This window comes from Spermophilus citellus (genome assembly GCF_964194105.1).
Source record: "Spermophilus citellus genome assembly, chromosome: 3".
NCBI lineage: Eukaryota > Metazoa > Chordata > Mammalia > Rodentia > Sciuridae > Spermophilus > Spermophilus citellus.
Genome location: NC_138184.1, coordinates 213,588,689 through 213,660,777, shown reverse-complemented (window position 1 = coordinate 213,660,777; position 72,089 = coordinate 213,588,689). Strand labels below are relative to the sequence as shown.

Sequence of the window (72,089 nt, the reverse complement as noted above, 5' to 3'; positions counted from 1 at the left end):
TATTAACACTTGTGCCAACTTGAATTTAGTCATGTTCCATGTACTGAGATCCTATCTTAATGATAAACCTTTAAAATACTGCACACATTTACTTTCTCTGTAGGCACAGAGCATTAAGACAATAGCTAATGCTATGCTAATGCAATCTGTTGGGTACTTTCCATATACTACTCCCTTTGGCCTTCAGAACAAATCTTTTCACATAGGTTCTTTTTCAAACACATCCTGCAGGTGAGGAAACAGAGTTTTAAGAGAAGTGATTTTGCTTGTCCAATTCTCTTAGATATGAGACAACAGAACTGGAATTTGCCCCCAGGTCTTCCTCCAGATTTTATACAAAGCACTGTACTTCACAGAGTGTGCTAATCATTAGGAAGAGAAGGTCCTGATTATTACTACACCTGGAGGGTTCCTGGGCTGAGAGGGACTCTTCCACTTTCAACATGGTTCTGAACACCAAACCAAATATCTTCAGTCACCTTGTAAACACGTGTTTGCAAAAATCCTAAAAATCTCCTTAAATTCTATGTTGAAATCCAAATTCATCTGCTTCCTGCACAGAAGCAGCTTCATGTACAGAGTTAAAAGTCAGAAAATTGGGTTCTAATTCAGTTTCACCAGCTACTTTTGTGGGTATTTCCCCAAAAAACTCTATTCCCTCAGTTCTAGAGTGAAAATAATGATGTCATCAGCTTCCTAAAGTTGTTCTAAGTATTAAATAAGAATAATACATGTGGGGCTGGGGTTGTGGCTCAGCGGTAGAGTGCTTGTCTACCATGGGCAAGGCTCTGGGTTCGATCCTCAGCACCACATAAAAATAAAATAAAGGTATTGTGTTTAACTACAACTAAAATAAAATATTTTTTAAAAAAAAGAATAATACATGTGAAAAATGTTGGGCAAAGTTCTTCTTATTGTCATGCTTTCTATTTATTTATATGATTTTGTGATAAGATGCAGCCTTCTAGAATATTTTCATATTTCCATCTTTTTATGGCTAAGTAACAACCTAACTCAACAGCGAAAGAATTTTTAAAAGTTAATTCTCATGGTTTGCCAAACAGACAATAAAACTGCTTAAACCATATTGCTATACCACTTCACCTGTTCTAACAAGTACAGAGAACAATACATTTAGCTCAGACTTATTTCAGATTAACCTCTCTAACACACAACAGTTGATTTTTATAATGCATGCAGAGCGGGTAATAAGCACAAAGTATGTAATTGCTTTCTAAGAAATATTTGTTTTCAGTTTAAGTTTCAGAGCAATTCGGAGGACTAAATTATATTATTTTAAATGGGCTTAGGTAAATCTCTCAATATCAGTAATAGATTGGGAAATGGAAGCATAGGCATAGAAAAAAGAAAATTAATTTTTAGAACCATTGGACCTTAAACTCTATCATTGCTCCATAAACCACAGTGAAGACAACAGTCTATTATTGAAATAAGATTATCAATCACATTTTGCATTATTTTGTATACTACTAGATGTACTCTATTATTATATTTTAAATGTGTTTTAATTCAACGTTTTCTTTTTTATAATCAAAAAACAAAATGCAGATGTATTCAAATCCATGCCAACTTAAAATTGAATATCTGTCATCCTGTATCTTTTTTTCTTTATATCTGAAAAAAAAAGTTTATTTTTAAGAAATACTGGTTAGTTTATACCTGTGAAACCCTTTCCTGCCCTACAAGTCTGACACCGTGTGTGGGATCCCACCTCATCTCCTCTTCCTTTATACTAATACTAAACTATAATTTTGGAATTTCCTTACTCCAAAGTCTGCTATTATTGCTTTGCCCTCTCCTGCCAGTCCTTATACTATTCTAGCTGCACCCCAGCTGTTCACCATGTATGTCCATCTCCCTGCAAACCAAACCAAACATCTCCCTTCACTGAGCTTTGGAAAGGCTTAGCAGACAGGATATCAGCAATCTTTATCCTCAAAAGAAAACTATGGCTTTAAAAATAGGCTCAGAATGTTCTTTATCTAAAAGCAGGGATACCGGGTGGTCTTAGAGCAATCGTCTGTGTATGCATTAATTCATTCAGAGGTGGAGTAGCCAAGTGGTGAAAGCCTGTTCTCTAGAACAACACTCCACTCTCTACATTGCCACTCACTCACTAGAGCTTTATGATCTTGGTTGATTTATTTAGCCCCTCTGTGCCTATTTCCACATCTATAAAATATGGAAAATCATGGTGCCCATCTCATGGAGTTATTATGAGTAGCAATTAAGTTAGCAGGTGGCAAGTATTTGGAGTGACTGGCACATAGCATATGCCCCATGTGCTTTCTATCACTATTACTATCATTTGCTTATTATTCATTCATTAAATATTGACTGACCTCTGCTAGGGGTGTTATGCTAGGCATTATAAAACAACAAGCAATGAAGAAACAGCCTTCATGGAAGCTACAAAGAGAAAAGCATTCATCAAAAAAGCTCACAAATGTGTAATTATCAACGTAAGATAAATGTAGAAGAGACAACTACTCCCCCTAAAAATCTCAGGCCTATCTACTAGATTTCTGCAGTGCCTCTGTTTTTCCCAGGTGGACAGAAAAGAGTCAGTTCAGTTCAATGAATTAGTCCTGACTCGCTAGACAGATGCCACTAGGCCTCGTCTCCAAGAAAAGGCCTGCTTCCCACTCTTTCCCGTCTTCTTTCTGAACAGCTCTGTTAAATAACACAACCCACATCTCAGGCGTCAGCATTGCAGCACTGTCCGGCCTCGATTGCTTTAAATGAGCCATCCTCGTGGACTCCTGATATGTGGGTGGCAGTGGGGTTCTCTCTGGCATATTACTCCAGCTTCCTCTTCCCCTGTGGACCCCATAGTCCTGTTCCCTTCTGGGACATACAACTTAGAATAAATGTCTCTGGCTTCAAGTGATTCAAATGCAGCCTCTACTTCTCATAGCTGTGTGAGCTTTACCAAGTGACTCAGCCTCTCTCAGACTTTGTCCTCTGATCTGTCAAATGGAAAGTAAAATATACACACCATAGAAATGAGTGGTTTAAACAAGGTTAAAATATCTTAAACTACTTAAAATGCCTTCACACTCATATGTCATTCACATAAGAATATTGGTCCCTGAACACTGAAGATATTTAGCCAACAAGTGCCCTTTAACATAGGGCAAAAATCACATAATTTAATTTTTTCATTTATAAGGATTATGTTCTATTGGGAAAGGCAGCTAGAATATAAAATAATATGAATTGTTATGATAACTATAAAAGAAACAATAAAAAATCACAAAATAAAAAAAAAATTAAAGACTTACTATAGGTAAAATGCTCACAAAAGAGAAATAAAAAGAAGCATCCAGAGGAAAGAGGATGGGCAAAGGTCCTGCAGTAGGAAAGATTAGCAAGTTTAGGAATCTGAAAGACCACCATGGTTAGAGCCTGGTGAGCCATGCATGACAAGACACATGGTGAATTTGGAGAGGTGAACTTTCTAGGCCTCCATTGTAAACAATTTGGAGCTTGCTTATAGTCTGAGTCCTCTCCCTCCTACCACTATCTCCAGACCCTGGTTTTAGGTTTGAATACCAGAAATTGCTGCTGTACAAGAGTCTGATAAATCTCCAGTTTAGAAATTTATCCTGTTACTGTGAACCTAACTCTTTTTTAGAAGAAAGAGGGGCAAGGGAGAAATATTCTTTTATTTTCTTCTAACTCTTCCATTGTTGGTGACCCTGGGGACTGAATCCTGGCGACATTTCTTAGTCCCAGGGCTTTCAGTAGCATTTACACTACAATGACTCCCAGTTCCTATCTCACTGGGCACCTCCAATTTGATATGACTGGAAGAAAACCCTTCACTTGTTCCCCGAAAACTTCTTCCCTATCCCTACCACCATCCAACATTTCGTTTAAATCAAAATTGTACATACATGCCTTGATCCCTCCCTTTCTTTACCCAATTTATCAAGTATCATCAACAATACATCTAAAATAGATCCTTTATCCACCTACCTCTCTATCTCAACAGCCCCTGCCCACAACCACTACTAGAGAGCATGCTTTACCATTTGGCTACATCACCTACTGGTTCAACTACTAAATCATCGATTTCCTCAAAAAGCAATTGTTGGTGATGGTTAGCCCCAACAATCAATGCATCACACATCAGCCAAAGTGATCTGTTGAGCACATTAATGTAGGTCACATCATATTACTCCCCTGCTTAAAACCTCCGGGGGCTTTCCCGCTGCACATAGAGTACAGTCCAAACCCTGGGCCCGGACACTGCCAGCCCCATTGCTGATACCCTCCAACCTCAACTTGGATCACACAGGTCTTCAAACATGCCAAGAGTTTCCACATTCCTAGAACATGGTAGGGAGGGCTTTGTTTCTCCTTCAGCTTTTGCTTTGAAATACTTCTCCCTCAGAGAAGTTTCCTGAACTGCTCATTATACAAAATCCCCTCAACTCCCATCACCCTGTGCAGTGGCACTGTCCAACAGAACTTCCTGTGATGACAGAAATGTCCTATAATCAGTGCTGTTCACACAAGAACCACAAGCCAAGACACATGCAGCTATTGAACTCTCAAAATGTGCCTTCTTTGGCTGGGGAGCTGAATTTTTAATCTTATTTAATTTTTTAATTAAATTTTAAATTCCCCTGTATTGATGGGAGTTGCAGATTGGATACTTATAGATCATCACCATATTTGATTCCCCTCAGAACACTAATAACTGCCTGAAGTTATTGTGATCATGCCTTGTGTAAGTCCCATTAGGGCAAGAACCTGGTCTACCTAGAAAAAGAGTGAGACACATAGAAGTTATTACGTAGATTATGTATTTCTGCATAACAAATTGCTATACATTTAGCAGCTATAAACACCACTCATTTCTTACCTCTCAGTTTCTGTGCGTCAGGAGTCCTGGGCAAGGCTTAGCTGGATGCTCAGCTTCACTGGGTCTCACAGTTCTAGGACCAATGTTTCCACCAGGACTGAGGGTCTCACCTGTAAGCTTGACTTGGGAAGGATCCACTTACAAGCTTATGTGGTTGTTGATAGGAATGAAGTCCTCCATTCCTAGCTGGCTGTTGGCTGGAAGCTGCCTTCAGTTCCTTGCAACTCCAACATAGCAGCTCATCTCATGGCAGCTTGCTTTATCTAAATGTGCAAGCCAAGAAGGAAATAATTTGTTAGCAGGACAGAAGTTACAGTCTTGCCTGGTACAGTGGCACATACCTGTCATCCTAGTGACCTAGGAGGTTGAGGCAGGAGGATCACAAGTTCAAAGCCAGCCTCAGCAATTTAGTGAGGCCCTAGCCAACTTAGTGAAAAAGAATCTAAAAATAAAAAATAAAAAGGGCTGGGGGCATGATTCAGTGGTTAAGCACCCTTGAGTTTGATCCCTGGTGTGGAAAAAAAAAATTACAATCTTCTATAAACTACTCATGCAAATGAATCTGATCGCTGATTGCTTTTGCTGCATTCATATGAAATAGCAGCTCCTCCAAACACTATAGAGGGAACCCCTGACACCAGGTTCAAGACCAAATGATTCTCCAAAAGGCCGGTACCATTTTACATGCCTAGTAACAACTACATTTGTTGTAAAACTGGATTCAAGAAATTTGTTTTATTCTATTGTAATATTCTATTGCCAGTATTCAAGACTCTGAAATTTTTCTCCAAAGTCTTTTTCCTGGAGACCATAAATTTCCCCTCATACTCCTTCTTGACCCTATGCATCTATAGATTGCCCAGTATGTATGTATTTAACCAACTGATCATATTGCTTTAAAAAAATACAGTCTTCCCTCCATATCTGCAGTTTCCACGTCCACAAATCCAAGCAACTCCTGCCTTAAAATATTTAGAGAGAATTTTTGTCTGTACTGAACATTACAGACTTTTTTCTTGTCATTAGTCCCTAAACAACACCATTTAACAACTATTTACATAGCATTTACATTGCATTAGATCTTACAAGTAGTTATCCAGAGATGCAGAAGATGTGCCTATGGCATATGTAAATTCTATGACTTTTTGCATAGGGACTTGAGTATGTACACATTTTGGCATCTGCAGGGGGTCCTAAAACCAATCTCCCACAGATGCTGAAACAACTACTATCTATGTGCAGCTAAGTAAAGTTGAAGCATACAATCTTCATTACTTAATTCAGTTTGATTCACTTTAAACGATGGTGCTTAACAAGGGGTGATTTGTCCCCTGTGGGGACATCTGACAATATCTGAAGACATTTTGGGTTGACACATTGAGAAGAGGCAATGCCACAGCATCCCTGGAGTAAAGATTGAGGATATTGCTATTGCTACATATCCTACAAGACAAAGGACAGCTCCTCACCACAAGAAGTTATCCTGCCTCAATGTCAATAATGCTGTGGTTGAGAAACCCTTCTAGTTTTCCTTCTTCACTCCAGGGCTCCTCCCCTTCTTGATTTAAAGAGGTCTCTTCTGGCTCCTGAGTCTTTAAAGAAGCAAGATTCTGAGTGGTCACCCAAGACCTCCCATCCTCAATCCTGAACTGTGCAGATGAGGGCACCACTGATCTCTTATTCTGAAAACTCAGAACACTTTTACTCTTTCATGTGCATTGGAACCTGGGACTGCAACAACTCAGTCTGCACCTTTTTTTTCTGTACAGAATATAGTCTTAAAGCCAGGATGGACCTTCAACTTCTTCACCTAAATCCAAGTGGATTGGGAAGTATAGAACCTCTCCCTGCTTCTTTCCACATCTGCAAAATGACATACTAGCAAAAGCAACTTCACAGAGTAGGCTTGTTGTACAGATGGAATAATGGGAAAAAGCATCTGTCATCGATAAAACAAGAGAATGTTTGTTTTTACCATTATTCTTTTCCTCCCCAGCTCCTTTCAACACCCTATTCCTCTATGGTTCATCTACCAAGGCCTCCATAACAAGGATGTCACATGTTTAAGCATTTGCTTTTAACTTCAAAATCAGCATATTGTGACAAGTGTATTTACTTGACCTATCCATAGACAGTATGTCTGCACAGTCATATCTAGAATGGTGGAGAAGGGCTTATACTGCAGGTGACCTATTCCTAAATTTATCAGAAAAAAAAATAGGTGTTTCAGAATATTTTCTATACAGTGCCTAGAAATGAAATATAAAATTAATCATCATTAAATATTATATTTTCTCAAAAGAACAATCTTATGGTGTGTGGTTGAACAAAATTTTACGCCAAATAAATCAAATAAGAACAAATAAAAAAAAAAGAAACTTGTGAAATCTTTAAAACAGAAACAGTATGCTCCAAACCATATACAATGAACATTAATGTGTTGTACACATTGATACATATTTTTGTTAGTCTTAACATTTAGAAGACATTTTTATTGATGACTGGATAGTCTATTTTATGAAAACACGACCCATGGAAGTTTGAATTGTTGTCTGGTTTTTCCCTGAATAAATTTCTCTAAAGCTTGCAGAAATATTCAAACTTTTTCACTATCTAGTGAAACTCAAAGTCTTATTCATAGGAGTTTATTGCAGGATCTAAACATTTGAAGCTTTCTTGAGAAAAGGCTTATTACTACAATTACCTTTATCTTTCAGCATCAGATGAGAAAATAAACCACAGATGGAAAGCTAGGCAGAAATGAGTAGCATTAAGTACAATTACAATTCTTCAGCTTTGAGTATTGGAAGGTATTAATGAATTGACTGTTGGTGAAGCACAGAGCTGTGGAGACCCCCTCTTCTCATCACCTTGTTTTGTTCCCTGGGTTACTTTCCAGAGTCAGCAGCATGAAACACTGCTTCAGAGACTGTGCAATGCATTAGTCTATTTGGAACAAGTGGATTACAGTGTTAATTACCCCATTACACACATTAGTGTTTATTTGCCTCTGTTTCCTAGTAACCTGTCTATAGATTATATAGAATATGATTCCCTCACCCCATTTGTATTCTTTAGTAAGTAAATAAAAATCAACATTTCAGGATTATTATGGCAAAAATGTTACAGATGCAGACATTTTGATGTGTGTAACTTGAATAAAAAATCCATTTCCCTCCAGCTATAAGCACGTTTTTGGAAGTTATCCCTGATGCTTCTGATCAGACTTTACACTGACACCATAATCAACACAGGCAATTTACTGACACATGCTCAGGAAAGCAGATTGCTGTTTAATAATAGTCTGATGAGATTTTAGTTCTTCTTTTTAAGAGTTTGTACCACAAATTGAACTAAATGTGGCAGACTTTGCCAGCTAAATCTTTGTCTCTTGTTTTATCCACTCTGACATAGTTCCTAAGGGTCCATTTTAGAAATCCCTAAATGTTACCTGTGGCAGCCCAACATTTGCCTTTTCAGTTATAGATTAGAAGGGCAAAATCAACATTTCAGAAATAATTCATCGAAGTCTAGGAATGTGCCTTCAAATTCAGAAACTGGCAAAGGTGAATAGCGATACCTGGTACCAGATTTCACAGAGGTGTGGATTAAAAAAAGGAAAAACTGCTTGCTTTCCAGTGGATAATGTTTTGTCTTTAACAGTTCACTTGTTTCCTCATCTTGAAATTGTTTAACTATCAGGGTTTGAGCCACTCATGACACTGCATCTACATAATAATCTACGTAATTGAAAGAGAAATGGGAAACTGAATTTTGGACTCCTGTAGTCTTTCTGTGTGGTTTCAATGCCATTTGAGCACTGCAGCTATCCTTACCACATTTGAAAAGTTCGTCAGTAGTTTTTTATAGGTCATTGTTTAAGTCAGCTTTTTTTGCTGCTGTGACTAAAAGATCTAACCAGAATAATTTTAAAGGAGGAAAAGTTTATTTGAGGGCTCACAGTTTCAGAAGTCTTAGTCCATAGAAGGCCTGCTTCATTCCTTGAGGCTCGAGGTAAGGCAGGACATCATGGTGGAAGAGTGTGGCACAGGGAAGCAGCTCACGTGGTGATCAGAAAATAGAGAGACCAACTCATGGCTATATATACCCCATAGCCACGCCCCCAAAGAACCACTTCCTCCAGCCACATCCCACCGCCCTCTAGTTACCTCTCAGTTCATCCCATCAGGGATTAATCTGCTGATTAAGTTAAGGCTACAACCCTATCAATTTACCTCCAAACCTTCTTGCATTGTCTTACACCTGAGCTTTTGGGGAACACCACATCTAAACCGTAACAGTCATACCCTTTTCTTCCTGTGAAAATCCCTACAACACATTCAGCAGGCCCACACCATAGTCAGAACTTGCCTGGACTCTTTGCTTACATGTTTCTACCAGCCAAGTCCACCCAACCCAAGGTTCTCCCAGGCCCATGCCTGCCGGGGCCTTTGTCATTGCTGACTTGCTCCTCCTCATTCAAGTCTCCACTCAACAGTTCCCATCTCTGACAGGCTGCCTCTGACCGTCCCTCTTGCTAACATTGCCCCCACCAACATTTGTTCTGACCACACTCTCTTTAGTTTCTTCATAGCACTTAATACTATCTAAATTACTTTATTAATTTACTTGTTTATTAAGTAGCTCCCAACTAGAATACTTACCTCCATGATAAGAGAGATCTTATCCTTAGTCAACACTTTCTTCTTGACCCCCAAAAGAGTGTTGGGCACTGAATAAAATTTATTGAATTGATTATTTGTTGTAAATGCATATTACTACATTGACTATTTAGTAGACCTGTGCCATCAATGCTCTTTCTTTTCCTCTACCTTTAGAACTTTTTTTATTGTAATGGCTTGAAACTCCCTCAACTGCATTGGACACAAGTTCTGCTCCACCTAGTTGGAAAATTAGAATTTGTTTATAGAAAACTAGGAAATTCAGAAAAGTGTAAAGAAGAAAGCAAGAAATCACCATGATTCCACAATTCAGAGAATACCATGATCAATACTTGATTCATTACTATATATATCCTGTATATATCTATACATATATGTATACAGCCTGTATATATGTATACATAAGACACCTATAAAACCCCTTGCCATGCTTTTCCTATCTCAAATCAGAAGTATGCACCACAGTTTACCAGTTCTGCTGAACAATGTTGGTGTTTATCTATGCGACCCTGTATGGAGGAGATTAGGAACTGCAGTAAAGTATGTTTTCACTTTTTACTCTACACACAATAAAGTTTTTTAAAATTTTTTAAAATAAGCATGCATTCATATTTTAATTTTGTAATATGGAAATAACACAACTCCAGTTAAAACTCTCATGATCATCTTTATGATCATTCTTCTTATTTATGTTTTGAAGTAAAGCTTAAAATTCTTTCTTTTGGAAGAATCTTTAGATCCTGTATTCAGTGTTCTCTTTCCCTTCCACCATGCAAAATAAGGTGATTGTCCACTCAGGCATGAATTTAATTAAAGCCCTGAATTCTGTTAAGAAAACTCATCCTTTCAGTAATTCAAGAAATATTTATTGAACACCTACTGTGAGCCAGGTGTAATGATAATACCTTGAATATAACTCATAGCAAGATAAAAAATTCTGATCCTCATTAAAACTGTGTTATAAACTGCATGATTGCATCTCCCCAAAATTCACACTTTGAAATCCTAATCCCCAATATGATGGTATGTGGAGGTAGGGCTCCGAGAGGTAATTATGTCAGGAGGATGGAATCCTCATGATAGCATTGGTGTCCTTATAAAAAACAAAAGAGCTTTCTCCTTCCCATCCTCCATCTCCCCTCCTTTCTCATTCTCTCTCCCTCTTCACCCCTCCATTTCTCTCCCCATCCTCTCTATTCCTCTCTCTCCCCCACCATGGGAAAAAAAAATCAAGAAATGGGCATTCACCAAAACCCAACCATACTAGCCCCCTGACACCTTGATTGTGGTCTTCCGGGCCTCCAAAACTATAAAAAACAAATGCTTGCTGTTTTAGCCACCCAGCCTGTGATTTTCATCTAAATGCCACATATTTGTATAAGTACCAAGTAGTCAGCCAAGCAGACTATAACTTTCTTCTTCCTAATGCAAGAGGCAGATGATAAATAATTATATTATCCAAGATAGGCTAGGTTATTTCACCATAAAATACAAACCCTGAAATTTTAGTGGTGTTAAACAAAAAACATTTATTTCTAAATGATGCTACATGCCTAGCACAGGTGGTAAGGGAATCTGCTTGCCAGTTACTCTACAACCCAGGCTGAGGGCTACAACTCTACCAGAAAAGAAGGTACTGCAGACTCATAATGGCAGTCAAAGTTTAAATGTTTTGTTCATAACTCATTTGTCAGAACTAGTCATATATCCCCACTCAAACACTAAGGGGCCAGAAAGTGCCCTAATGGTGACTTTTGCCCTCTGATCCTCATATAATGGGCTTACCCTTCTTCCCATGTGTACAACATATACATACCATCTTCCACGGAAATAACCAGAAAAGTTCTTTACTATCACAGTATAAATCTCAAAGTTAAGGCCTCACAGTAGTTGGTCTTTTCTTGATCTGAAAACACATAAACTAAATAAATGAAATATCCCTCCCTTCTACCTACCCTATAACAGTAGAGCAGGAACATGATAACCATAATCACCACCCCCATTCAAAAAGAGGAAGAATGGCAGCAATCATTAGTCTATCGAAATTCTGGAATCCTGCCCAGGCAGATAGTGCAGGATCTGCTCCTCCAGGGCAGGACACGTTCCTTGATTAAACCCCAGTTCTGATCCATGGTACAGTCCTCCACCGCATACTGCTTCTGGAGGTCCTCAGCTACACTTTATAGAAGGGCACTTCTTTTCCACAATCCTACTCATCTTTATCTCAAGTAGACACTGGAGAACATATTCTTCTGGGAGTGTGAGCAGTTTTCTTGGGTTGCTTCCTATCTAAGGAGGTCCAGGGTTTTTTCAAAACTATTTACAGTTCCTATAAATATGACTGATTTTGGCATTGCTCTCAAAAATTTAGTCAGTTTCTTCTACATTTGATCCAAATCAGCTCCAGGACTCATAACCCCAGCCACTATAATTTTTTAGATCCAACTTTCTTATTTATTTTTTTCTTGTAGGTACCTTCAGCCTATCAGGCTTTAACATGGGAAAAACTATACCATTTTGTCAAACTGAAGAGTTTCACTGAACACCACCTTAATCGAGGATTTGGTTCTTGCCACAAGTCTGAGTTCTAATCACCAATTGTTGCTCAGTTTTATTTTTTTAATGATTGAGGATGAGAATCACTTGCATCTTCCACTTGGGCAAGTCTCCAAATTTCTGGAGGCTTTACAATCATTTTCATTTCTACTTGCAAGCTGGACAATTATTTTCCAAACTGATCTCTTCCTGTGTTATTTTATGTAATCAATAGTTACCAACACATAACACCAGCTTTCCATTTCTAGCCTCTTCCACTACAGCTTCAAGTTTATGGAGCACATTATTTGCCTCCCATGCTTCGCCATGCTAGCACAGGAGTTTCACCAAATGTTTAACACCTGGAAATATGAATCACCATCCTTATGCCTCCTCCTATTACTCTCTTTGTTTTGTGCTACCTGGCTCCTAAGCCAAGGCAGTTTATTTACATTTTTTATTCTAGTAATATCCCCATCTGGGCAATAATTTCTGTATGAATCAAGATTGGCTCACCCGGAAATAATTGCCAAAATCTCTTAAAACAATAAAAGTTTTATTCGTGTTGATACTTCATATCCATCATGGGCTGGTGGGGCATCCTGAGAGAGCTCACTTAGGACTCAGACTGACTATGTATCCACTATCTTAAATATTGCTGGTTGCTGTAACTGAAGGAAGAGACATACTCTGAAGGGTCTTGCATTAGCAAGCCTGGAAGTGACTCGTATTACTTCTGCTCATAACTAACAGGACAAAATTAGTTACATGATGTTACTCAACAACAAAGAAGCCAGGAAGAGCAATTCTCTCTTGCATACAGAATTGCTGGCAAAAGGAAATATTTGTGGAATACCATGAATACCTATGAAAACAGATATTAAAAATAATGAAAACATTTGTGATAAGTACCATGTTGGGGGATGAAAACTGGCTATATGACAGAAGGAATGGAGGGACCTATCTTAGGTGGGTGGTCTCAGGAGTCCTCTCTGAAGAGGCAGCATTTTCACTGAGACCTGAAGGAGTGAGTGAGAATTAAATGAATATTTCAGACAGGAAACAATGGGCATAAACTCCGTAAGGTAAAATGTGCCTGATTTTTCCTGAGACTGACAGAAGACAAGATATATGAGAATAGAAGCATCAATGCTTGGAATACTTTGGAATACTTTATTCTATCCTATCTTCTTGGTGCCTACCAGAGTCTGGCACGTAGTCGCAACCCAAATAATATTATCTAGTGGAGGAAAAGAAGGAGGAATGGAAGGGGGAAGAAGGGAAGGAAGAATGACTGGGAGAGAGAAGAGGGAAAGAGGGAATGAACGAACTAACAAATCTCCTGACCAGCAACTGACGTACAGGACTGGGAATTCAATTTGATGCCACAAGGCAGAGTAAACCTGTCTCGTGGTACAGTTATGTGAGTGTGTGTGTGTGTGTGTTTTAAAATTGGCTTGAAGCAAAAAGAAAGGCAAGAAAAAAGGGAAGCAATCCAAATCAAACACTTCTGGACATTTTTTAGGTGAGCAAGATGTCCTCCAAGATCTTGTATTTGCCCCCCCCCACCACCAAAATAATAATAATAATAATAATAATAATAATAATAATAATACAAACTTTGCCTAATTATGGTGGTGCAGAAACGTCCTAATTCCACCCAAAATCCTCTAACTCCTAGGCCTCATCCCTGCCTGGCCTGACTTGGGCAGGATCCGCTACACTCAGCCTTCGGCCCTGCCTAATCGCCCCCGCTCCTCCCTCGGCACCGGCTTCGGCCTGCGTGGCCACTGCGCCTGCGCACAAAGGGCAATCGCGCCACCGCCTGTAGGGGCGGGGTCCAGAGCGGGGCGTTCTGCCGTGGGGAAGAGGAAGAGGAAGTTCGGGGAGGGTCCTAGCAGGGAGTGAACCGGAAGTGTAAACGCTCCTGTTTCTTCTCAGCGAGGCGGTACCTCCTCATCTGGGCCCGGTGGCCGCAAAAGAACTTTCTCCCGCCCCAACGGTGGCCGCGGCCAACGGCCTCGCCCGCCTGGCAGCCTCACTCGCCTTCTCTTCTCCTCCTCTCCGGCTTCGGGCGGCCCGTCTCCTTCTCGTGCGGCGGTATCCGCTTGCTGCCGCCACCGCCTCCCTCGTCTTCTGCCCGGCCAAGCGGCCCGCCCCGCTGCAGTGATGTGCGACAAGGAGTTCATGTGGGCCCTGAAAAACGGAGACTTGGATGAGGTGAAGGACTATGTGGCCAAGGTAAGCGGGGTGGACATGAGGTTGAGGAAGCCGATGAGCGCTGCGCTGGCGGGGGCGGCAGTGTCGCCGGGGAGCGTCCAGGCGGAGACAAGGGTCTGGGTAACTTGGTGGCCTGTGCCAGGTGACTGCTGCGTTGGTACAGTCAGTCTCTTGTCTTCATAACGCCTTGGAGGAGGGGAGTTGGCAACTGGCTCTGAGCCTCCTCTGAGCACTCATCATTTGAACAGGGCCCTCTTCTACAGCAGCGTTACTCAAATCTTTCTTTGAATGAAGTAATTCTCCATCTTGGACGTGCCCATTACTGAATTTAGTAACCTAGGTAATTGGGGTCATAGGAACCTTTTCTTTGACTTTGGGCCTGATAGGAATTTAAAGAACTCATTGACCGTGAAAAGGAGTACTGAAAATAGCAATAGTTAAAATTCTGAAACTTGGTATCACTTCACTGTGAAGTTTTAACTTTGGGTGTGGCCTTTTTCCTCTTCTCCCCCCCACCTCCCCCCCACACACACGTGCCTCAGGTGGTAAGGTCATCAGTTGGCATCTGGAGTGTGGAGGAAATCTGAATAGTTTTTCAACAAGCACGTTAACTTTGGTTACTCCATCTTCCTCCTTGATTCGTCTGAAGTGCTTACTTGTGTAATAGTCATGCAGTTTAGTCACAGTATATTCTGGGGTTAAGATCATGATTATGAAAGCCAAACTCAAAGCGAAGCCCAAGATGTCAAACTGAATCCACGTTGTGGTGGAGTGGTGAACTTTTTTAAGTTCCAAGCTAACCTGCCTTTGGATCCTGAAACTGCGCATTTTGTAATTATAAAAGAACTTAATGTGATTGGTGGATGATAATTTGTTAACCATCTTCCAAAATAAAAGTGTAATTTTATGACATAAACAGAAAAAGTATCTTGTTCAACTTTATTTGGGTACAGGGGATTGAAGCCAGGGGCGCTTAATCTCTGAGTCACATCCCCCAGCCCCCCACCCTCTTCTTAAAATTTTATTCAGAAACAGGGTCTGGCTGTTTCTTAAGGCCTCACCAAGTTGCTGAGGCTGGCTTTGAACTCAAGAACCTCCTACCTCAACCTCTCCATCTGCTGGATTACAGGGGTGCACCACTGGGACCTGATCAACTTTAAAAGTGTGAGAACCAGGTCTAAGTTTCATTAGTATGACCACTGATATACTACTTTAGTGGTCTGTGTTAGGAAGTAAGCAAAACGGAGTTTCATAAAACTTGCCTGATTGTGCAAGGCAAATGCTGATGGTTTTTCCTCTGTTTAACTGCATTACAGTTTAGACTTTTTGCATGTATTTGATCTGCTTAATTGTTATTTGCAATGGATTTTTAGAATAAGCTGCTTTCTATTTACTGCTTTCATACCTAGAGGCAGGCTGAAATCTGAATTATTGCCTGTTTCAAAGTAAGGTTAAAAAAAGAGAAATTACTTGGAGCACTTCAGTCTATGAAAAATTTACCAGTGGTGGGACACTGTAGTACTTTGGTTTCCTGTCAGGGTGGAATCTAGGGTATTTGAAATACAGAAAGTTGATAAGTACTAACTGAATTTATAGCTACAAAAAATAACTCAGTTTATGTAGTGTCTTCCTGATTCACTTTACATCTTCCTTGTGAGTCTTGTGAAATAAGTCTATTAGCCCCATTTTACAGATAAAATTACTGAGTTAAAGGGTACTTACGAAAGGAATCCCGAATTATAGAGATCATGTATGATAAAACCAGAACTAAATTGCTGACTCCAGAACTGGTTCATACAGTCACGATCCAAACATAATTGTGACAGCATATAATACAAGCTTTCTAGTAGGACATCCCCAAGATCCATATTCAGGCAGATAAATTGTGCACTAAGAATGGTATCACACAAAAACTTTAATGTAAATATGTGACAATAAAAGTGAGTGGATCTAACTTATTTCCAGGTCATTTTTAAAGTTAGGTTGTTGTGTTCAGCTTGACCTCCCCCCACCCACATTACCACTTAAACTGTCTGCTATCTTAATAAAAGAGATGTGCATGAGAGGGAGGATAGACATTCAAATAAATGTAAAGAAGCATTGAGAACTGGTTTATCCATAAAGGTTTGACTTTAATTTAATCCTATGAACAGATCATTGAGCTGTTTGCTTTCTTAGTGTTGTTCATTGAGAAGTGTAGGTCTTAATATCTTTTACTTTGTAAATAAGGAAAATTAATTTTAAAAACTTAACATTCTGGTTTTATACTGACTGAACTGCCTTATTGTGTCAATTCACACTCAAGTTCTTATTGCATGGCATCTTCTACTCGGCAACCACCTTCTGTATTTAGTCATCAACTCACCTTTTTCATCTACCAATTTGTGAACATTCATTATTTTCTTGGTTTATAGGATATACCTTTATCTAAGTGTGTATAAAGTATTAAAGAAACACTCAGACTGGGCTAGTTTTCATTATGAGTAGTGACTTTAAAATACTCTTGTAAGATCTTTTGCACTGTTAACATATGAGAACGAACTAAGTAGCATTTTAGTATGTTTCCCTTTTTTTATATAATACTTTGAAAATTCAGTAATTATACTTCCCTATCTGCTTCTGACTTTTCTACAGAACCTTGAAATATAGTCTTAATTGTTGATGTTGAGTGAGCTTTTGAACTCTTGACTTTAGAGTTCCAAAACCACTGAAAATTGCATGTTTCCAAATGAAAAAAGCAGAGTGTAGAGAAAAATGTATATTTTGCTATCTTAAATGTTTATCTATAACATTAAAATGACATCTGAAGCAATTTAAAGTTTTTGAACACTGTTTTGCCTTCTCAGATGACCTAAAGGCCATGTTTAGTTAATTTATCTACTTTTATTGGACACCAAACACTACTAGACCTAGGCTGGGCCTAGTAGCTAAAAAAGTTGAGCTCAGTGCTCAGGGAAGTTAAACATCTATATTTAGTAGACTTATGTGAAAACACACTAAGGCTTTTTAAAGTAATATGCAAATTACAAGTAACATCTCACATAAAATTTGGTAGTCCAATTGGAAAACAAGAGAAAGACAGAAAGTAAAAATAGCCTGAACAGCTATAGTGGATACTCACAGCCCAGTTTTTGATCTACGTGCTGCATCTGGGTGACAGCATTTTCGCCTCTGTCTTCTATTTCCGTCTTAATGTTAATTTGTCTCGCTGGAATTAATTTTGGCACTACCTGAATTCCAGGTTGCCTATTGGATACCTCTGTTCATATTCCAAATGAGCTTTTTTTCCTCTCGAAAACTTTCTATTCCTGTTGTCTCCCTTTTGACTTGTGACCTCATAAACCAACCATTCACCTAAACTAGAAATTAGGAGATTTCTCTAATTTCTGAGGATTGTCAAGACTACCTTCTTCGTCTCTCTCATCTGCATCTCACTCTCCATTCTTAGCTCTGCTATTTTAGGTCATTTGCTGCTTTCCAACCTGAATAGTATTTTCCTTGGTTATGGTCTCCCCTTCCCACATCTCCTTCCTGGTCAACTTATAGAGTTTACCTGGAGTAATCTCTTTATAATGTGAATCTAAGCACGTTATCTTTTTTATTCAACCTCCTTCTCTTAAGATATCCTCGTGATTCCCACTGCTAATTTAAAAGGGGCGAACTCCTCCTTGGCTTGGCATATTAGGCCAGTATGATCTGACCCAGGCCTGCCCTGTGCTCCAGAACTTACCATAGTATTTCTTACAGAAAGCAGGATTACTTTCCATGTACTCTTCATTCTCCTTGACCAAGTTGGCTCCACCTTAGTCCCTAGCCCTGAAGCTAGTGAACTCATTTATCTTCTTAGCATATCACCTCTTCCAGAAAAACATTTCAACTTCAAATGGAGCTCTGCTGTTTTTACTGTTCCACTTAACATTTTGCTGTGATTTTGCTTATATATATCTTTCATTAAGCTCTGAGATTCTGGATGGTAGATGCTGTACTTTTTTTCATCTTTGAATCTCCAATATAGTGTCATAAAACTTCACACAATAAAAGTTTATATTCCTGGGAATTCTTTTCATTCTTCACAATGATTTCAATAAACTATGTAATAGTAATTACCATTGACTGGTTAATTTATGTTGTAAAAAGCACTCTGAAAGATATTTTACTTGTTTTCATTTGCTTATACCATAGGGTTTCAATATTACCATTTTAAGAATGAGGAAATCAAAGCTTAGAGAAGTAATTTGACAAGGTCACACCCTAAGTAGCCTAACTGCGATTCAGACTCAAGGGTGTCTGAGTTGAAAACCTATACACACACACACACACTCACACACACTCTTGTTTAATTAACCACACTGGTCTGCTTTGAAATAAATTATCTAGTTTCTTTTCTTGAAACAGTTTATAAGCACTTTAAGAAAAATAGGAGAGGGGCTTGCAAGAGGCAGGACAAATTAGTTCTGACTATGAAGACATAGAAAATAGCTTTTTTTAAAAATTTTAAGTGTAACAATTTGGAAATAATTAGTACACAGACAATCGTTTCTGTAAACTCAAATTTTCACCAAAAGCTGTCTTTGCTCAATGTGTGTCTATAAATAGAATGATTGATAGGTTGTGGGAACTTTTTCTGTACTTACAGTCATAATTTTACGTTATAATTTAGGTTCCTAATTGTAATCTTACACAGTCCAGAAAAGGTTAAAATTGTGACTCTTGGCCTTAGGACAAAACTAGTAACTACTGAGATTTCTATTCAGAGCAGTTTAAATTTGAGCATTTGTGGTGCATTTTATGTATTATTTCATTTACTTTTCACGTAGACCCATGAATGTAATTAATAAGTTAACACCATTTTAGAGATGAAGAACTGAGGCAAAGATTTAATAACTTGCCCAAAGTCATTAAAGTTTTTGGGTGGTAAAACTGAGACTTGAACCCAGTTCCATGGGTGCTGAAGGAGCTTCAGAACTCCTTGTTATTAGCCACTCACCCTTCACCTTCTCGGGGCACACTATATTGTATATAAAAATATTAAATATTAAAGAATTGGGGGGGATCATAATGATCCATTGAGACTGCTTAAAGATAAGCTCTCTGATATGAAGATCCAACACTTTTTCAGGTGAATGCTTCAGGTGATGAGTAGCGCCTTAAAATCTCTAGCAGGTCTGATATATGTACTCTCTTGTTTACATGTACTTCTGTTTCACTTGCTGTGAAATACTATACATCAGGTCTCTAACTTCCCTTTCTCTGTGGTTTCCTTTCCGTCTCCATCCCCCATTCTAATTACATCTGCCTTTGGCTGTCTGATAGGTTTAAAAAGCAACAATTGTGCTCCTTGTGAGAGAATAGGATCTCTTGAACCTGAGAAAGGTATCAACTGTAATCTTTACAAATTTCTAGACTTATTTGGATCATTTTTCGATTTCCTAATATAATAGCCAATTTAGAAGAGAACTTGATTCAATCTGTCTTTTGATTGGCTTTAGGTTGCTTCCTGGTGTTTTGTTTGTTTTTTTTGACTCAGTTGTTAACATTTATCACTTTGTACTGCTTTTCCTATAGCGGGGCTGGTGACTGAGTAAAAACTATTGAATAATATAAAAAAAGTTTCATTGCATATTCCGCCTACTTGTGATTTCTTCCTTTAATATGGAAAACTTACTAAGTGTCTTAGAGACAGAAAAGGGTACAGAAAACAAAAATTAGCCCATAATTCTACATCTAGATAACTTCTTTTAACTTTAAGACATAGAATCTATTAATTCCAGTACAAATTGGAAAATGTAACAGGACAGAAAGGACCTCCTATCAACAGACCCTGTGAACAAGGTAATTAATTTTGGAAAAACATTAAAAATTACTTATCCATTTTCTCCATTTAGATTTTATAGCCATACCTGCACTTTGTTTTATTTAAATTACTTAATTTATCTTAAAGAAGTATATTGAAATTATTGATTACCCCTTTTTTTATTTTTTTTTTATTGGTTGTTCACAACATTACAAAGCTCTTGACATATCATATTTCATACATTAGATTGAAGTGGGTTATGAACTCCCAATTTTACCCCAAATGCAGATTGCAGAATCACTTCGGTTACACATCCACAATTTTACATAATGCCCTATTAGTAATTGTTGTATTCTGCTACCTTTCCTATTCCCTACTATTCCTCTCCCCTTCCCTCACATCTTCTCTCTCTACCCCATCGACTGTAATTCATTTCTCTCCTTGTTTATTTTCCCATTCCCCTCACAACCTCTTATATGTAATTTTGTATAGCAATGAGGGTCTCCCTTCATTTCCATGCAATTTCCCTTTTCTCTCCCTTTCCCTCCCATCTCATGTCTCTGTTTAAAGTTAATCTTTTCTTCCTGCTCTTGCTCCCTACTCTGTTCATAGTTGCTCTCATTATATCAAAGAAGACATTTGGTATTTGTTTTTTAGGGATTGGCTAGCTTCACTAAGCATAATCTGCTCTAGTGCCATCCATTTCCCTGCAAATTCCATGATTTTGTCATTTTTTAGTGCTACGTAATATTCCATGGTGTATAAATGCCACATTTTTTTTATCCATTCATCTATTGAAGGGCATCTGGGTTGGTTCCACAGTCTAGCTATTGTGAATTGTGCTGCTATGAACATCGATGTGGCAGTATCCCTGTAGCATGCTCTTTTAAGGTCTTCAGGGGATAGTCCGAGAAGGGCAATAGCAGGGTCAAATGGTGGTTCCATTCCCAGCTTTCCCAGGAATCTCCATACTGCTTTCCAAATTGGCTGCACCAATTTGCAGTCCCACCAGCAATGTACAAGTGTACCCTTTTCTCCACATCCTCGCCAGCACTTGTTGTTGTTTGACTTCATAGTGGCTGCCAATCTTACTGGAGTGTTGATTACCCTTTTTTTTTTTGAAATGGGGTACAATATTCCATTTTATGGGTGTGTCATAATTTATTTCACTAATTCTTTATGATAAATATTTTGGTTCCAGTTTATTTTTGCAACTGAACAACCTTATAGTGGATCATCTTTGTGTGTGTGTGTGTGTGTGTGACAACTTTTGAGGATATATCTGTCATTGTTCTATGACAGTCTTGTGACATGGATATTGTGTCCATGTTACTTATTTTGAAGTAAAGCATGAAATAGGAATATAGTTTATGAAATTATATACCATTCTGCCTATAATATGGTAAGTGGCAAGGTATGTTAGCTATTAATGATAATAACTGTAAGTTTGTTTTGTTTGGGAGCAAGACTACTTAAAATGTAGTCCACCTCTCTTATAGATAGGGAAAAATTGGATGTTAAAGACCTTGACCAGAGTCATACTGCTAATTGAGGTTGGGACTTTATTTCACTTTTCCTGATCTTGAAATGGGTATTTTCTTTCCACCACACTATTGTTTTCTAATGAAGTGCTTTATTTACTCTCTCTTGGGATATTATTTTTCGCTCCACTTCATCTGCTTGTATCCGTCAACTTTTTCATTGCTATAATGAAATACCTGAAACACACTTAATATTAAGAAAAGAGGCTTATTTAGTTCACAGTTCTGGAAGTTCAAGGGCATGGAGCTGGCATTGACTGAGTTCTGGTGAGTGCCTTCTTGGCTGTCACATCATGGCATATTATTATAGCTTTTTTAATAACCCTGTCAGAGAACCACTTTAATGCCTTCCCAAGGGCAGCACCCTCAGTTGATCCAAGGCCCTCACTCTAAGCCCTGCCTCTTAAAAGTTCTGTTAGCTCCCACAACTCCACATTGAGAACCAAGCTTTCAGCACATGTACCTGTGGGGAACAAGCCACATCAAACCATAGCACTGCTTGTTTTTAAAGGTTTTGCTCATGGCTATTTGGTTTTGCATACCATTTCATAACCTCTCGAGCAGTTAATCCCTCATTTACGCCATTGTGGTATATAATACAGATCTTTTTAACTGCTTATTCTTTATTGTAGAGGTATATAAACTTCAGAGTTTATGAGCTCCTGATCTGAGAAGTCAGTGACTTGAATATGAAAAACAGTGACTTGCTCTGTGGAATGTATCTTCAAGCTTAGAGCTTTCCAAAAGAGTTTTGTCTTAATGATTGGTTAAAGAACTATGGGTATAGGATCAATTATTACCATTTATTGCTTCTTGACAACTCAGTGACTCTCCCCTAAAAAATAATCTGCAAGTCATGATTTAAGATTCAGTGTTCATAGGAGAGCATTTATCTTGTGGGATAAGATAAATGGCTTCCCAACAATTGAAGCCCCATCCTGTCCTTGAGTTCTCTACTATGAATCTTGATGAGATGCAGGACCTGGCTCCCACCACAACACAGCCAAGAAGAACAAATAAATTGCTTTCTCCTGCCAACACAGGAAATGGGCTCATAACCCAAATATGACCATTTGAATGCTTATTTCTGGAGCCAAGTACAAAGACTCAGGCACAGTAAAAGATGTATGGTAGCAATAAAACATCTGATATTCAAAAACAGTAGTGCAATGCCAGTTGTGAAATCTCTTCTTTGCCCAGGTAGTTCTTTCTATGACAGGTTTTTGTTTCTTTCTCTTTTAAGTCTTATCAGCCTTATAGTTTAGTTAAATCTGGGTTGGGTTGGTATTTGCAGAAATTAGTCCTTTGTTGTTTCCAAAGTTGCTTTACCATATACCTCTTTGTAACAGATGTTCTTAGTATAAATGATGTTCTTTCATTTCCTCTCTTAGAAATAGTTTTCAAATTCTTTGTTGTTTTAAACTTAGTGAACTCTGTTCAACTTTTCTACATTATTGTACACGCCAGCTTCATCATTTTAGAATTTTAATTAAGAGATTTTAAAACCACACAGTCTAAAAGTAAAGATAGATTTTGTGCTATTGTCTATGAAGAGTAAGAACCATTAGTGCATTTTTTCTTGATATTAGTGAAAAATATATTAAAACCTATGCTTAAATGCCACATTACTATAACAACATAAAAGCACGTGGCCCCTCTTTATCATTTGTTATTTTAAAGCGCTCTGTAAATTGCTTACTCTTTCGCCCTGCATTTCAGAGGAAAAGAGTTTTATTCCTGACCTTACCCACTTATTAATCTTGACCAAGATATTTAATTTTATCAAGCCTCAGCTTTCTCACCTATAAATGGATTATAATAGTATCCAATTCATATATTTTGTAGTTTTAAGAGATAGTAAATGTAAATTCACAAAGTAATGCCTACACATTGCAACTGTGCAGTAGAAATTTTCTGTTTGTGGTGTTGTCTGTGTAGATCATTTTCTAAGTAAAAGTTCATAAGAGAAGCCAAGGCAGGATTTGGCAAATGGTTTTGTAAAGGACAAGCTAGTAAATATAAACATGAGCATGTTGCTAGTATTCCAATAAAACTTTATTTACAAAACAGGCAGTAATCTAAATGTGGCCCACTAGTCAGATTGTTCACCCCTTCAAAATATTGAAATTAGAAAAACTAATTTGTCTAATAAACTAAATTTTATTTCTTCAGCTTTTTGAGATCTAAAATTTAAATGTATGACAAAATGTAAAAAGTATTTTGGGGATGAGCATTTCAAAAAATCCAACTCAGAAATCCTTAGGTTGAAAGATGAATCTTAAAGAAAAGTGAGGGAAAGTCATGTGTAGATTCAGTAGAAGAGAAAGAGAACTTGAATGAAGTGCTCTAAAAGGAAAGTGCAGAACCTAGATTGTAAATGAGATCTAGAATTATTCTGAAAATTAGGGGTCATTGTTTGTAAATATACAAATAGGAACTAATTGATTCATAAACTAAAAGGAAATTCTAAGGGTGTTCGTTCAATCCCCAGTGCCACCAAAAAAAAAAAAAAGTTATAGAAAGGAAATTCTACAAAATCTTTTCAACTGCCAAAATGTTTACCAAAAATATTCCAGAATCTTTTCCCAAGCCTGGTACCAGTTCTGTGAACTCACTTGATTTCTAGCTCCCAACAGTGAAAGAGGAGGATAGTTAGCACAGTTTTCACTGTTTTGTGCATAATTCATTCAGCAGATATCATTTGAACATCTACAGTGCCTGGAATACACTAGGAACAGTACTTCTGAGGATGAGTTTTCTTTGGAAGTTCATTAAGAGTATGCAGGAAGGGCTGGGGATGTGGCTCAAGCGGTAGCGCGCTTGCCTGGCATGTGCAAGGCGCTGGGTTCAATCTCTACACCACATAAAAATAAAATAAAGATGTTGTGTCCACCAAAAAATAAAAAATTTAAAAAGAGTATGCAGGAAAACAGCAAGATCGTTATGGATTCTGAATAAATTATTTTCCTTATTTAATACATGAATTATGGACAAAACTTAGAAAGCAACTAACTATACATTTTATTGAAAACTTACAAATATATAAAAAGAACAGAAAGGGCCAAGATAAATTCATATTTGATTCCAGTATAAAAGAGAATCAGCACTAAAGAACATCAAATTTGGAATTCAATAAGAATACATGTGCTTGGGGAAAATTTGGAAGGATGCATACCAAAATAATACCAATGTCTATTTTAGAGTGGTAGGATTAAGAGTAAAAAATGTTTTCCTCTCTCTTCCAGCTTTTTATTTATAATGCAATTTAATATTATAGGAAAATTCTAATAATGATTAAATATTTTCAGTTTTTTCAATTCATAACATATTGTTGTATTTGTCTTTTTGATTCTTTTATAGTCTTATCTTAAAAGTTACATCTCATCTGAAATACTCAATTACACTAAATATTAACAATGACATTTTAGGTGACTTGAATTTATATATAAATATAGCTTTCACTTCTGCACATTATATTATTATCCTATTAACCATTATTTTAAAGATTTTGTTATTTACAACTGATTACTCCCAGTAAATATTTTTCCCCCCTGGGCGGGGGTTGGGGGGAGAATGTGGAAAGAGGAAAAAACAGATAATGGGAACAGAATGCCTTCTCTTTGAGAACACTCTATTCCAGGTACAGTGTACATAATTATAATTTAATTCTTGACAACTGAGCAGGTAGGCTTTATTCCCATTTTGTAGTCAGGAAAATGGAAATTAAGTAATTTGCCTGAAGTCCTACAGCTGACGTAGTAGAAGGACAAGATTTGAACTCTGATCCAAAAGAGTATTCCTATTCTCTTTTTGCATTGAAATATTTTAGAACTACAAAGAAAATTCATAGATGGAAAAAAATTGAAGATGAGGTGCTATAGTAGAACATTGTGATTGAACCAGCAAAAAATGGGAAGAACATATACATTTGAACTAATAGATAGAAATTGAAATTTTCAAAACTGAAAGGATGGCTCTTTTCAGTTTTGAGGGTATATATATATATTTTTTTTTTCAGTATAGAGGGTCTATACTTCTTCGCAAATTAGTAAACACAAGTGAGTTGCAAGCCATATCTTGCTAAAATTTTTATGAAGTCTTTTTTTAAAAAATCTGTCATCCTATTGGTAGAATAATATTTGTTTCAAGGCAGTAAATGAACTTGCCTTTAGTTTGTTTTCTAAAAATACAGGGTACCAAAAACAGTGAAGCAGTTATGTCAGAAATACAGGGTATGAAAAAAATATATTCGGGTTATCATTCTGTATCATGGTTACAGAAAAACAATCTTAAGAAACCTTAACACTCTTCTCACTCAATAGATTTGTAACATTATACCTTGAAATTTAAGAGACTGAATTTTTATCTTCTTTCTCCTCTGTTGTCTACCCCCCACCTTGCCCCCTTTTTATCCCTTCCTCTCACATTACAGGTTTATTTATAAATATAGCTTTTTGGACATAAGCATTGAATCAAGATACTTGATATTTCCCAGCTTCATAAGATTTTAAGAATAAATTCCAACTATGGAGCCATGAATTCATGTCTTATAAACGAAGCTACTTTCTGATCATTTCAGGTTTTTTTCTGCAAACTTGAGATACCACCTTAATGTTTTGAAAGAAGTTTCTTAATTTTGGTAGTCTTTCTTAATATAAATATATGCATTTAATTATTAAAATTTTTATTGTATACCACAAATAAAAACTTTTATTAAATACCATGATTTCAATTAGAAATAGAGAAAATTTCTCTTCCAAAGAAGAAATTAACCTATTCACATTTATTATCACAATATATCATAAAAATTAAGTGTGCATTTACCTAGTAAATCAGCTTTATAAAACTAAAAAATCAAATTTTCCATAATTTAAATGATTTTAACAGTTATTTTGAGGGAAAAAAATCCTTTAAGTTATTTCAAGATAAGGTTTGAGGCCTTAACTATCACAAGTTACATTTTAAACATTTTTTTGTTGGTCAGAAAGGTAAATACTTCAGATATTTTATTAGTTAAAAACATTTGTCAAGTTATGTATTTCATTTGCACTTAAATTTTTTTCTGGTTCACATTTTTTTTCATCCCATTAGTTCTATGTGATACTGGTAATAAAAATTAAAATGAACTTGTAATTGGAATATATATTTCCAGAATCTTAAACAGCTTTAGGATAATAACAATTTTTTACAGATAAAATCTATGATTTAGTTTTATTTTATAATTACCATTCTTAAACAAGATTTACATCTGTTTTATTTCTGTAAACAGTTTCTTTTCCTACAAGAAAATTTTCTTTTCTGCATTCTCTGTCATTAAATTGTGCTTTGTAATAATTTCTCAGAGAAAATATCCCCCTCAGAACATGTCTGAGGTAACTGATGTGTTAGATTACAAATGGTAATCATTCACTTTGGTCAGGATCTCCCAACTATGGATTTTAACAAGTAATAAAGAACTGTTCTTTAAAACATTTAAATTATTTCAAGAGGATACATTATGTATTTATTTCATCTTGAGATTTGTTATCATTTATTGTTTTGAGATGAGTTTTTAACATTGAGAGTTTGATGCATTTGGTTGGTGTACCCATTAACTTTTTAGAAAATATGTAGAGTAAGAAAGCAAGTTGACTTTATATTTTCCAAACCGCCCCCACTGAGTTACATCCCCAGCATTTTTTTTTTTTTTTTAATTTTAAGACCAGGTCTTGCTAAGTTGCGAAGGGCCTCACAAGTTGCTGAGGCTAACCTCGAACTTGGAATCCTCTGACTCAGCCTCCTGAGTCTCTGAAATTATAGGCATGTGCCACCATACTTGGCTTGACCTTCTTCCTTTTTTGTTGTGTCATCTATTTTCCTGTACTTTGTAAAATTCCAGATAAGTATTACCACCTTTTTTGTTTGCTTTGCCCCTAATTGGTAGATTTTACATTTGAACTCATTGCTATGCTGCAATTTATAATTTTAGTACTATTTTATACAATGTTATCACCAATAAATAATACATGATTCTTCTTTGCCAAGTTACATCCTGAGTAAGGACTTTTGAGGAGGAGAAAGGGGAGAAGGAACATACAAAAGGAGAGAGATGGGAAAAGAGGGACCATAGCATTCATTTTAAAAAGATCTGTCATTTAAAAAAATACTAAACACTCCATTAGGGAATTCTGCATTCCAGGGACAGGTAGGTAATACTTAACTGACCTATCAAAAACAGACTATATATGCAATAGTGTTCCATAAGATTATGCCACCTATTGTATAAAATCTGAACTCTTCTTAAAAGAGAAGGAACAAATACTGAGTTTTGAAGCAGCATGGTGGTATAGAAAGAGAAAGAGTGTAGAACTCTACCGTTACGGAGTCACCTCTTTTCAGCTTTAGATTTTTCATGTATTAGAAGTTCTCTATCCTATTAGGTTAGTTTGAAGATTAGAAATAATACATATAGCACAGTACTAAATGCATAGTAGCTGGTCAGTAGAAAAAATTAATTATCATTGTTGTAAAAATCTCTTAATCCTCAATGAATGGAAACTACTTTTTGAGGGCTTAAGTTCATTTTCTGACCCTATATCTCATCCATTACTAAGATTAAGTCATGGTCTTCTGATAAGTATTTGTATAGTCCTGGGTTGTTGTTTTTTTATAGCACTTACATTTTGAAATTATATATTTCATTGTATGGTTATTTTATTAATATCTCCTACACACACACTTGATGTTAAGGTAAGCTCTATGCAGTTGGAAGCCATGTTTGATTTTGCTCACCATTGTCTTTCCAGCACCAAGGTCAGTGTCTGCTGTCAATGGGACTTTAGTAAAAGTTGAAAGAATGAAATGAATTTTATTTTGTTGAATTCCTAATAGCTAATACTTGTGATAATGATAGCTGCCTCCATCAAAAAATAGCATTGCTTTCTTTATAGAATTAAAGGGCATATTATATGAAATGTACAGAATCTCAGTACCTGAACTTCTTTTGTGGTCACATTGACATTATATTTTTTTAATTCCTTAGAGATGAAGGGGCACAGTAATATATTTCATTACATTTAGTATTATTAATTGTGTATTGTTTTCAGTTTAACTAATCATGATTTGAATTACTACAATTCTGTATGTTAACATGCAAATTTTCATTTTAGGTTTTTATTTCATTTTGTAATAAAGATAATTGTTTCATGAAACTTAAGCCTAAATTTAAGAAAGTAAAATTGTTCTTCATTTTCTTTCTTCGATCTTCTATCGGAATAAACGTTTTCATTTGGCTTCTTATAAGGGAGAAGACGTCAATCGGACACTAGAAGGTGGAAGGAAGCCTCTTCATTATGCAGCAGATTGTGGACAGCTTGAAATCCTGGAATTTCTGCTGCTGAAAGGAGCAGATATTAATGTATGTAAAGAGTATACATTAATACATAACATATATAACGTATATCATTCTAGGAAAAATTTTTACATATAATTTGGGTAATTGTTTTCTATCGATTTGTAAAATAGTTACCCACAGAAACCTCTTCTAATAATACTGCTGAATTTTTTATGCCAAATTTCCTGTAACTTCAAAATATAGTTGGAATTTTTAAAAAGTAAGCCAAACAAACTGACTTTTTTAAGCTAATAAACTAAGGGTTCATGTTTCCCCCTTGGCTGTTGCTTTTAAGTTCTAAATCTTGAGGAGTTAGCACTGTCTATACGTAGCAAATGCTGTCATGTAGTGGAACATAGGACTCTGTAGTCACAGTCTACATTTAAACGGGATTGTGGGGCAAAGGTCAGTAATCAAGTAATCAGACAGAAGCAGTCATCTCTGGACTCTAGCCTGTTATAACTTCTGCATTTCAGACTTTAAGAAAGTTGTTTAAGTAACCATAATAGGAAGTAAGATGAGATTTTCACATTTCAGGGAAAGTGCTATGGTCTGTCTATCTCTTCCTTCCTGGACCACATTGGCATTTCTACAGTAGTAGGAAACGTAGGCTCACAGAGGCTAAGTAACTAATCACACACAGTAAGTGACAGATGTAAGATTTGAGCTGAGGTAAGAGCCCACTCCTTTCACTATGCAAACTTCCAAGGCTACTTGTTACCATTCTAAGAGACTAAAAACTTATTCTGTGGAGGCAAATGACTGTTTATTAATTATGAATATTCTCAAGAATTCCCTGCCTCAGATGTAGAAAGAAGGAAGAAATGAAAAGAGGATAAGGTTCTTTCTTTATTTGTCATTTCATAGGCTCCAGATAAACATCATATCACCCCTCTTCTGTCTGCTGTCTATGAGGGTCATGTTTCCTGTGTGAAATTGCTTCTCTCAAAGGTGAGGTTATTTGCTCATTTTTATTCAATTTTCCCCCATTACTGTGCAACTATTTAAGCTAAGTATTTAATTTCATATGCCTACAGGATAGAAAACTTGAGGTAGTATCCAAAATTGAGATCTACAATGGTTTTACTCAAAATAACTGGTCCACAAACTGTTTTCAGTTCCTGGTGGGCATGTGGGAAAGGAGCTTGGACTAGTCTCTTCCTCAAGAAAATCTTATTAAAAAGTTAGCTGAAATAAGCACATTATACTTAGGGATGTAGAAAATATCATGGATGAGTAACATTTTGTGGCCTGGCACTGGATCACAGACCACACTTCGAGTAGCACTGGTTTGATATTAAGTTTCAGTTTCCATAGTCCATACTAAGCAAGATCATTAGAGGCATTTTGCTGTAAGTAAGGACACTCAAAGTCATCTCGTTACTTGATATGATTGAGATAGTGGTAAATCTGGAGATTTCCAATGTTTTTTTTTGTTTTGTTTTTTGTGTTTGCTATTAATATTAATGGACTTCTAGAATCCATCCTTAGGAAGTAACCAATTAATAGCAGACATTCTAGCTATATTAGATGTTGGAAGGTAAGAAATATTTATAAAATAAGACACCAATATTAATTCCAAGCTTGCCATTCTATGACCATTCTCTGAAAAATGCTATTCATAATATACTCATTTGGGATCTTAGAATAAGACCTGCTAAAAAAAAAAAAGTAAGGAAGAATAGAAATTAAATGAGTAAATGTATATAAAGCATTTTCCAGAGTGCCTGACACCAAATAAGTGCTCAATAAATAGTAGCTTTTATTATAACTAAGACTGAAAAAGGATTTTGTGTTCCTTTAACTAAATTTCAATAAGGTGTGAAGAGAATTGGGAAAGAGGTGGCACTTTTATTTCTAACATTGTGTTGACAACTTTTTAAAGATATGGTTGTAAGTCAGTTTATTCAGGTCCTCTAAAACTAGAAAATTTTTTCTATGCTTAGCTTCCTATTAAACACAATTATTAGATTTCTTTAAATATGTGGTTTTTGTTGTTTTGTTTTCTGGGTATATATTAACAGCAGTTTTTAGGTACTACATACCATGCTACAAATGGTATGGGTCCCCCAAAAAACAAAATAAATGGAAATGTTTTTCTTTGCTACTATGGTGGAACAGCTTCTGTGATAGGGTATGCTCACAAAGATTTCCAGTCATTATGTTTTCCAGCTTCATCCCTGGGGAAATATTTCTTGCTTACTATATCAAAAACATGTTTCCAGTAGTCAATTGGTCTATAAATACAGATTGATAATTCATGAAAGGCTGATATAATTCCAATAGTATATTAGTAAGGACTATCTGTATTGCAGATACCTAAACCCAGCATAGACAGACAAATTAAAGGGAGCTTATTGACTCATAACTGTACAGCTGAGGCCCAATATGACCCTGGGTTTAAGCCACATGACCAAGATCGGATGTCTGTCTCTCTGTTCCTCCTCAGTGTCACTTAATTCTCATGGCCTCTGCCTGTTTGCTAGCTGAGCATATACTAAAAGAACTGAATGGCTCCTCTTTCCCCTCTTCCTTTGACCTTTTCTGCTCACCCAAGGGTTTTCTCTGAAAATAAAAACTTCTGTGGGGTCCTTTTAACTTAGAGTTATATACTACATGCATTACCCCTAAGCAAGCTCTTTCCTTTTAGCTGTATCTGGATCTATATCAGAGTAAATACCCTTTTTCTGATAGTCATCTTTTTCCTCCTAGGTAAACATAATTATTGTTGTGCTTGAGAGGGCCCAAATCATTGCTTTGTAGACCTTAGTCTCCAAACACAGTGTTCTAGCTTATTGAAACCTTGTGGTTGTAAGTTTTCATTGTTATGGAATCTTCTAAAATAAAGAATTCCTGAAAGTCCAGCTGATTTTATGTACATTAGGCCCTGACATGTTATCTTTAAAAAGTTCTCTCTTCCTCCCTCCCTCCCTCTTTCTCTCTCTTTCTCATACACACACACACACACACACACACACACACACACACACACGTATGTACTGTGTTGCTAAATCATTATAACTTTTAAGCAGTTTGTTTTTTCTTTTGTTTATATCATTCTTTAAGTTTGTGTTTGAGCCTTGTTTTTGTAGGCAAATAAAGGACATTCAGAGAAGGCTCTATTGATGGAAGGTTGACTGTAACCCTTTAGAACCATTATTTGTTTTACATGAATTCTTTAAACTTTTTGAAAGCAGCATAGAAATTTTTAGTTCTGCTTTCTCAAAATTAATTACTTTTATTTTATTGTGTGATCTTCTTTAATGGACATGCTATGGTTTTGTTAGCCAATTTTTTTTTTTTTAAACCAATTGTCCTCTTTGAAAAATCCTTAATTGCTAAAATAGGGCTATTCCCCATCTTTTAAAAGTTGTAATCAGGGCTAGGGTTGTGGCTCAGCAGTAGAGTATTCACCTAGCACATGTGAGACCCTGGGTTCGATCCTCAGCACCACATAAAAATAAGTAAAATAAAGGTATTGTGTCCAGCTACAACTAAAATTTTTTTTAAAAAAGTTACAATTAATATTTGTATTAAGTCCAGTTCTGCCTCTTGTCACAGTTGAGTTCTTATGGCTTCCAGAATCATTGACATTGCTAATATATTATCCAGCTGATATATATCATTATTAGCATAGGAAAAAAGAATAATAAACAGCAATTTATGCTGAGACTTCTGACTGAGCCTTTGCCAAATGGATACAGTATCTGTGTGCTCCCATCCAGTTTGTAAATGTGTTCCCCTTGACGGCTCTTCTCTTCTTGGATTACTTTGAAATAAAGCTTGCTTTTCCACAAAAGAAAAAAAAAATAAACAGCAATTTAGAAACAGTAGGATCACAACTAATGGAAGAGGATCACAAAACACAAACAAAAAATGCTAGAATATTTTAAATCAAACTGTAAATGATATACTATACCACTTATAATTTACTGTCAATTCAATAGGTATATTATCTCCACTTTATGGATAAGAAAACTGTATATCTTTGAAAAATTTGACTGCCTGAAGGCCAAACAATGTAATGAATTCAAGATTTGTTCTAAGATGTATGATTCAATAACCTATATTCTTTCTACTACTTGAGATTGCCTTTCAAAATTAGGGCAGTTATAAGAAATGGAGCCTGTACATATTTGCAGGTAAAATTTCATGCAGCATGATGTTTAATTGTTGAGTTGGGAAATTAGAAAAATGTAGAGATTAACAGATGTAGGAATTCCTCTTCTAGATTGATGTCTGAGCTCATGTTCTACTATCCCCTTTTTTGTCCCCAGTGACAGAAAAAGTGTTTTTAAAGTGAATGAATCAGTATCTGCTTTGGACCATAAGAGGGGATTCATTAGACAAGAAACAGCAAATCCTTGAAAGATAGAAAGCAGGCAAAGACAGGGGCAAAGAAGAAACATTTCTAAATATGCACAAGAAAGCAAAAAGGTAGGAGCTGATCCAGGGCTTCTCTAGGGCTTCTCCAGGCCCAGAGGAGCTCAGTACTCCTGAGCACCAAGTGGAATGATAAGTTGGATGCACTTCAGGAAGAAGCAGATACAAGAAGGAATAATAAAAAGAAATTAATACCTGAATAAATCAAAACAAATATTAAAATATGAAATGAAAATTAACTGGCACTGAAGAATTGGTGAATAATAACATAAGATAGAAGACAGACACTCAAAAGCTCCTGGTGTATGAGTATCCAGAGCATATGAGAAATATAACAAAACTGATGAGAAAAGACAAGGAAAAGGAGAAGCAGGTGAAACAGACTAAAATTGAATCTCAAGTAGCACCCTCGGAAGTGTAACAGCAGCAGAAGAATGAGAGCATAAGAAAGAAGCTGTACTGGGTGTGTAAAACAGACATCCTTGGTAGAGAAGTGGAACTTAGGAGCACAGCAGTCAGAATAAAGGCCAAGCCCAGTACACTTCAGCCTGTTTTTATCAAAACAAGAACAGACTGTGTAATCATGTGTCATTTAGAATTGTAATTATCTTAGTTGAATAAAGTACTCTTTTTTTGCCTTAAAAATGTTAACCAGGAAGGGTTGGGGTTTTTTTTTTTTTTGGGGGGGGGGGGTATTTAAAATACAGTTTTAAAATATCCTCTAGTACAGAGGTGGCCAAACTTTCTTGAAGAGTCACATATGCCTGGTATGGCAGGTATAACTTTGCCACAGCAGCTCCAGAGCTGCCATAGATAGTACATCAATAAATGGGCACAGCTTTGTTCCATTAAAACTTCATTTATAAAAACAAGTATCCAAGCCATAGTTTGCCAGCCAACTACTGCTGTTGCTCATATATAGTTTTAGAGTTTATATTATGCATCATTTTAAAACCTCAACCCTCAATGACAAAACAGTTCTTCCCAAGTGATACAAGTTCGATTATGCAAGCACTTATTTCTCAGATAGTTTTATTAGTTTATACAGTCACGCACAAGCTTATAGGACAGTGCTCTAGGACTTTTGTTGTTCGTTCATTTCTAAACTGATTAAAATCACAAATACCTGATTCATAGCAAGATGCAATGAGCACGTTATTTATAAAAGAGTATTCTTGAACTATAATTATCTGATAGGCTTTCATAAATTCAAAAATTAATTTATTTTCAAGTTACATGTGACATTTTAGTCTACTTTTGTGCTTACAAAACAATTCTATAAGAAATAATTGTTTGCCTAAAGCATCAGTACATTATCATGTTGGACATTTCTTATATTAATTCACATTAATATGTATATTATTAATATATTTATTGCATATTAAACTTTCTATAATATTAGTATTTACTAAAATTCCTTCTTAACACATAATTGATAATAAAGGATTTTTAAGGGGTCCAGTATTCTTGCTTCCTAATCCTAGGGAAAACCATTTCTAAATAATCCTCTCTAGGGGATTGTGGAGCAGTGTTTCTATTGTCAATCCTTTAAAGATACTACATTTGCACAGTGACTCATACCTGTAATCCCAGCAGCTCGGGATTACAGATTACAGAGGCAGGAGGATCGCAGATTCAAGGCCAACCTGAGCAGCTTAGTGAGACCCTGTCTCAAAAAATAAAAAGGGCTAGAGGTGTAGCGCAGTGATAGAGAACATCTAGGTTCAGTCCTCAGTGCCACATAAAGAAGGGAGAGTGGCAGAGAATGTTGTATCTTAACATCAAAAATCAAAATACCATAAATTGAAAATTTAATGAGAACTTTAAGCATTATAATTAGTTTTATTCTTAGATTACAAAAATAAACTGACAGCATACTTAATTTTTTATTATATATCATCGTATCATCATCCTGTTACTAGAGATACTTGATGTACTAAGCTATATCTGAGAGGAAGAAGTCCAAGAGAAACTTTGCTTTCTTGTTTTCATCTTTCTCTGCTTCACACTGTCAAAGAATTTATCTCCTTAGGAAGTCCACTCTGACTTTACAAGAAAAAATCTATGTATAATCCCTGATTATTGTGCAACACTAATTTTGGTAACTCACAGCTCTTTTATACCACTTGGTTTGGTTTGGTTTGGTTTGGTTATTTTGCAGTGCTGGGGATCAAACCCAGGGCCTTGCACAGAGTAGGCAAGTGTCTTTCCACAGAGCTACGTTGCCAGCCCTGTTTTAGACCACTCTTAAGTTAACTATTTCTTATTTGCTGATATTTAAAAAAAAAAAAATCAGTCTGCTTAGAAATACAGAAAACCATTTTATCTATTATTGTTGATGTTTTTAATAAATATATTTTCTTTTTTTAAAATCAAGCAACCACTTGAATATCTCAAGTACCAATATTGTTGATTCACAGTGAAGTATGTTACAGTACAGATTTCACTGCTGTATTTAAGAATCAAATGTATATGATATAAGTGTTGAAAATCAGTCCTTTTGAACATATGCAAATAGATGTGCTTGTTGGTAGAGCCAATTTTTATTCAATTTACTCACTGCCCTGCTTCCATAAAATATAAGCAGCTTCACGTATTCTCAAGCACACATTTGTTATTATTTAAAACCACCAAAGTTCTGTCCAATATAATATGGTTAAGGTTTGGACTACTGAGCCTTGCAGTATCTTTCTGAATTGCCATAAGATGAGACTGCATCATAAAGGGCCTACCCAAATGATTACTACAAAATTTACTCTGTAATAACTGAAGAATCAATTGTTACTGTTTTGATAGGTTTTATACACCTCATACACAAGTGTGTCCATTGTAAGCTCATTGTTTTTACTCATGTAGCTCTTTTAGACTAGAGTACATCATTATTTTGTATAGTTTCAGTTAGTGACACATTTGTGTGTCATGGTACCAAACAATCCTTAGTGCTCAGTTCAGCTTCTTAATAGCTCTGTGACTTTGGCAAGTTCTTTAATGTCACAGCATAGCTTTTTTTTTTCTGTAACAGGACCAGTACTTACCACATAGAGTTGATAAGTATAAGGTAGCTCACGATAAAATGATATTTCCAACATAATGTTGTCTAGTTTAAGTACTTGATACAAATAAACTCACCTTATCATCACAATAATCATATTAGGCATGATTTTTATTCCCCATTTTATCATTGGGAAAACAGGCACAGAGCAGTTAGGATCACACAGCTTGACTAGGTGTCTTAGTTTATTTTCTGCTGTTTTAACAGAATAACTCAGACTGGGTAATTTAGAATGAACAAAAATTTGTCTCATGGCTCTGGAGACTGGGGAGTCCAAAGGCATGGTGCCAGTATCTGGCAAGGACCTTTGTGCAGCATCATCCTGTGGTAGAAAGTAGAAGAGGAAAAGGAAAAAAGAGACAGGGTTGGACTTATATTTATAACAAATCCACTTTAACAATAACTAACTCACTCCCCAGGAACCACATTGATCTATTCGTGAGGGCAGAGCTCATCTGACCTGATCACCTCTTAATATGTCCTCCCTCCCTCCCAAGCTGTTGCACTGGGGATTAAGTTTTCCACACATGAACTTTGGGGGATCTCATCAAACCATAACAAAAAGGGAGTTAGAATTCAAATCCAGTCAGTTTGGCTTCAGAGCCTGCCTATAACTACTACATTAAAGCAAAGTAGATAACTGAGAGAATGTGGATATAAGCCACTTGTTGCAAAGCCCCCAGTATATCATAAATTTTCAGTAGATGCTAAAACTAGTCAGGATGGATGTGCTTCTCAGAAAAGGGGAGACCCTCTTCAGGAACAGGGGTTCCCTGAAAAACATAAGCTTTATGAAAATAACTTTTCATAAAGTATAAACAAATTTAAAGTATAGACAGATTTTTTTCAAGTATAGACAAATTTCCATCTAAAATTCATGATGTTCTACAACAGAAGTACTACAACAGGTCAATACTGAGTGTCCTTAGAAGTCATTTGAAGACTCACTTATGCTTTACTCCATCCTCCTATTTCTATGATGAGTTTTTCTCTGAAACCTCTAAATAATCTTTTTATTCTTGCTAAAATATGGTTGTAATAGAAATGTTAAAATCATTTTTTTTACAGTGAGTAACATAAGAACAAATCCACAACCATTTTATCTGCAACTGAAAATGAACTGTGGTCACTGTGTCCAAATAAGAAGTTGAAATGTAAAATGTGTCTCATGGCTCATATGTGTGTGTGGGTTTCATTTGTTAGTTTCCGTTAAGTGAGTAAGTTGCAGTGGTTAGTTGGAAAACTTTTGAAGTACGTACCTCTAAGAGTTAATTGAGGCTGCAAGAATTGTTTTGTTGTTTTGTTTAAGTGGAAGAGATCAGACAATAGCAACACTTGGCTGTTGTCAAGTGTAAAGTTCTCATGAAGTGCTGTAGTTAACCCTAACCCATTGTGTAGGGAGCAAGTCATTAGACAGAATCCTACAATGGAGGATCTTGACCATGAAGTTACAAAGCCTGGATTTAAAGCCTAGTCCTATAACCTGATAACCAGGAAGTCACTGACATCCGAACTCAGTGGAATTAATAGTGTTCATCAAAGAAGGTAGTGGGTGGTCTGTCCCTCTATTTTTAGTACAGTACTTGCCATACATTTGCATAAATGAGCCCTTCCTCTTTCCTTGATAGATTGTGAAAATAGGAGTAGTCTGTTCCTTCTCCTTAATACCCTAAAACAGTGGTCAACAAACCTCTTCTGTAAAGGGCCAGATAGTAAATGTTTTGAGCTTTTTGTGCCATGTGGTCTGTCACAGCTACTGTTGCAGCCACCATAGCACAAAAGCAGCTCTAAACTACACGTAAATGAATGAGTGTGACTGTGAGTCAATAAAATTTTATTTAAAAAGACTACATCTGGTACTTAATAGAAATTCAGTAAATGCTTGTTGAATTGACTTGTGAACTGAATGTCTGCAGATATTCTCTATCCTCAAAGTGTTCCACAAATGAGATGGTATCTCGTGTATTTATTCCATTTTACAAAAGTATTCATTTTCCTGAAGAGAGACAAATAAGGTACAAATATCTAAAGGTAATAAATTCTTAAGTCTGGGACTCTTCCTCACATTTTTGAACAAGAAGCTATAGATGATTTTCAACTAAAGATTTCATAGAACACAGGATTTAGAGTCAGTCTTATAATTTTGTTTGGTAGTAAATGTCTCATAAAGAGGCTGGAAAAATGTAAATATTTATTCTTCCCTTCAACAACCCATTGTCGGTCTGACTGACATTTAACAAGTTTCTTAATCTCTGAACTAAAGAACCTGTCTATAAAATAGAGTTAACAGTGCCTATTTTATGAGACTGCTGTGGGGAAAAAAAAAAAATATATATATATATATGAAGTTAAGGTCACCTGCTACATGGCAGTTTTGAAATGTGTGGAACATGGTGTTCACATTGCATATTTTGTATCATATTAGATACTCTGGGGTATCCAGAAACACTATTTTGTCTCCTCTATCACTGTGTAAGTTAATTATGAAATTAAATATGCTATGAGATCCTGTACCACTAAATACAGTTATACAACATGTACAATTGTGGGTATTTGGATTTTTTTTTTTAATGTCACTAAATGCCAAATTCATTTTTAGTAGTCGCCAGAATTGAACTGTGTAAGTTCTTTGGCAATTGTAACATAGAAGTATAAATTCAAACAGTTGAAAGTTTTCAGATTCTCAATATTCTATCAATAGCACTGTGGAATTGCAAACACACACCCCACAATCATGAAATAATGGAGTTGGGTGGTGGTTTATTGTTTTGTGGCTTCATTTTATTGAAGTTTTTTTGGTGTTTTGTTGTTGTTGTTGTTGTTTGTTTGGTTTTGGTTTTGGTTTTTTTGCACTGCTAGGTATCAAACACAGGGGTTCATGCATGCTGGGCAAGCACTCTTCCACTGATCCATACTCCCAGTCTAGTAACAGATTCTTTATGAACATAACACAGTTTCTCAGGACTGTTTTAATATGCAGTAAATTGATTGAAAATATCTTGCAGTATTCTTTTTAATATAGTGAGAAGTGGTGGTACATATTCAGGATGGTAGAAGAGATACTTGTTCCTTTTAATTTGTGTGGTGTTTGTGTGTGTGTTGTGTATTCACTAAGGGTAATATTTGTAACAGTATATATTTACACTGTGACCCAGACATGAATTTTTTTAAACAAATTCTTGTTGAGCCTGGCTGAATACCAGACATTAATCCAGCTATTAAAGTTACAGAGATGAATATAACAAAAACCCTGTCCTTATGGAGTTCAGCCTAATTTGGGAAAGAGAAGTTTATTTATGGAAAATTGTAGACTCTATTAAGTGCTGTAAGAGAAATTCAGCCACAATAAAAGCCCCTACTGTAGCAATCTAAACAAGAAAGTGGCTCATATCAAGATGTCTGAGATATGTAGTACAACTGGCTCCACTGTGTGCATCATCATCCTACCCTCACGCCTCCTTCCATCCCCTCTGGTCGTAGGTTACGAGATGATTACCTTACCTCTATCCTTGAGTCTGTTTTTCAGAAAAGAAGGAGGAGTTAAGGAATAACCCACTATAAGAGAGGCCAAAAATTGTGTGAGATGGCCACATGTATATTCCCATTTGTGGGAATTCCATTTCTTTTCCACTTTTGTAGTAGAGGAAAACAAGGAGGGAGGAGTCAAAGTGGGCATGTTGGTATGATCAATAAGAGGCTGTGGACTTAAAGGAGGAGCAGCTGCCTGGGAAATTCCCGAAGGGCTTCAGAGAGAATGTAACAATTGATTAAGAGTTAATTGGATGGTTAAAGGGAAGAATAAAAATTTACATTTTTCAGCCTCTTTATGAAATATTTACTACCAAAAAAATAAATACAGTCTATTCATTTAAATACTGGGGATATATGGATGAAGAAGATAAACAAGTCTGCTCCTCTTGGAGACCTCATTTTCTTAAAGGAGAAGATGGAATAAACAAGTATACAAAATGTACTTTCGATTGAATGTAATTTAATTTCAGGTAGTAATAAATACAGTGGAAAAGAGAAAGATGCCTTTATAAGAATAAAAACATTTTAACTATTTTGGATAGAAAATTTCTTAAGGATATTAGGTATAGTTCTCTTACGTAGAATAAACTTGGTTAACCCTTTCCTTGAAGACTTATCAACATCAGACACTCTGAGCCTGTTTTACTGTGTGGTTATTCATAACTCTAGTCCACTGCTAAGCTTTAGCAGTGATTCAGTCTCAGGGGTTTTGTTTGTTTGCTTGGGGTTTTTGTTTTGTTTTGTTTTTTTGGTTTACACAAGTCATGTCAAAATTCTGTCAGATGTTTCTGCTGTTAGCGTCACCCTCTTCAGGAGACTTTCCCTGCTCTTCAGTTTTGTTTCTGATTTTATTTGGACTGAGAACAGTACATGTTTGAAGTAGGAATTTCTAACTGAGGACTCTTAGCATGCTTCCAGAATATAATAAAGAGCTTAAACCCTGGAAAGCTGTTTCAACAGTTTTATAAAATTTTAGATTCAATTCCTAGTTCAAATGACATGAGATTCACTGGAATACTAGCCTGGAAAAGTATGTCATAAAGGGAAGAATAAAAATTTACATTTTTCAACCTCTTTATGAAACATTTACTACCAAACAAAATAAATACAGACTATTCATTTCCTTTCACGTGTCCCTTGAATTGGCTTTAATTCTCAGCTGCCATCTTAGTCCTTTCAGGCATTCAGTTTGTGTTTGATTTTAAACTGCCTTTTCTCCACAAATGAATTAAGTATTCTAAATTATGGTTGCTAGATTTTTTTCTGAAGAAATGGGTTATATTCTAAGGTTGTAAAACAGTCTTAACAAGAAATGTCCACTAATACTCTGTGTGTATGCACGCACACACGTGTGGGTGTATAGATAGGTAGGTTCATGTATATTTTTACCATATTAATGTGCATCGAAACAAAACTGGTTCATATGCTAATAGTTGATCAGTATAACTGTAATCAGCATCTTTACCACAAACGCCCTTTGTGAAAATAACATCACATTATTAATATAAGTTTTAAGAGTTTCATTCTTAAATGTTACTAATTCATTCTAAAATGCTACTAATTCAATTTTCTTGACCTAGTTGTGCCTGTTAAGAATGGAATTAGGCTATCTGAGGAGGAAAGTAAAAAAAGGTAACAAGCAGGAGATACATTCTTCTTGTTCATGCCTGTACAGATTATCTTTCCAACTAGGTTGTAAACTATTCATGAGCAGAGATAAGATGACTTAAAAATTTTTTAACATTTCCTACATTCTACCATATACTATTAAATAATACTTGATATCAAAAAGTAGGACATCTGAAAATCAATAAATTGCTCATATTGCCTTAAAAGGTTTACTCTCTGGAACGATAACCAGGCTGTTTGCTATGGCCACTTTAATTTGGCCATAGCAGCTTTTCCTACTTAAGAAAACTTTATCACCTGAATCAAGCTCTAAATATAGGCCAGATAGAAGCCACGATGAGAAAAGTCACAGGACAAAAAAGATCACAATGCAGTAGGGTATGGTAGAATTTTTTTCTGGAGCTTCAGTGTAGGATAGAAGGAATTTAGCACTAAATATGATTAGAGAAGTAAGTAGTGAGCAAATGTGCCTTTTTGTGTCATGTTATTTGTCTTCGATCTATTTTGCAAGGGTGCCCATAGGCTTAGGAAGGTGAGCAGTGTGGTCGGCTTTCGTTTGAGAAAGATAACCCAGACAGATGTGTGGGGTATGAATTGCATGATGTAAGAAAAGAAAGAAGAGAAAGGAAGCTATTGCATCAGAATATTTACATGAAGACCAAACTAAGAGAGCTATGGAGAAGCATAGACAGATTGTCAGTGTTAAGAAGAGTGACTTGGTGTCTTGTGGGAAGACTCGGGGAGATCAACAAGAACAGCATAATGTCTCCATGTTCTTGGAAGGTAGTAGTGTTCTTCACCATGATGGAGATTTCTGAAAAAGGAGTGAGTTTTTAGGGGAAAGTTGTAGATTCATTTTAGGAGTGGTTGTATTTGAGGTATTTATGGGACTGGAAGTAGATGAAAACTCAAAGCCAGTATATATACATGAGCTTAAATTTCAAGGCAGCTAATTCCACATTAAGAGTGGAATTAGACTGAGGGATAAGGATAAAGGTTTGACATATCTGAGAAGACTAATGAAAAGCACCTTGAGCAAGTCACAAAGAGTTCCAAATAGAAGAACCATAAAGAATAGCAATATATATAGGACAGCCAGAGAGCAAGGAAAGAGGGGGCGAGGGCGAATTGAAAGAGTTGGTGCAGGGAGAAGGAAAGGCAGGGTAGACAGAATATGGACCTAGTGTCTTGAGCCTGAGGGCTGCACTGTTCAAATACCGCTGACAGTGATTGATCTTGGCATTAAGAGGACATCGATGACTTATTCCAAATTATTTTCAGAACAGTAAGAGTCAGATTGTAGGCTGTCTGCCATATCTGTTTCTTCCTCATTCATTTAGGAAGAGAACCCCAGGTCTTAGTTGCACACATGGCAGCTGGTTAGTCCTTCTATCTCACCTTCCCTTGCAATAAGTGTGTCTTTTGGGGCTACTCTGGGATGTACATTCATGATGTGTGCCACTTGCAAATCATCACCTAAAATGTGAAGCCAGTTGCTGTGGACTTACCCCACCACTCCTGATATAGAGGGCTGGAAGCAGGTATAGAGTTAAGCCAGCTTCAGCCATAGGGATGCAGAGGTACTCAAGGAATGGTAGAAGTTCTTAAATGACCTTGTATGACAGAGCCACTCTACTGATATTGAAATAAACTTGAGTTTAATCCAGTGCATTCTAGGTTCTACACATTATAATGGTTTATCCTGGAACTAACATATATGTTTAGAAATTTGTTATTTGTAAATAAATAAACAGTTCTATGAAAAACTCAGGCTGCTACTCTGGGATTCATCTCCCAGTTCTGTCACTTGTGAGGGCAGCAGAAGGTTGCAGTATTGAAGCAACAGAGAGAAAACTAATCATAGTATTCTGCTAAGTGCCACAGCAGATGGTGTTTACCTAGAAATAACTTAAACATTGTTCTTTTTTTTTTTAACTATAAAAATAAACCAATAAGAAAACAGTTTTTACAAATCAGAATAGTTAATCTTAAAAAACAGAAATGCTGGCAAGTTGGAGAGTATGACGGGAAATTAAGAGAAAGTGCCTTATGAAATTAGTGTGTGAGAGATGAGATACTATCAAAATTGATAGAATAATACGAAGAAAGAAAATGGCATTTCAGACATAAAAAAGAGTCCCAGGAAAATGATGGTGGTGAACTGAAGCCTCTTCTACATAGCAGGAAGTCAGAGAGAAAAATCTAAAGCTAATAACTCAGCATGAATATATTACCTAAAGCTATGGCAGTAATCACTGAAACTAAAAGCAAACAATTAAAAATGTTTTTTCAGAGAAATGATAAATAACCAAATATATTTAAGTTCTATATAGCTGCATCAAGTACAAAAAAAAATTTCTTGTAATACTCTTATCTATTTGACAAAACCAGTTCATTGTCTTTTTTTAGAACTGATTCCACTTTGTTAAATATATTAAGTACTTTATTAATTTCATTTAAAATGTGAATTATCAATTGCATCTGACTTGCAGGATTAAGAATATTGTTTTTCTGTGTATTCTGAGTTTTATTTTATAATTGGGAGGAAAGGTGATTTTAAATTTTTAAAATATTTTATCAGCTAAATATTTTGGCTGCAAATAGCAGAAATTGACTGCAACAAGTAGGAAAGGAATTTTTGACTAGTCATGAAATTACAGGGAAAGCTGGAGGATCAGGTTGAGAGAGAATGCAGCTGGGTGACACCAGGGCTCTGAATAGTAGGAACTCCTCAGCTTGTCATCCGGGTGACACCACAATGATAAATAACCTCTAATTTCTTTTGGTCTCTCCACCTGAGATTCTAAATTAAGAGAGAATCCTGTTTGACTTATACAAATCTTCAACACTGAACAAGGGAAAAGTACATGGCTCCTTGATTTATATCCTAGGAGTCACACTGCAGAGGGCAAAAGAATCCTCAGAGTGCTATTATCAAAAGAAGGGAAATAAACTGATGGCTCGCCACGTTATGTAACTCTTTAATAATGCAGAATTATAGTTTCCAGTGCTGGTCACAAAAAAAAGCTATCAAAACGAGTAAGAAATCATTTTTTTTTAATGCAGTGGTCCCAGTTATTGTCATTTAATCAATGTTGCAGGAGCTTACCACATTGAATTGAAATTCTCACTGATTTCTCTCCCACTTGACTGAGTTCCATGTCTTCCATGAAGCAATTAATTTCAATTAGAAAATGAAAATATAGACTTAGTGATATTGAGGAAGACCTTGTGATAATTTAAGACTTCCCAGATATCTGTCACCTCGTCTCCCTGTTATACTTAATCAGCTTATTACTCACCAAGACTCAGCCCAAGCACTACTTCATCCAGGAAGGCTTTAGCCCTCATGCCCTCCCACAACATCCTCTTCTGATTTATGAGCCACTTCACCACCACCCCCAGGGAATGGTACTGCTGCTGTATTCACCCCACTGTGCCATGTTGACTTGTCAGTCTCCCACATCAGCCAGATTGACAGACTCTGTCTGGGTTTTCTTTGGTTCTCTAGATCCTTACTTAGTAAGTACACATCAAACATTCAGCAGATTCTTGGTTGGATGGATGGATTTGCCAGAGAAAATGGGATAAGACATTCCATATGGAGCCCCACTTGTATGAAGGCATGGCTCATGGAATGTTCATGAACTAGTGAGAAATTCTGTAGGATGGGAGCACATATGAATTAATGGGAAAAGAGGCAGATAAGTTTGACTAGAGTGGGTCTCTAAGGTACCATTTACATTACATGTAGACAAATTTTTAGGGTTCGGAACTGACAGAAGAACAAGAGATTGGCGAGGGGAGCTGGGCGGAGCTGAGCCTGGTGAATAACTATTGGTTGTGGCAGGGGTCCTTGAAGAGAACTCTCAGATGGTAGGATATTGTCTCTAGGAGCTAGAAGGTTCAAACCTAGCTTGGGAGCAAGTGCATTACCTACCATGGACCAGGCACTTACTTTTCTAGTTGCTGGGATACAGTGGTGAGTCACACAGGATTCCTGTTCCCATGGAGTTTTCATTCTAGAAAGGACTGACAGATAAGAACGTAGAGCCACTACAGGACAGCACCTGCAGGTGAAGCACTCAGAGCAGTCGGGAGTCTGCACTGAAGATTTCCCTAGTTTAGAGAGCAGCCTCCTTACAGCCCACATCCCAATCATTTACCGCTAAGTGTTCCTAAGTAAAATGATCAGTATCACATATGTTCTTAACATACATAATATTTAGCCACTGTAGAGAAAAATGTTGCAGAGAAGAAAAAAATAATTTTATCACAGGAGTACTTTCTTTAGCAAAAATGTCTTTTGTTTCCTACCACACAGAGGGATATTATTTTTTAAGCTTAATGGGGTAAATATGCAATAATAGTATGAACAAAAGCCAGTCATTGCTTGTGTTAATGCCAAGTTGTGTTTGTAGCTTATTATTTCTGGTGCCTAAAAAGTAATATAGCATTTTTACAATTTAATCCATAACCTCACCAAATTCTTCGTTGTTTCTTTTTCTGTAATCCAGTGAATTCCAGCAGGGGAATTTTTTTAATTCTCAGTGTAAACAGCCTATGCCACATAATCTACTCTTGTGTTTTCTTCACCCTGTTATGGGTTCACTTAATGCTGAAGGCTCTTCCCTCTCTTTTCCAGGGTGCTGATAAGACTGTGAAAGGTCCAGATGGACTGACCGCCCTTGAAGCCACTGACAACCAGGCAATCAGAGCTCTTCTCCAGTGATGGATGGACGGACTGATAACTTGGGAAGAATGACTCTCCTGTGGCCTCACACTGCTGCCTGTCTGTCTGTCACTCTCTATCTGCCAGCTTCTTCAGCTAAATACTTTCAGAGGGGTGAGGGGAGAGAGAAATTCATAACAAATCAGACTACCAGAAAAAAAAAAAACAATGTTTTGGAGGAGGGGAAAGGCCAGGATCAGGATTTTACCAGGATTCCTGATCAAGCCAGCCTCTTTTCCATTTCTAATAAAATACACAGCTTATACCCAAGGGAGAGCAAAGACACAACGTACCAGGAACATTTGACCTTTCCAGCTTCCTAGCTAATTCATTAATTAGATTGTGTTGAAGATCTGATTATACAAAGGCCAACTCTTATTTGGCAGCCCTACCTGTGAGCAGTAGTGGCTGCTGCGATGTAAACCTAGGGTGCTGAGATAAGCAATTAGCTACAGCCTTCTGCCTTAAGGATGCACTCTCCTGGGGATTTCCTGGCACAGTTAAGAGCGCTGCCTGTGGTTGGTGACCAAATCTTCCCTCAGTGACTTTAAGCTTTATGTGAAAGCTCAGTTAAGGTGAGGAGGGGCACACTCCTAAATTGCTGGATGACTGAACTTTGGATTTTCTCTCCCCTTTCATGTGGATTTCATGTCTCTTTAGATAAAACTGACTAGTTTTATTTATAAAATCTTAAATTTTAGAAATCTAAAGGAGAAACCATTCCAGTATGCGTATTTTTTTTCTCCTATAGAGTCAGACATTTATGTAACATTGAAACACTTTCAAACTCCTGCTGGTAGTAAAAGGGGGTTTAAAAATAGAATCATAGCCATAAGCGAGTTAGTATCACATAAAGAGAGAAAGGTTTTCTTAGTACCTATGGATTTTCTTCATTTGCTGTTTGAATTAATTGACCTCAGTTATGTTTAGAGAATCAAGGAACATTCTTTGGAATGCCTCTCTCAGACCCATCTTGGATGCTGATTACTTAGTGCACCAAAGCTATCACTGGGGTTAGATTTACTATTTGGACAAATTTAACCCCATCCCTACAGAGATATGCTTGTTACCAGGTTCCCCGAGTTGTGGACAGGCTTCTGCTGAACATGCCAACCCACCTGCATAATGTGTTTTTCTTTCTTTTCTTTTATAAGTCATGTATTGCATAAAGTGTAACAACTTAATAATCTATTCTGTGTTCTTAGAATACAGTGCCCTGAAATGGCATTCTTATGAATTGCAGAAAATTTAAGACACATCTCCAAATGTTTATTTCATGAGCAGTAAAATTAAACATGTAACCTTAAATTTGATATCTTGCATTTAAAATATTGAGATTTCTTTGACTTGCCATTCATATAAGCTTACTAAAATATTAGGGTCTTTCCTTAGCCGAGTCATGCAATAATTGAATGTACCTCAAATTTTTAAAGGGGGGGAGGGTGGGTTAGGGACTTATATTCAGATTGTGGATAATATAGAACTAATGATTTTTTTAAGGCAATGTAGCATTCTACAGCAGGGTTAAACTATTATCAAGAACAGTCAGCTCCTGGCTAATAATAAATTTTATTAATCAGTTGCTGATTGGTTGGTTGGCGTGTGTGTGTGTGTGTGTGTGTGTGTTCATGAACCCTTTTTTTATCCTGTGGCTTTTTCACTTTCAACTAGCTTAACCCTGTAATTTTCCTATGTCCAAGAAAACAATCACAAAATGGTGGTTTAAAATACTTTATATTTGGCAATTCTGCTGTCTTAATGCAGCCTATTAGAGTTGGACATCCTGATTGGAAATGGAGGGCACTCTGTCAGTCTATAACTATCAGTATAATATAAAGGGTGGTTTCACCTCTTGGCGTAATGCTATTTTTAAGGCTTGAATTTTGCCCTTCACACAATTTTCACCTTTACTTTGCAAGTGTTGTATTGTTGTTGGCTGTTGCAGAGAGTGCACCATCCTATCATTCCTAAATTTGGTCTGCTTTCTGTAGTCATTATGGGCTTCTTTGTACATTTTATCCTGATGTTCCTTGTAATGCAGTAGAGGCTATCTCGCCTTCCCTCTTCTTTCTCAGCCATTTTGTAAACCCCATAATTATGAAGCAATTGCTTGAGAAAATAACATATAAACATAGAATAGAATAGACTGACCAAGATGGTTTACACTTTCTTTTTTTTTTTAACTAGGTTATTTATAATGTATTTCTGAACCACTTGGCAGAGAAATTCACAACACTTACGTTCATATTTTGAGTAAAGCTAAAACCATGTCTGGTTTTTTGGTACTACATGCATTAGCAAAAGGTTAAGTAAGTTTTGTTCTCCACTGGAGTACTATTTAACATCTCAGAAAAAATCTTGCATGTTCAGTAGTTTTGTATTAAATCAGTCATTTTGTATGCACTATATAACAAGTAAAAACAGGTTGTTTGCCTGTTTACAGTAGGATACTAACAAATTCCCCCTGCAGCTGCAGACTGGTGTTTATAGACTTAGAATTTATACACAGCACCTGAGTCTCCACGTGGTTCTTTTTTGCACAGCTCACCATTCTAAACCCAGCTGGGCACAGCAATGTAGTAGGTAGGTGCAGTGTGTGGAAGCTGCAAACTAGTAGGCCCTTTATTCACTGATTTCTTTCCACAAATAATGGATTTTAAATCTACATGTACCTATTTGTTTGGTTTTTTTTTCCCCTGAAACTTCAACTGAGCTGCTGTTTTCTTCCATGCAATATTGTATACTCAACTGTGTATAGAAGAAGCTGGTAAGAGTGCCCTCCTACATAAATAAGCAATTGCAGTGTTTGCATGCAAAATTTTAAAAATTTAAATTGTCCTGATTCTATTTTGTAAATGGAGAAACAATCATATCTTTCTAAGCAGTAATGGAGGAAGACTAGTGCTTTGTGCATTTTGATATATTTGAGTTCATTTTTCCACAATGTCATACTTTTGACACAATTGGGTTTCTCATAAGTATCCTAGTTCATGTACATCCGAATGCTAAATAATACTGTGTTTCAGTTTTGTGTTGCAAGAACAAATGGAATAAACTTGAATTGTGCTACAGCTAATGTCAGCAGTGTTTTTCTCCCTCAGTTACTATTGCCTTCCTTTTCAAGTCTTCTCTACAACTATACCAGAACCTTGATTGACTCAAGGTTGGGTTGGTTGGTTGACTTGGGTTCAGTAAATCCCACTCTTAATGAATCTAAATTATTTTATTCCACTTCCAGAAAAAAAAATAATATGTGGGAGAAAATATTCCTAGTCATTGCACTTTTTTTTTTTTTTTTTTTGCACCAGTCACTCATTGCAGTAATTTGTAAATGTTTAACAACCCTCTTGGCCGACTGGGAACTAGATACAGCTGACAGCATCAAACTTGTCATTGGACTTGAAGAAAACAGTCACAGTCTGCCTCGTCCACGCATTAATTGCACATTTAAGTTCCTACACATTTTTTGGAGATACACATTTTCCAAATTCATGATCACCAGCTCTTTTAGGGTGTTCTTTTTAGGATGAAATGATCACTTTGCATCACAAACTGAGCAAGATTATATGTGAAATCGGTTTGATTCTATTGTAAGCTTGTCAGCACCAGAAGACTGCTGCTTAGTTTATTTTTGAAGTGGCCCATTAATGATAGAAAAAAATCTGTGCCAGTCTGAAGATACAGCAAAAGCTGTCTCAGAACATCCATGTTGTTGGCCAGCGTACAAACAGGGTGCCTATGTGTCTTTACGAGGATATTATCACAGAAAATGTTTCAAAAATACCCATTTTAATTGGGTTCTAGAAAGAAGGTGTTTAAATATGCTTAACTATGTTTTTTAAAAATATTTTTTAGTTATAGTTGGACACAATACCTTTATTTTACTTACTCATTTTCATGTGGTGCTGAGGATCAAATCCAGGATCTCGAACGTGCTAGGCGAGTGCTCTACCACTGAGCCAAAACCCCAGCCCGCTTCACTTATGTTTTAAAGGGAACAGAACCCCTTTCTACATAGACTGAAGAAAATGAAAAGCACACATCTGGAGGAAGGAGCAAGCTAGAGTGGAATTCTGTGATTAGAGAACAGCTAGCACAGAATGTTCACACAGCAGTGTACCAGACTGCCATATATATATATATATATATATATATATATATATATTTTTTTTTTTTTTTTTGGTTGTGATTTTTCCTTTCTGTAAGATTGGTTATTCCAAAACTGGTTGTGAACCAGCAGCATCACCAAAACCTGGAAACTTGCTAGAAATGCACATTTTTTTAACCCAGCAAACGCTACTGAATCAAACTCTGGAGCTAGGCCCAACAGTCCTTTGGAACAAGCTCTCCAGGTGATTGTGATGCACACTAAAGAAGAACCACTGTACAAGAACAAAGGAGAGAAAAAGCTGAAAGCCTATAAAGAGGACATCATCAGGCATGGCTTCCTAGAGAGAGAGAGTGGAAGACGTCAATATGTGGCAGCAGAAGTGGCTGAATCTTAACCTTTTTCTCCTCTAATGTGCATCAGTTGTTGTAGCAGTATTTCCATAGCTGAATTCCTCAGTCTTGAGCCCTTTCTCTGAATTTCCAAAGAAAAGGGGAACAGAAGATTCCTGGGAGAGGTCATGAGCCCATCTCCTAACAGTATTGTGGGTTCTTGAAATCACTAAGTTGTGTGCCTGACAATCCTGCAGCAGCAGGAAGGCCCCCCCAGGGGACTGAGTGCTGCCCCGAGTCTGCTGAGGGACTGGACACCCCTGCAGTGGTTGCACCTGTGGCTCAGAAGCAGCAGCCTTGTGCTGGGTGCTCTGGAATGGAATGTCTCCCTTTCTCCACACTGTGAGCTGGCCACTTCCTCCTGTTTTTGTTGTCCTTGTGGGTGTCACTCTCTCAGCCAGTTCCTTCCCCAGATGCTAAGCAGATGGTCACAAATCAGCCACAGGAGGTTTTCTCTTAAGGCTTTTACTTAAATAGCTACAGAAGATGTTTTTTGAGCAACTTGAATAGCACCTGACACATGGTAGATCTTCACGGTAGTTGTCCTGAACTGCTACTGAACCCTTACACTGTAAAATGTCGGAGTAGCTGGGTTCAGTAAATCCTACCCAAGATGACCTATTAGAACTAGGCTACCTGAGTAGTCAGTGTCCCCAGCCACTGGGCAGAGAGCTTCATAAGTACTACTGGTAGTGCAAACTCAGATGAATGAGGTGAAGACAAATGCGGTTCATGAAGGAAATGCGACCATGGGGTCAAATGTAGGTCACTTTGAGCCACTGCGGCATATACTAAAGCACAGCTGTAAATGGCAGAGCAAAACCAAGCATTGTCTGGCCACCCTAGCAGCTTCTATGCATTCAGCCACTGTAGCAGCAAGGACGGTCTTATTTACAAGTGGTTGGGCAGAACAATGGGTCACGTGTCTGGCAACTCAGCAGAAGCATCTTGTCATACAATGGAAAATAATACATAGACAATTCCTAGTCTCTGGATGCCAGTTCTAAGGCTACTACTACGTAATAAAATAAAAATTTTTTAAAGAATTTATCTTTTCTAACAAATCTGAAAGTGTATTGGACACTGCACATTCTCCTCCTATCTAATAACGTTCCATATGTTTATGTGTGTCCCCTGCGGCAAATCTATGCCACGGCTCCCTGTGGCTTGCTTGTTGCATTTCAGTAGACTTGAAAGTACTCAGATCTAAGTTAATTTGTTGATTTTTCAATGAAAAATTCTTGATACATGAACCTGTAAACAATCATATGTCTATTGATTTTTAGAGTTAGTTTTATGACATTTTGATGCTTGTACCATTTTAATAACATTTACTATAATCTGGGCGACACTCTCAAGTATTTTATGTAGACTAACTCACGGTCTCCATAATAACCTCATGAAGTAGAGCTGTCATCAATCCTATTTTCAAATGAGGAGACAAAAACTCAGAGCCTCGGTAACTTTGTCTATGGTCACACAACCAGTCAGTGGCAGAGCCAAAGAGTCTTGGCTCCAGAGTCTGTGCTCTCCACATCTGTATTATATTGTCCCTCTGACTCACTGAACCAGCTCATTACATTTTATTCTATGAACACAACTTTTGTTGAAACTCTTAAAAAGATATTTAGAAAAGATTATATGGATTTGTTTATGGTTTTAAACAATTAGATTTTAAAATGTTATGCAACATGAATATACACTGATCAGTTTCTTCCAAGGATCCACAAAAATGACATTTAAGTTTCATGGCATTTAAATTTCAAGTTTGAGAAGTAGCAATACTTGGAGTACAATGCACAATATTTTTGACAATCTAGAAAATCACAATCAAGAATTGACAAACTATCGAGGCGCAGTGGCATATACCTGTAATCAGTGGCTCAGGAGGCTGAGGCAGGAGGATTGTGAGTTCAAAGCCAGCCTCAGCAAAAATGAGGTGCTAAGCAACTCAGTGAGACCTTATCTCTAAATAAAATACAGAATAGAGCTGGAGATGTGGCTCAGTGGTCAAGTGCCCCTGAGTTCAATACCCAGTACCCACCTCCAAAAGAAAGCTAAGGACCACAGGCCAAATCTGTTTTATAAATAAAGTTTTATTGGAATGCAGCCATTGCCCATTCACTTACATATTATCTCTGGTTACTAGTGCACTTGAACAAGTGAGTAGAGCCTGTGGTTTGTGAAACCCAAGATTTTTATTATCTGCCCCTTAACAGAAAAAGTTTGCCAACTCCAGATAAAGACGTTAGGTGGCACGGGTAGAGAAATCCTCTGTAGAATTGGCCTGCTCCTGTTTATAGAGTGATTAGCAAGGTTATGAGCAAATGTAATGGCTTAGTGAAAGCAAACAAAAAGCCCAGATAATATGCCTCTCTTTATGCCACACAGTGATCCCAGTGAGTCCTGCCCACCAGCACCCACGTCCGTCCTTGTGTAATCCTTCACCACACTGAGTCTTGAGTTTAGTCACAGGGCTTGCTTGGCCACAACTGAGACATCAAATGTGAAACAAGCAGAAGCTTGACAAGTGCTTCCTCCTTGGGGCTTGCCTCTTGGATCTCAGCATGAAAAATCTAGGGTCATAAGTCAGGAAAATGGAGGTGTCCCTGCCAACAGCCCCAGGTCACTGCCATGTGAGTGGGGCCCCCTTTCTCCACAGAAAAGTCTTACCTGGGCCTCTCCAGAAATCTTCACCATGGCTGATTTTAGGACTGTCAGCAAAAGAGTCTCTACAAAAGAGTTCAATGTAGATAAACTTCCTATTTTCGTGTTGCCTTGTTTTACTTGGCCACTGGCCGGGAAGAAATTGGCACTCCAGGTGCTGGACAGCCCCTTACTAGTTCTTCACAAACATGTATCCTGTATAGTAGTTTGTAGAAATGTGTAAACAAGGCCTCTGGCCTTGAGCTGGGCTTCACAGAGATGTGTACATTTATTTCTAAGATAAGAGAAGTTTAACAGTTGGGCTCCCATGGTAACAGCTGGAGGGGGAGGAAAGAGAGGGAAGAAGCTCTCCCCTTCCCAGGTGTTGTCCTTGAAGGGTTAACTTGCCCAAAACAGTGAAAGGAAAAGCTGCTTTAATGTGAACTTCTGCTGAGTGTGAACTTCTGGGCCCCTCCCCTTCCACGCTGGGTATAAAACTCTGAAACCCCCTGAACTTGGGGTTCAGAGGATTAATTGATTACAGCAAAGGCTGTGCCCTCTGAACCTGGCTGCAGCCAAATAAAACTTTCCTGCTGTCTTCGGTGCCTTGCCTCCTCTGACCCTACAACATCATGAGTGCGTCAGGGAGAGCAGCAGGAGCTGAGCCCTGTCCAAACTGCTGGTTTTTAAGCCACCAGGTTTGGGGGTGGGTTTATTTTGGTTTGGTTTTGGGGGAGGGTGCTGGGGATTCCTTCCACTCGGCACTCAGGGTCATTGGCTGGGGTGGGTGTGGTAGGTGGTGGGCCATTCCTCTGGTCTTGGTGCTATTGCTCTTGGCCATCTTCCTTCTTGTGTGCTGGCCTGTGTCACCATTACAACCCCGTAAACTAAAATGTGGCCAAGGTCTAAACACAGGAACTTGGGCTCCTGACACTTGAACTTTGCATTCATAAAACCAACACCATGAGCCCCATGCCTGAGTGAGGCATGGGCACTCACCCAGTCAGAGCAAGCCGCTGCTGTGGGCCACCCCAGTGTGTCTTCTCCAGCCTGGATTCTCTCTTTCCCTCCAGCACACATCAGGACTTTTAGCTACTTTATTTATGAGTGGATTCCCCACTCTCCCACCAGGCAATACGCCCCTTGGAGATACACATTTTCCAAATTCATGACCACCAGCTCTTTTAGGGTGTTCTTTTCAGGATAAAATGATCACTTTGAATCACAAAACTGAGCAAGATTATATGTGAAATCAGTTTGATTCTATTGTAAGCTTGTCAGCACAGAAGACTGCTGCATAGTTTACTTTTGAAGTGGCCCATTAATGATAGAAAAAAATCACTTAACCAGGTCTCTTAACCACTGAGCCACATCCCCAGCCCTTTGTGTTTTTTTATTTTGAGACAGTCTTGCTAAGTTGCTTAGGGCCTCACTAAGTTGCTACGGCTGTTGCAATCCTTTTGCCTCGGCCTCCCAAGACATGGGATTATAGGCGCACACCCCACCTTTTTGGGGTGGTCTTTTGCTGCAACAATAATAGATACATGTTCCTGATGAGACATCAGGAGCATCCCTTAGAGATAAGAAAACATATCTGAATATTAAAAGGAAAAGAAAAAAAACTGTAAGAAACCAAGGAAAGAGCACTAAGGACCCAGGATTTTATTTTTTAAAAAACACTCTTAAAGGAAAGAAAAATAGTTAAAAAAAAAAAAAAAAAAAAAAAAAATTTCCCTTCCATCTAGGAAGATTAGGTACTGTAAATAATAAACTCCTGCATTTCTACAGAAGCCTTTTGTAAGAGATAGAGAAGAAAAGTCTCTCACATTTTATAGGTTTCTTCTTTTTTCCCATAGAGGGATTCACAGCCTAGTAGGGATTTGCTGGTGGGTGCCAAGCTGGTGACTTCAAAATATGAGAGGAAAAATTGTGACTTCACATAGCATATCCCCCCATTCCACTAAAGGAGGACTCGGTTGAGATTCTCACCTGGACGTCCTCCCTCACCGCAGGGCTAGCCAGTGTGGGCCTTCCTTCCTGCAGGCCTTGTCTGGGCCCAGCAGGGTGTGGGCGTGAGGGCCATGCACAGTGGCAGCTGCGGCACAAGGTTCTTCACGCTTTACCCCAGCACCACCTCATTGCAGACATTTCAAAGCAGCCTCCTTGAGACCCACACTAGCCCACGGGAGCTCCAGACACCTCCAAGTACAGGGAAAAGAGGGGAGAAGAAATTTAAGGTTCAGGGAGCCAAAATATCTACTAGATCAAACTTGGGCCATTTCAGCTTCTCATGGATTTAACAGAGGGGAACGGCAAATTCTAGAATTTGTGAACTTCAATTAACAATAAATATCTATTGGGTTCTGAATACATGGTGGGCATTGTAGACAGAACAAGAAACACTACTCACAGACTCCTCACCAAAGGGTATTGCCTGGTGGGAGAGTGGGAAATCCACTCATAAATAAAGTAGCTAAACATCCTGATGTGTGCTGGAGGGAAAGAGAGAATCCAGGCTGGAGAAGACACACTGGGGTGGCCCACGGAAGCAGCTTGCTCATGCCTCACTCAGGTGTGGGGCTCGTGGTGTGTGTTTTATGAATGCAAAATTCAAAGTGTCAGGAGCCCAAGTTCCTGTGTTTATACGTTCTAATTTACGGGGTTGTAATGGTGACACAGGCCAGCACACAAGAAGAAAGATGGCCAAGAGCAATAGCACCAAGACCAGAGGAATGGCCCACCACCTACCACACCCACCCCAGCCAATGACCCTAGTGCTGGGTGGAAGGAAAGGAGGCTCTGTTAAGGGGCAGCAGCAAGTCCCCACCCCAATGGGTTCTGCTCCAGAGCTCTCCATCAAGATCGCTCTAAGGGGGCCCACAGGAGACAGAAGCATAGCTCTCTCTGGGGGACCTAATGGTGCCTCCAGAGAGGATGACCAGGGTTTGGCTTAGCACAGAGGGCATGGAGATTGATTGGGTTTTCATCTTTTTCTTATTCCTTCCTTTTCTTTTTGAATATACCATTGCATAAATCCTGTAGTTCATCTTGTTTCAGGTTATTATTTATTAGTAATTCTTCCCACAAAGAAAATAATCAATAAAGACACCATTAAAACCCAGACAGCTGCCACCTGTTGCCTGAGGCAGCTGGACCATTCCCGAAGAACTTACTGCTGGGTTGGAGGCACTGCGGAGTCCCTCTCTGAGGATGACCAAACCCAATGCACGAGGTCTGGGCTGTGTGACCCAACTAGGTTACTTTTTAAGAGTTTAAACTTCTTTTTTGCCAGGCATGGTAGTGCACGCCCATAATCCCAGCAGCTCAGTAGGCCGAGGCTGGGGTGAGGCTCAGTGGCTGAGTGCCCCTGAGTTCAACAAAAGTTTAAACTTCTTCATTTCAAAAGGCTCAGAGAGGCTGACTTCAAAAGAAGGTCTAACTGGTTAAATACTAGGGAAGTGTGCTTGGTGCTTTTATTTTTTTTTTCTTTTTCATTTTTTTTAATCCAATATCTCTGTCCTGGAACAATTTTATTTGATGGAATTTATTTTCACTTTTCTGAGATGGTCACCATTTTTACTATGGGAATCAAAGACATGAGTTAGAAAGTTTTGAACAAAAGGAAGGTGGTTTTTGTTGATAATTATTTTTTTTTCTGGACACAGTTGTTTATTTGGGTTAGAGATTGCCTTGTCTTCCTGACAGATTATATTTAAAGTTTGGCCATGCCATGAATCAACTTCACAATCTTTTTGCCAAAAATCATATTTGTATTTTGGCCCCCACTCTTTCTCTTTGAAATTGCTTGCTTGTGAAGGAGAAAGAAATATATATTTTCATCAGCCTCAAGCTAATTATGTCACAGAGTAGGGTGTGGAAGCAGATTTCAAATATAGGATGCTGGGCTTCTGAGGCTGAGCTCTGGGGGACCACAGTGCAGGGGTGCTTCTCCTTGTTAGGATGTGCTATATTGTCCCTCTCAGACATTAAGACAGTCCTTAGCCCACAGACAAATTTGCATGCTGGATGAACTTGTCTAGCTTTTCTGTACCTACACTGAGCTGAGTTAAAGGGGCTAAAGAGTTTCCAGGAAGCCCAGAGACAAGTAACAAGCTCCTTGTATCCATAAGCATATCCATCCATTGCAAATTGAACAGAAAGGACCTCATCGCCCAGCCCTGCTCCCTCCCCTGATGAAGCTTCATAGGCCTAACAAGATACAGTTAAAACCATCCAGAATAATCCACAGAATAATCCAACAGCTCCATAAGAAGCATTGATGAGCCCAATTTCAACTAAATTTACTAAGGGAGTCAAAAATGAGGGTAGTCAAACAAGAAGAAAGGGCTGAGAATCTGGTATCACACCAATTGGGAACCGGAGAGGATATGAAATGATCTCAAGATGTTTACAGTCTGTTTTGAGAACACAGTTGTGTCCAAGGGTAAGAGATGTAAAAGCACCTTCTGACCAAGACTGGCTTCTAAAAGAGTGGAGAATGCCCTGGAATCAACAAGGATAGGCCAGCCCCAACTAGTCTGTCTGCATTCCAACTCCTAGGACACTTCTACTTTGTCCTCAGGGGGACAATGCACACAGAAAAAGCCCTGTGGCACCACCAGTGAACACCAAGTACAGCTCCTTAGGGTAGGAGTCTCGCCCCACTGGAGAAAAGTTGTGCACAACCAGTTGAGTTCCTAACACTAAAGATTGACATCAAAGCCAGAAACAGAGCCAGGTCAGAGCACAGGAAGTAACTCAACAGTTCCTGACTGACCTGAACCATCATCTCTAGGGAAGACCCCCAAATTCACATCTTTCTTGAAATCTCTCCCAAATTCTGGGCCCTCACCTCCAACAATCTTGTGCATCCTATCTTCAATGCCCCATTCACACACACACAAAGAAATCATTTCTTTCCTTCCAAATGGAGTGCTGGTTAAAAATGAATTAATTATGTGTATGTCACAATATTCTTTTATTCACATAGATTTAAAAACCCTTATGTTGTGGGGTGCAGTGAAACAGACTGACAATTCCAGCAGCTCAGGAGGTGGAAGCAGGAGGATTGCAAATTCAAGGCCATCCTGGGCAACTTATTGAGACCCTGTCTAAAAATAAAAAATAAAAAAGGATTGGGTATGCAGTTTAGTGAGAGAGCACCTCTGGGTTCAGTGCCCAGCATTGCAAAAAACAAAAATAAAAAACACTATTATTATTTCACCTGTGACTCTAGGACTACTCTTAGTTTCCTCTTCTGCATTAATTTCCATTTAATTTCCATTAAAATTCCCCATGGTCAGGCTCAAAGCTCCATTCACCCTGTTGCCCAAGGATACAATGCTGTCAACCCCCAGCAGGAAGTCCCTCCCATTTCACTTCATTAGCATACGTCATTTAGACTCTCACTACCAACATTTCACCTTCACCAGCTCACCCCTTGTGGGTTCAATTGTACCCCCAAGAAAGATACAGACCTCAGAAGGTGCCCTTTATTTGGAGACGGGGCCATTGAAGATGTGATTAGCAAAAATGAGGTCACACTGGAGCAGGCAGACCCTTGGCCAGACATGACCACTGGCCTTCGGAATGCCACGTGCACCTGCAGGCAGACTGGAGCACAGATGCTGGCCTAGGAACATCAAGGACTGACAGCCAAGAGAACCCAGGAGGGAGCAGGGAGGGTTCCACCCAGAGTCTCAGCAGGAGACTCTGGCTCTGCGACTCCTTGATCTCTGACTGTAGCCTCCAGCACTGGGAGATAACAAAACGGTGCTGTGTTAGGCCACCCAGGTTGTGACTCCTGCTCCCACAGCCCTAGGAAGCTAACCAGACCTCCTTCCTTTCTAAAACTCTCAGTGGTTTCTGGTTCCCCATCACCTCAAGTTCGCCTCTGGCCAGCTCTGGAGGCCAGCTCTGGAGGCCCTGCACTTCCCCATCTAAGCCTCCCGCTGTTTCCTCCTGACTTTCCCCAAAGTCCAGCCCACGCTTCCCTCTCCCTTCTCCACGTCTGGCTGCTGGGCTCCCCCCAGCGCCTCTCACCAGACTCACTGTGCTTATTTCTGCGGCTCTCTCAGGCCATAAGCCCCTTGAGGAATGGAATGTGACCAACTTTTCTTCCTAAGCTCCCCTGAACATAAGACTCTAAAAGTCCTTGGAGATGAATTGCATTAACCGCCCTGGACCCAGAACACCCCAGAAGACTAGGAACTGCACTCCAGGGACCATTGTTCTTTCTAATCTTTGTGTGGATGCCTAACACAGTATCTGGCATTTCATAGGAACTCAATGAATATTTTACTTAATTCGTTTAAACAATCCAGCATGAAACCTATCCTCTGGGTCCATCACCGGCAAACCACTGTCGGCCTTCTTTGAAAGAACTTGCTAATGAAACACATTTGAGTTCTTCAAACAAAGGCGGCAGAAGGCGGGGGAGACCATTTTCTTTCTCCAGTAGCCTGGCTAATAGGTCATTAGAAGGGCCCTGGCCAGGAGCCCCAGGGAGCCTATTAGTCCCTAGTGACCCATCCTAGAGGAGAACCTCCTCCCAGGCTTCCTGTTTATTAATACATGACAGGCTTGTTCTTCCACCCCCATTGTTACCTGTGCTTCCAGAGCCCTTTGAAAGCATAAATAAATGATAGCTGGCTGGTCTCTTACCCTAGGACTTTGTCAGTGCTGAGCATCCTGACAGCTCTCTAAGACATAATTTGCCACTACAAATGCCAAGTGGGGCAGCCCCTGTCCTCTCCTGTGCATAGAGATGCTTGATGATTCAAAGTGCCAACTCCTTCCAACAGAGTCAGACAGGCTGATGTGCTGTCACAGGTCTCAGGTAGAGAGCTGTGCAGTGCACTTTTCAAATAGCCCAAGCCTTCACTGGACAGAGGACCTTTGCACAGCAGGTAAGTCATTAAGATCTGCAAGACACCAGCACCCAGAGAGACTGCAGGGGCCACAGAGTGACTCTGGAACATCAGAGTCAGGCAAGGAGCCCAGAAGTTAGGTATTATTGTTCCAATTCTATTTGCCAATGTCTCTTTTTCTCTATCCAAAGCTAGGAATGAGCTTTCCTAATAGACTTATAGGTTATTTCCTTGACCTTGAACTTGACCTTGTCCTTGACCTTTACCTTCAGAATGCAACTGCTCTTACCATCCTCTGGATGTTTTGAGGGTTAGGACGGAGAAAGAGATTCAGTGTAGAGGGGTCTAACCTTGGAAGGTGGTTAAACACCAAAGAAAGGGAGTGTAGACTATCAGAAGAATGTATTGTTGATCAAATACACTTGAGAGAGAAAAGTAGAGACCTATTAAAAGACCAGGTTATAGGAGTAGGTCAAGTCTGGGACAGATTTTTCAGGGGAACACATTTTAGAAAGTGAATGTTTAGATCTATGTTGGCTCAAAATAACTCATCAAAGGACTCCCTAGACATTTTTGCCAATATTCTGTCCTCAGCAAACTCCTGACCCAAAATACTCAGAACACTTTGCACATTCCTGGAAGACAGAATGAAGGAAAGTGTCTTGAGAATGTGAAAAGTGGGATGAAGGGTAGATCTGGCCTCAGGAAAGTGCATGGGGAAGCCGCAACAGCTGCCAGTGACCACTTGCTTCCTCTTCTGAGTCCCTCTCCTGCCCCCGAGGCCGTGGCTCACAGGGCCATGGCTGCTTCTGGGCCTCCTACACAGAGAACCTGCTGACATGTAGTGTCATGTCATCACATCACCCCTCCACCCAGGGAAGTTTGCATTGAATGAGTGACTGTAAAGCCTTCCGGACCTAAGACTCCATCTCTGAGGTTACTGGACTATAGCACAGTGACTTGATTTTCATCACACAGGTTTCTAGAAGTCCCAGAATTCGAGCCACTATGATAGGTGGGAGCAAAGAAAAAACTTTTGTGGGGGGGTGGGGAGGGTGGGGTGGTTTTAGGGATCAAACTCAGGGCTTTGTACATGCTAGAGAAGTATTCTAACCCACAACCTTCAAATTAGAAAAAAAAAATTCTTTTCTTTTTTTTTTTGGTACCAGGGATTGAACTCAGGAGCACTAGACCACTGAGCCACATCCCCAGCCTTATTTGGTATTTTGTTTAGAGACAGAGTCTTACTGAGTTCCTTAGTGCCTCGCTTTTGCTGAGGCTGGCTTTGAACTCACAGTCCTCCTGCCTCTGTCTCCCAAACTGCTAGGACTGCAGGTGTGCACCACCACACGCAGCTGCTAGAAAAATATTTTTTAAGAAAAAATATCCCTTTATCAGTGCTTCCCACCCCAGCCTACCCTATAGCAACAAGCACACCTTGGATCCAGTTGCCATTCTCCAATACCAAGAACCAGGGTTCTTTGAAGAAGTGGTGGCTGCAGGTCTGAGCAAGAAAACCACACCATGATCCTATGGTATTTTCTGTCGAAAAGTAAGAAAAAGTATAAAATTTCCTCGCAAGGGTATGCAAACCATCTGGAAGAGCTCACAACGGCCAATTTTAACAACTCAGCAAAAAAAATAAGATTGAATTGTAATTCATAGAATAAAAAAAGTACAGTCTATTCTGATATGATAAATATATAAATTACCAATAAGACCTTACCAAAGAAGCCAAATTAATATGTGGAGGGAAAAAGGAAATATGAATTCATCATTAGAACCCCACTGTAATTATTGGTGGGCAAGATCTATCTACCCATGGATGCAAAATTAGTGGGCAAAAATTTTGAGGAAAAACAATATCTTCATGATATAAACGCATGTCTCCAAAGACACTTATTAATTACAAAAGGAAACATAATAATTTTGCATCAGACATACCTTAACCCAGTGATCAGGGGAAAAGGACCAGTAATGAGACCTATGGACATCATGCACCTCAGGTCGAGGCAATGAGGACACATCACTTCTGAGATATCACATCAAAGATCTGTAGTCAAATCTAATCATGGGGGAAGAAAAGCTAGACAAACTCAAATTGAAGACTAGTCTACAAAACAACTGACCATTAATTACTCTTCCAAAGTGCCAAGGTCAGGAAAGAGAAGATTTAGGAACGGTCACAGATTGACGACTAGAAGACATGATGACTCAACACAACATGGGAACTGGAATTGAATCCTGTGACAGGAGAAGGAAAACTGGTGACTTTCAAAGTCCACTGATAGTTATTAGGACTGTGTCAATGTCAATCTCTTGGTTTTGACCATTGCACTATGGCTCAATAAGATGATCAACATTAGGGCGGCTGGCTTAAGGGTACAGGAAAATGTGTTATTTCTGCAACTTTTCTCTAAGTCTAAAAGTATTTCAAAATAAAAAGATTTTTTAAATCATGAAACATAATTTCTTTTGGGGAGGTGTTGGGGAGAAGTGGAGCTGGGGAGATGGTACAGAAGGGAATAGCTACACAGTTTCTCTACCCTCCAGGAAAAAAAAAGGTGAGGGAGTCTCAGAAATTGGGAATATTCCAAGTGAAGGACAGATGTTCAACGCTGGTGTCATGGAGACAGAGGTAGAGCCACAAGGGGGGTAGAGGCTGGCCTCTTTCCAGCCATCCAGCTCAGAAGCAGGCAAAGCGCCTTTATTTTAAGACTGTCAGCTGTTTGTGTCCACAAAAGAGAGAGATCTCGGCTTCAACACAAATGGCTCAGTGGACATCTAGCCCTGGCTGCTGTCCCTCCCAGCTGATTGATTCTGTGGCTCTGGCAGCTTTGAGGCTAATTATGGTAGGGATTAGCGCCCAACAGTCTGGGAAGTCCAGATAACTCCTTTTATTTAGGAAGATCTACCATAAAATGAATGACTCCCACCTCCATCACCACCCCACTCTCCCTGCCACCTTTAATCTTTTCTCTAAGCGCTTTTTGGTTGTTTGGTTTCGTTATTACACAAGAGTTTTTTGAGTATCCATATTGTTTAAGGCATAAGTAAGCCCCAAAAGACAGAAAATAAGTCTTGGATAGCAATGAAGCACTAGGAGCTGAGAGCACAGCTCAGTGCGCATACTCAGCAGGCCCAAGGCCCTGGGCTCAATCCCTAGTGGAAAAAAAAAAATTATATATATATATATATATATATATATATATATATATATATATATATTAGACTCTCAATAAAGAGATTATTGAGAGTCTAATGGACTTGAGTGCCCTTCCTACTTACAGGAAGCCTTTCTATACTTAGATTATATTAGATTATGGTATTTACAGCCACCATCTCTCATAAGCACAGTGACCCAGATAAAATATAAATGATGGGGGCTGAAGAGTAGCTATGAAAGTTGTTAAAGGCATAGTTTGTTAATGGAATGAGTCCTCGATACAAGATGTACCATGAAACCTAGATGAAGAGTATAAATAAAAATAATAATAATAGATTCCAAGTGTTTGCTCTCAGCCACGGATTTAACACCCACAACCACATACAAAGTAGGAACTATTCTGATCTCCTGATGGCAGATGGCAGGCAAGTGGTCCAGCCTGGACGTAACCAGGTACCCAGGCTGGGTTCCTGCTCTTGACCTCCCGCTCCACTTCCTTCCACATTCCTTACTCCTGGTCCAGCTTTACCATGGGACTTGGGGCAAGTTTTTACAATTCTCTGACACCCCATTACCTGCCTATTCTATGGAGATAATAATCTCCTCTTGCCTTTTTTCAAACATTCATTTATCAAGAAAACATTTGCAGAAGTTGAACATACCCATAGATCACAAAAGAAGAAATCCCCTGAAAATTCAGAGATGTTAGAAAGAGCACATCTTGGGCTGGGGATGTGGCTCAAGTGGTAGCGCGCTCGCCTGGCGTGCGTGCGGCCCGGGTTCGATCCTCAGCACCACATACCAACAAAGATGTTGTGTCCGCCGAGAACTAAAAAATAAATAAATATTAAAAATTCTCTCTCTCTCTCTCTCTCTCTCTCTCTCTCTCTCTCTCTCTCTCTCTCCTCTCTCACTCTCTCTTAAAAAAAAAAAAAAAAAAAAAGAAAGAAAGAGCACATCTTTGGCCATAATGCAAAGACATCAGAAAACAGCCATTAAAAGACAGTTGAAATTTGTTTTAAACTCAATGCGCTCATAAATAAGTCATGAGCTAAAGAAATTAAGTCTCATTGAAACAAAAACTATTTTTTTGAAGATATAAACCCACAAAATCTGATTGCTAAGCCACAATTATTAGATATAGAAAATGACAAACCCCCAAATAGTGAGGCCTGGGGAAAGGGAGTGAGAAAGAAAGCCATACATTGAGAGCATTGATCCTTTCCCAATGCTAAAACAAACCCTGGGGAGGAGGTATCCATTAATCCTAGAAATGCAGTCTTTGGGAAGAACCAAACATTGATCCTCCTCTCTAAACAAATCCTTTTCCAGATGCTAACCACTGACCCCAGGCCCTCCAACCAGTCCAGTAAGAAAAATCCCAGATTCTGACCGCTTACCCAGACTCCCTCCCATTTCACTCAGGAAAATAGACCCCAAATTCCTGAGTGCCCAAGCTGATACGCTCATTGAGTCACCTCTCAGCAAAACCTATATAATCCCAGTCCCCTCCTTTGTTCAGTGGCTCATATTTCACCAGGAAGGTAGATCCATTCCACCAGGAAGGTCTTCCAGTCACTTCTTTGTTCTATTGTGGTAAAACGTATATAATACAAAATATGCCACGTAAACATTTTCATGTTACAATTCAGCAGCATGAAGTACATTCACGATGTGATGCAGAGGCCTGACTCCGTTCCTGAATAAAGACTTTTGGCTGATGCATGAAGTTTGCGTGCAGCCCAGACCTTTTGTGCTAACAACAATGAGGTGAGGCCAGCTGAGAGTCACTATGCTGTTTATGGTGGGTCTCCCCAAAGATCCAGAGTTGGAGGAACCAGGAACTGGGGATGCAGAAAGGTCTGAAAACAAGAGGAAGGGTTGGAAATCAGTTTAGAAGGCCCTCAGGCCTGGATGTGCTTTTTGAGGACAGAAGACAGAAGGTCTCTTGACCAGGTAACACCATGCATGGTAGAACGTGTTAGGATCAGTGGAAATTTGACCTGAATATGGAATCCACTCTCCTCTCAGCCCTTCCCCCAGCTCACTATCAAAACACTAGCTGCAAGGATCCTATGCTTCAGGCAAGACCTTAAAGGAGGCTTCACAGGGAATCTCAGTGTAAGGATTCTGAAACCAGAGTTCCCTGAGGAACTGGCCTGGCCAGAACTCTCAGTCAACAAGCCCCACCCTAGGGCTTAGGTCTTCCAGTCACTTCTTCGTTCTATTGTGATAAAACATATATAATCCAAAATATGCCACCTACTGCAATTCAGCAGCATGAAGTACATTTACCTCCATTTCCACAACTTTTCATCACCCCAAAAAGAAACTCTGTAACCATTAGTAATAGCTCCCACCTCTGCCTCCCCCCAGGCCCACCTGCCTACCTGAATCTTCCTATCCTGGATACCTCCTATAAAAGAAAGGTCTGAACATACTTAAAATAACACTTGTCCTGAAGTGTCTTATTTCACTAGCTTAATATTTCCAGATTTGTGCATTCGTAGCATGGATTGGAATTCTGTCCCTTTTATGACTAATATCCAGTTTTATGTAGATACTCCATTTTGTTCATCTATTCATCAGTTGATGGACACTTGAGTGACTTCCACCTTGTGGCTACTTTGAATAATAAATACAAGGAACACCTTCATGCAAGTATGAGTTCTCCTTTTTAATTTTTTTTAATATTCTAAATCACTTTTTTAATTCCTCACAATCATGACATTAAAGACAAAGATCACCAGACACCTGAGAAAAACATTTGAATGAAAGATAAAACACAAACAAAAAAAAAAAAGAAAAAGAAAGGAAATCAACTTTCAGGAAATAAAGACCATCTCTTTTTTTTAATTTTTATTGTTGGTCGTTCAAAACATTACATAGTTCTTGACATATCATATTTCACACTTTGATTCAAGTGGATTATGAACTTCCATTTTTACCCCGTTTACAGATTGCAGAATCACATCGGTTACACATCCACGTTTTTACATATTGCCATACTAGTGTCTGTTGTATTCTGCTGCCTTTCCTATCCTCTACTATCCCCCATCCCCTCCCCTCCCATCTTCTCTCTCTACCCTATCTACTGTAATTCATTTCTCCCCCTTGTTTTTTCCCCCCTTTCCCCTCACTTCCTCTTGTATATAATTTTGTATAACCATGAGGGTCTCCTTCCATTTCCATGCAATTTCCCTTCTCTTTCCCTTTCCCTCCCACCTCTTGTCCCTGTTTAATGTTAATCTTTTTCTCATGCTCTTTCTTCCTACTCTGTTCTTAGTTACTCTCCTTATATCAAAGAAGACATTTGGCATTTGTTTTTTAGGGATTGGCTAGCTTAACTTAGCATAATCTGCTCTAATGCCATCCATTTCCCTGCAAATTCCATGATTCTGTCATTTTTTAGTGCTGTGTAATACTCCATTGTGTATAAATGCCACATTTTTTTATCCATTCGTCTATTGAAGGACATCTAGGTTGGTTCCACAATCTTGCTATTGTGAATTGTGCTGCTATGAACATCGATGTAGCAGTGTCCCTGTAGTATGCTCTTTTGAGGTCTTTAGGGAATAGACCGAGAAGGGGAATAGCTGGGTCAAATGGTGGTTCCATTCCCAGCTTTCCAAGAAATCTCCATACTGCTTTCCAAATTGGCTGCACCAATTTGCAGTCCCACCAACAATGTACAAGTGTACCCTTTTCCCCACATCTTCGCCAGCACTTGTTGTTGTTTGACTTCATAATGGCTGCCATTCTTACTGGAGTGAGATGGTATTTAGGGTGGTTTTGATTTGCATTTCTCTGACTGCTAGAGATGGTGAGCATTTTTTCATGTACTTGTTGATTGACTGTATGTCCTCCTCTGAGAAGTGTCTGTTCAGGTCCTTGGCCCATTTGTTGATTGGGTTATTTGTTTTCTTATTGTTTAATTTTTTGAGTTCTTTGTATACTCTGGATATTAGGGCTCTATCTGAAGTGTGAGGAGTAAAGATTTGTTCCCATGATGTAGGCTCCCTATTTACCTCTCTTATTGTTTCTCTTGCTGAGAAAAAACTTTTTAGTTTGAGTAAGTCCCATTTGTTGATTCTTGTTTTTAACTCTTGTGCTATGGGTGTCCTATTAAGAAATTTGGAGCCCGACCCCACAATATGTAGATCGGAGCCTACTTTTTCTTCTATCAGACGCAGAGTCTCTGTTTTAATATCAAGCTCCTTGATCCATTTTGAGTTAACTTTTGTGCATGGCGAGAGAAAGGGATTCAGTTTCATTTTGTTGCATATGGATTTCCAATTTTCCCAGCACCATTTGTTGAAGATGCTATCCTTCCTCCATTGCATGTTTTTAGCCCCTTTATCAAATATAAGATAGTTGTAACTTTGTGGATTAGTCTCTGTGTCCTCTATTCTGTACCATTGGTCCACCCGCCTGTTTTGGTACCAGTACCATGCTGTTGTGTTACTATTGCTCTGTAGTATAGTTTGAAGTCTGGTATCGCTATACCGCCTGATTCACACTTCCTGCTTAGAGTTGTTTTTGCTATTCTGGGTCTTTTATTTTTCCATATGAATTTCATGATTGCTTTCTCTATTTCTACAAGAAATGCCGTTGGGATTTTGATTGACATTGCATTAAACCTATAGAGAACTTTGGGTAATATCGCCATTTTGATGATGTTAGTTCTGCCTATCCATAAACAGGGTATATTTTTCCATCTTCTAAGATCTTCTTCTATTTCTCTCTTTAGGGTTCTGTAGTTTTCATTGTATAAGACTTTCACCTCTTTTGTTAGGTTGATTCCAAAGTATTTTATTTTATTTTTTTGAGGATATTGTGAATGGAGTGGTTGTCCTCATTTCCATTTCAGAAGATTTGTTGCTGATATACAGGAATGCCTTTGATTTATGCATGTTGATTTTATATCCTGCCACTTTGCTGAATTCATTTATTAGTTCTAGTAGTTTCTTTGTAGACCCTTTTGGGTCTTCTAGGTATAGAATCATGTCATCTGAAAATAGTGATAATTTAAGTTCTTCTTTTCCTATTTTTATGCCTTTAATTTCTTTCGTCTGTCTAATTGCTCTGGCCAGTGTTTCGAGAACTATGTTGAACAGAAGTGGTGAGAGAGGGCATCTCTGTCTTGTTCCAGATTTTAGAGGGAATGCCTTCAATTTGCCTCTGTTCAGAATGATGCTAGCCTGAGGCTTAGCATAGATAGCTTTTACAATATTGAGGTAAGTTCCTGTTATCCCTAGTTTTTCTAGAGTTTTGAACATAAAGGGATGCTGTACTTTGTCGAATGCTTTTTCCGCATCTATTGAGATGATCATATGGTTCTTATCTTTAAGTCTATTGATGTGGTGAATAACATTTATTGATTTCCATATATTGAACCAGCCTTGCATCCCAGGGATGAATCCTACTTGATCATGGTGCACAATTTTTTTGATATGTTTTTGTATCCGATTCGCCAGAATTTTATTGAGGATTTTTGCATCTAGGTTCATTAGAGATATAGGTCTGTAGTTTTCTTTCTTTGAATTGTCTTTGTCTGGTTTAGGAATCAGGGTGATGTTGGCCTCTTAGAATGAATTTGGAAGTTCTCCCTCTTTTTCTAATTCCTGAAATAGCTTGAAAAGTATTGGTATTAGTTCTTATTTGCTGTATACCCATCCGGTCCTGGGCTTTTCTTAGTTGGTAGTCTTTTGATAGCTTCTTCTATTTCCTCAATTGGTCTGTTTAGGTTGTCTATATCCTCCTGACTCAATCTGGGCAGATCATATGACTTAAGAAATTTATCGATGCCTTCACTATCTTCTATTTTATTGGAGTATAAGGATTCAAAATAATTTCTAATTATCTTCTGTATTTCTGAAGTGTCTGTTGTGATATTGCGTTTTTCATCCCATATGCTAGTAATTTGAGTTCTCTCTCTTCTTCTCTTCGTTAGCATGGCTAAGAGTCTGTCAATCTTATTCATTTTTTCAAAGAACCAACTTTTAGTTTTGTCAATTTTTTCAATTGTTTCTTTTGTTTCGATTTCATTAATTTCAGCTCTGATTTTAATTATTTCTTGCCTTCTACTTCTTTTGCTGTTGTTTTGCTCTTCTTTTTCTAGGATTTTGAGATGAAGTGTGAGATCATTTATTTGTTGGTTTTTTTCTTTTTTTAAGGAATGAACTCCAAACAATGACTTTTCCTCTTAGAACTGCTTTCAATGTGTCCCATAGATTCCGATATGTTGTGTCTGTGTTTTCATTTATCTCTAAGAATTTTTTAATTTCCTCCTTGATGTCTTCTATAACCCATTGATCATTCAGTAACCTATTGTTTATTCTCCAAGTGATGCATGATTTTTCCTTCCTTCTTTTATCGTTGATTTCCAGTTTCATTCCATTATGATCAGATAAGATGCATGGTATTATCTCTACTCCTTTATAATGTCTAAGAGTTGCCCTGTGACATAATATATGATCTATTTTTGAGAAGGATCCATGTGCTGCTGAGAAAAAAAGTGTAACTGCTTGATGTTGGGTGGTATATTCTATATATGTCAATTAAGTCTAGGTTATTAATTGTATTATTGAGTTCTATAGTTTCTTTATTTAACTTTTGTTTGGAAGATCTGTCCAGTGGTGAGAGAGGTGTGTTGAAGTCTCCCATGATTATTGTATGGTGGTCTATTAGACTCTTGAACTTGAGAAGAGTTTGTTTGATGAACATAGCTGCACCATTGTTTGGGGCATATATATTTATGATTGTTATGTCTTGTTAGTGTATGGTTCCCTTGAGCAGTATGTAGTGTCCCTCTTAATCCCTTTTGATTAACTTTGGCTTGAAATCTATTTTATTTGATATGAGTATGGACACTCCTGCTTGTTTCCGCAGTCCATATGAGTGATATGATTTTTCCCAACCTTTCACCTTCAGTCTATGTATGTCTTTTCCTATCAAATGTGTCTCCTGTAGGCAGCATATTGTTGGATCTTTTTTTTTTTGATCCATTCTACTAGCCTGTGTCTCTTAATTGGTGAGTTTAAGCCATTAACATTTAGGATTATTATTGAGATATGGATTGTTCTTCCAGCCATATTTGTTTATTTATGTTACTTAACATGGTTTGTTTTTCCTCTTTGATTATTTTTTTGCTTTACTGTACTACCTCCCACTGTTGGTTTTCATTGTTATTTTCCATTTCCTCTTCCTGTAATGTTTTGCCGAGGATGTTTTGAAGAGATGGTTGTCTAGCTGCAAATTCTTTTAACTTTTGTTTATCGTGGAAGGTTTTAATTTCATCTTCCATCCTGAAGCTTAATTTCGCTGGATACACAATTCTTGGTTGGAACCCATTTTCTTTCAGCGTTTGAAATATGTTATTCCAGGATCTTCTAGCTTTCAGAGTCTGTGTTGAGAGATCAGCTGTTATCCTGATTGGTTTACCCCTAAATGTAATCTGCTTCCTTTCTCTTGTAGCTTTTAAAATTCTCTCCTTATTCTGTATGTTGGGCATCTTCATTATAATGTGTCTAGGTGTGGATCTCTTTTGATTTTGCACATTCGGCATCCTGTAGGCTTCTAGGATTTGGGATTCTGTCTCATTCTTCAAGTTTGGGAAGTTTTCTCATGTTATTTCATTGAATAGATTGCTCATTCCTTTGGTTTGGACCTCTATACCTTCCTGTATCCCAAAGACTCTTAAGTTTGGTCTCTTTATGTTATCCCAAATTTCTTAGATGTTCTGCTCATGGTTTCTTAACAGTCTTGCTGAGCTGTCTATGTTCCTTTCAAGTTGAAATACTTTGTCTTCATTGTCTGATGTTCTATCTTCTAAGTGTTCTACTCTGCTGGTAGTATTCTCATTTGAGTATTTAATTTGGTTTATTGCTTCCTGCATTTCTAGGATTTCTGTTTGTTTGTTTTTTAAAACCTCTATCTCCCTGTATAGTTGATCCTTTGCTTCTTGGATTTGTTTATGTAATTCATTGTCGAAGTGATCTTTCATTGTCTGATTTTGCTGTCTAATATCTTCCTTGAGACTCCAGATCATCTGAAGCATGTATATCCTGAATTCTTTATCTGACATTCCATCTGCTGCAGATATTACCTCTTCTAAAGTTGAGTTGACCAGCATTGCTTGTGGTCCTTTCTTTTCTTGTCTTTTCATACTGCTCACGTTTCTTTCTGCTTGGTGAAAGTGTTGTGTTATTGAATTTTCCCCCTATATATTTATATTGCTCTTGTATAGTTGCAAAGTCTCCCTTTTGTGGAGAAAGACAATGTTAACAGTTCTCAATATCAATAGTACATCATCTAAGCACACGTTTTCCTTATTACTACATTTATAGCTATACTCTATGTCTACAAATGTTGGTTATGATTATCGTTTACAAATATAGTCATTAGTTTCATGAAAGGCATATCATTTCTGATAGCTTGAAGAAAACTGGATTTCAGGTGTTTATGGGGAAAGGAGTGAGGGTATGGGGTTAATCTAACTTAGTAACTTTGGAGAGCTCTAACCAATAGATAGGTAATTTATG

General features: G+C 38.1%; 1 protein-coding gene across 1 annotated transcript; it reads left to right on the top strand.

The window, feature by feature from the left end:
* The first annotated feature begins 13,986 nt into the window (after positions 1-13,986).
* On the top strand, positions 13,987-49,434 carry MTPN (myotrophin). The gene is made up of 4 exons (XM_081285659.1): positions 13,987-14,352; positions 28,949-29,062; positions 29,906-29,989; positions 46,279-49,434. The coding sequence occupies exons 1-4, from the start codon at positions 14,281-14,283 to the stop codon at positions 46,363-46,365; spliced, it is 357 nt and encodes a 118-aa protein (XP_081141785.1). The 5' UTR covers positions 13,987-14,280; the 3' UTR covers positions 46,366-49,434.
* Positions 49,435-72,089: the final 22,655 nt, after the last annotated feature.

Excerpts from the sequence above, each read along its gene's own strand:
- MTPN (XM_081285659.1), top strand. The coding sequence starts at position 14,281 with ATGTGCGACAAGGAGTTCATGTGGGCCCTGAAAAACGGAGACTTGGAT. Across the intron at positions 14,353-28,948 it reads TGAAGGACTATGTGGCCAAG|GGAGAAGACGTCAATCGGAC; the intron begins GTAAGCGGGGTG and ends GCTTCTTATAAG. Across the intron at positions 29,063-29,905 it reads TGAAAGGAGCAGATATTAAT|GCTCCAGATAAACATCATAT; the intron begins GTATGTAAAGAG and ends GTCATTTCATAG.